The following is a 72089-nucleotide window of genomic DNA, read 5'->3' as shown; positions in this document are numbered from 1 at the left end:
AACTGATTGGACCCGAATAGACAGAACCACCCAGAATAGAGATGAAACTGTGCACTCCTATTATGAACGACTGTTACAGGTGTTCAAGACATACAGTGGTCTGGATAACATCGAGATGAAAGACATGACCCACTTCATTTACAGATTTGTGCTAGGATTAAGACCTGAAATTTCCCAGTGGATCAAAGACAATAAAATCTGCTGGCAGTCTAAACCAATTGATGAAGTCCTGAAGTATGCTAAATATTGCGAGGATGAATTGGCAGATAAACGAAAGAGTTAAAAGAAAAAGTCATGTGGGCTCAGGTAAAATTAGTAGAACACCAAGAACAGCAGCTAAATAAATTGACCAGTAATCAGAATCAAGGCCCCGGGGGTGGGGGAAAGCCCAGAGTAAAAATGAGCCGAGACAAGGCCAAAAAGAAATTCCCCTGTCACGGGTGCGGACAGATAGGTCACTGGAGAAACGAGTGTCCACATGTACAGAATGGTAATGTTCAAATAACTGATTTAAATCCACAGACGCAGAATGAAAAACCACGAAAGACCCAGCCACAGGTAAAGCAGAATCAGTTGCCCCGTGCACCTAGACAGAATTATAGGAGCAAAGCACAACAGGGTGAAGATACCGAGGTATGGGAAGGAAGGGAGAATAGAAGTGCAGCAACTTCACAATTTCTGTTGAATGACGCGTTTCTCTGTGATGACACCTACTGACGGTGCCTGAGGGGGGAGGACGAGGAGTGCGTGCTTGGCGCCTCCTTGCCGGTGGACCAGTCAGGGCCATACATTGAAGGAAAGGTTGAGGGAAATGACGTCACCTTTCTGTTGGACACTGGTGCTACCCGTTCTACTGTGAGAACAGCAGACGTTCCAAACCGGCCCCTCTCGGGAGAAGCAATCCAGGTAGTTGGCGTTTCTAATCAGCTAATTAGTACCCCAGTTACAAAACCTATGGAGATTAAAATTGGGAATTTTAAAGAAATGCATAGGTTTGTTGTCTGTGATTCCAGTCCTGTGAACTTGCTAGGACGAGATTTGTTGTGTAAAATGAACTGCACTATCTTTTGCACACCAAATGGCGTTGAAATTCAGACCCCAGACGAAGATGGAATTTACAAACTAATGTTAGCAAGACCTGACTCAGAAATTAAAAGACTGACAATACAAGACTTACCTGAAGAGCTCCAAGAAACAGTGAAACCAGAAGTATGGGATTTCTCTGGAAAAGACGTAGGATTGATGGAAAATGTTGACCCAATTAAAATAGCCATAAAGGAAAATGCAGTATACCCAAATATTAAACAGTACAAAATGAGTGCAGCAGTAAAAGCAGGAGTTGCCATTGAAATAAAAAGATTGCTAGAAGCAAATATCATAAAAGAAGTGATGAGCAGTCCTTGTAATTCGCCCATAATTGGAATCAAGAAACCTAGTGGGAAGTACAGGGTAGTTCAGGACCTGCGCATGGTTAACAAAATTGTGGTTCCTTGTTGTCCTGTCGTGCCAAACCCTGCAGTGATACTATACCAAATTCCATGGAATGCTGGATGGTTTACCGTCATTGACTTATGTCATGCATTCTTTTCCATTCCATTGCATCCAGACAGCAAATTTCTTTTCACATTTGAATTAGACAGTCACGTGTACGTCTGGAATCGCGTCCCTCAGGGGTATACAGAAAGCCCCTCAATCTTTAATCAGATTCTGAAAAAGTGCCTTGAAACCCTAATTTTGCCCGGAAAGTCAGTTTTGGTGCAATACATAGACGACCTATTGGTGGCGTCTAAAAGTCGAAGAGACTGTGTAACTGACACCATTGCCTTGCTGAACCATTTAGGTGAAGGAGGACACAAAGTATCACCAGAAAAACTGCAATTCTGTACCACATCAGTGAAATATCTGGGGCACCAGATAGAGAGAGGTATCAGGAAAGTCACCTCAGAAAGAATCAGGATAATTCGAAACATGGAATTGCCAAACACCCAGAAGGAAATCAGAATGTTCCTTGGGGTTGTAGGGTACTGCAGGCAGTGGATTGTGGGATTTGCAGTCCTAGCAAAACCATTGATAAAAATGACAAAAAAGGGAGCAAGTGACCCAGTAGAGTGGGATGATGAAACCATGACAGCTTTTACAAAATTACGAGAATGTCTATGTACTGCTCCTGCATTAGGAATGCCCGATTATTCAAAAGATTTTGCACTGTTCTGTGACACACGAGATAATTGTGCACTTTCAGTCCTGACCCAAATTCATGGTTTGACTAGACGTCCAGTGGCATACTTTTCTTCCACATTGGACCCAGTAGCAGCTCGATTACCTGGATGTTTGAAAGCTGTAGCTGCAACTTGCATGAGTCTTGAACAGAGTGAGTCCATTGTTATGGGACATCCTGTAACTGTGTATGTTCCACATTCTGTTGTGATTTTACTGACAAGAACAAAAACCCAGTATCTCACACCTAGTCGGCTGACTAAGTATGAGAGAATCCTTGTAGGTGCAGGAAACGTGACCCTTGAACGATGTAACATTTTGAATCCAGCTACCTTACTACCTAGCTCATTTGCAGAGGAGGTGAGGGAAGAGTTTGCACATGATTGCATTGATTTGACTGAGTTCAGTACCAAACCACGCCCAGACATCAGAGAGAGCCCTCTGTACTGTGAAGATTATGAGCTGTTTGTAGACGGCTCATGCATGAGACATGAGGATGGTGGCCTAAGCGCTGCCTACTCCGTGTGCACTCTAGGGCGTCCAGTGGAAGCATCCTATTTGTATGGAGTCAAGTCTGCACAAATAGCTGAATTAATTGCATTGACAAAAGCATGTACATTTGGGAGAAATTTGAGAATAACCATATATACTGATAGCCAGTTTGGTTATGGGGTTGTGCATGACTTTGGCCAATTATGGCTACAGAGGGAGTTCCTGACTTCTTCAGGCACCCCTATCCGAAACAGAAAATACGTGCAGGATTTACTGGAATCAATCCAGTTACCAAAAGAATTGGCTGTGGTCAAGTGTGCTGCTCACAAATCTGGCAATGACAATGCGACAGCAGGTAATAGATATGCTGACCAGTTAGCCCAACATTGTGCAAAATACAAAATGGCAATCAATATAAAGGTTGGGGGAAACGGAAACAGCTGCCAACTTTTGATGCTAGAGGGAGTGAATACATGGGAGGCAGAGCCACAGGAAAAACAAAGATGGAGAAGCTTCGGTTGTCGTAGGAGAGGTTCGGATGGTGTCATGGTTTACCTTGATGATATGCTTGTGTTGCCAGACTGTATGCTTGCTCCTATGGCTAGGCTGATACATGGAGACACACATGTAGGCAGGGATGCGATGATTCGCATGTTCCGCCAGACATGGTTCAATTCGAAATTCAGAAGTTTAGCAGAGGCACTCTGCCAGAGGTGTTTGACCTGTCAACAATTTAACCCTGGAAAGAAAACTATTGTTTTGCCAGGAAAAATTGGAAAGGCAGAAGGCCCCTTTATTAGACTACAACTTGACTTCATTCAGTTGCCCCCTTGTCGAGGAATGAAATACCTACTTGTCATTGTCTGCCTGTTTTCAAAATGGGTAGAAGCTTTCCCTGCACGAAGAAATGACAGTATTACAGTAGCAAAATTGTTACTTAGGGAACTTATACCTCGTTACGGTTTCCCAGTCTTAATTGAATCTGACAGAGGAAGTCATTTCCAGAATGAAGTAATAAGTCAAATCTGTGAAGCATTCAAAATCACGCAAAAACTGCACTGTGCACATCGTCCAGAGGCTTCTGGAGTGGTAGAACAGATAATGGCAAAATCAAATCAAGATTGGGAAAGATGTGTGAATACACTCAACTGGAAAGGCCAGATGCTCTGCCTCTTGTGTTGATGGGACTCAGAAGTATTCCAGATCGGAACACAGGCTTGAGTCCCCATGAAATCCTGATGGGAAGAGCAATGCGGCAAGCGTAGGTGCCAGGATACAAAATAATAAGTATATCTGATGATTTGGTACTGGAATACTGTAAAGAGCTGGCTGACCAAGTACGTTCTATCTCTCGCCAGGTTGGGGGAGAAGACGTCGCCAGGCCAACGACTCCAGCACATGCCCTGAATCCAGGTGACTGAGTCGTAATAAAGAAGAACACTCGGAAAAGTTGCTTTGAACCCAGGTGGGGAAAGCCAAGACAGGTGATCCTGGTAACTACCACAGCTGTAAAGTGTGCAGGAGTACCTCGCTGGATCCATGCCAGCCACACGAAGAAAGTGACTGAACCTGATGAAACTGAGGCTGAAGGTTGCGCAGCTGAAGGATCCCAAGACATCGGTCCTGAAGTAGCTGAAGAAGTACAACCGAGCTCCAGTCAAGAAGAGTGGATTCCATTAATCGATCTGACAATCGACCCTATACGAACTAGAAGTCAAGCTCAGTTAGATAGACATTGGGATAGTGAGGACGAGACAGGTGAAGAAGAAGCTACTCAGATCATCCAAATCCACGTTAAATCTGATTCTGAGGAGGACCAGATAGGGAGAGAGCAGGTAATTGACACTCCACCCAGAACACCTGCACCAGAAGAGGGGCAGATAGGAACTAGGGCGGAAGTTCATGCAGAAGAAAATCAAAAGTTCGAAGAGCTTGAACAGGAACAGGCAGGATTAGACAATTGTGTTCAGGAAGAAGAGATCGAAACAGATCAAAGTCAAAATCAGCATACACCTGAACAAGGCCAGTTTAGGGACCAGGCAGAAGAAACAGATGAAAGACCTGGACCTAGTCAGGTAGGGAGCAATACTGAAGACGAACTTGATCCCATTGTGCCACAACTGAATGAAAACAAAAGAGTGTTTGAAAAAGGCCAAGAGACAGTGCCAGTTAAAAGACTAAGGAAAGGTGACTCAGTACCTAGATTTGTGAAAAGGCTGAGATTGCGTCTGAAGACGATAACCGAGGAGCCTGAACAGATAAATGAGGTCTCGAGTCAAACTGACCCAGTGGTGACAAACCACAGGAGAAGAAGTGCTCGCATCAAAAAGCTGAATAACAAATATTCGAGCCCTGAATGGACTTACTATGTACTGGAAGAATTTGAGAATCTGGAAATAAGTGACGAAAGTACTGAAAGTGACAAAGAATTGATTGCTGAACAGACTGAAGAAGAAGCAGAACCACCCAGAAAAGTTACTCGAGTAAGCAAGTTGTGCAGAGTTAAAAAGAGGGGTTGAAGCTTCTTTTAAGCCAAAATGTCTGATTCTTCTGAGAATGGGAGACCGAGACGAAGTTGTTGTAAAACATGCTGCCAAGTATGTTTATGTAGTGTAGCATTAGTACTGATACTTTGGATAGGACTAACAATAACTATTCCTTCTATGATGAGCAAGAACCCGAGTTTATACCCAAACAATAACTTACCTGATGACACTGTAGAAACGCACACTAGAATTACACCACGAAGAGTAGACGCATTGGACAAACCACTTAGCCTGAAACGGAGACAATTAGATTTAGAAGCATCAGATGAGGAAGGATTACACTTTAACAAAATTAAGAACAAAACGCATTTAAATGTTTTTGCAAACCTGTTAGTACATTATGTAGAAACTATGGAAATAAACAACTGTTATGTCTGCATGAAGCTACCCACTTCCGTAGCTGAAGGTGTGACTTACCACCACTTGCCCTTAACTTATGGAATTTCCTGTAGTATACTAACCAGTTTATTTTATAAAAGAGGACCTTTACAGTATTATTACTCAAACCTTGACGTGACATTCTCTGAACTTCCTGTTCGAAGAAACCTGAACCCTGTACATACAACTAGAGACGTAGCTTAATACATGAGTGATTATTTTCTAACTGTAGGAAAAATTAATATAGATGATGCACATAAAAATAACCTAACCTGTTCTTCACATGAAAAAGAGAAAGCATTTCTAGACATGGTGGAAAAGAAAAGAGAGGGTTTCCAAAAGAAAGCCAAAGACAAGAACCGGAAGGTTCCTAAGTGGGCAGAAAGTATAGGGAGCACCCCAAATGGTGGAGCTAATGCTGCGATGCTTCTGGATTTCGAAAAGAAGGGGAAACTGTGTCTTAAAAGAGAGAAAACTAGTTATTATAACAATATTTTCATTGGTTCCAGTAAATGCGAACATAATTACAAGGTAATTGGAGCCTGTTTTTCCTGGAATTTATTTTATATGTGGGAACAAGGCTTATTTCAAATTGCTCGACCATTGGTACGGGAGTTGTTATCTTGGTATTGTCTTCCCAAAGATATACCATTTGGGGAAAATCACTGGAAGCACTGAACAGACTAACCAATTAGTACGTAATAAAAGAGAAAGTGCTGCTGAAATTGTAGCAGATATTTTTAGTGCAATGATACCTACAGTGGGAGTGGTTCTGAATACACACAGAATTTGCAAATTGTCAACAGTAGTAGATCGGTTATCTACTGACACTGCTGGCGGTTTCCTGATGGTCAATACCGAAACGGTTGAGGTCAGATCAATGGTTTTACAGAATAGACTTGCTCTTGATACCCTATTGACAAAAGAGGGCGAAGTCTGCAGAATGTTGAAAGCGCAACATTGTTGCACTTACATACCTGATAAAAGTGTAGAGATCAAAGGGTATGTAAGGAACATTACTAATTTGACGAAAGAACTCAAACCACTGGAGGTTGACAGTGCCTGGAAGAGACTTACTGATGGTCTCTCCGCTATAGGTCATTGGTTTGCTACTTTAGGTAAAAGTTTTCTGATTAAAGTACGGATGCCAATTGCAGGAATAGGTTTAGTGATATTCATCATATTCCTCTGTTGTAAATGTCGAAAGCACCAAAAAAAGTACACTGTGAACCAGAGAGGAGTGAAGAGAAATGTGGATGAACTTGAATTAGAGGAAATCAATAATCAGATTTATAAAAGGGTGAAAAATTCTCACCCCAATAAAGAGACAAAGGAAAAGCTGAATCGAATGTTTGAAGAAATTGAATTGGGCAAATTGTGAAAAGTTGGCATCTGGTTCTATTTTTGATTTGTGATGATATAAAATATCATCAAAGAGGGGATTGATGGAGCAAGAATTCGCACGTAAAGCGGCTTGCTTGTATTCAAGAACCTCGAATAACTATAATGAACTTAATCAATATGTTTGTCTTACTAATTTCCCATTTATTCTGACATTTGGGTTGTCCCAGAGAAGCTTGCATATGTGTTTACTAACCATAATATGTTTGCCACTAAAATGGCCGCTGCTTAGCGGGAATTTCTTCTGCGCATGCGTTGGTCACACTCACGTGACGTGACGTACTCGCAGTTCTGGTGGGAAATCTTTGCGCTTGCGCACTAGCTTTAAGATGGCCGCTTTGTGTTCTCACATGCCGAAGCTTGCACTGCAGCTTTTCCACTGCTGTTCGTTTTGCACTAATCTTAATGCTATAAATTAGTATAAAGTAAGGGGAGTCATATAGGGATTCCTGGTATACAGTGTATTCATTTATTACTGTGTCCTAAATTGTTTTCCTTTACTTTTCATGTATCGTAATCCTTGGGCATGAGGGATGGGAATACTCCATATTGAACAGCCTTACTGCGCATGACAGTTTTCCGCCAGAGGATGAACTCTGTGACATTGAACGTGCGCCAACCCAGAGGTCCCCGCCAAGATGTGCCTGGGAAGATGCACCTTCGCCTAGTAGAAGAAGCTGAACTGTCCTGCATTCAACACAATTGTATATAAACTTTGTATTCTCCATTGTATTTTGTAGAATATGTCATGGGAACCCCAAATTCAATGGGAGGTCCCGAAAAGATGTAAATTAGGACTTGAAAAACCTAATCCTGGTTGGTGTGTTGACCTATCCTACTTTTGGACCAATCGAAATTGGGGACTCTTACACTTACAACATTTGGGGGGTGGTACACTGACCCGAAAACAGTATAACTAGCCTAGGTTTAGCTAGAGAAATTGTCCGACTTGTCTGAATAGCTGATCTGTCACTGACCCAACGCACTCAATAGGTGACTGATACAGAGAGCTGCGGAGCACTCTGTCCATAATTTCCTGAGACTCAAGCGGGGTTTTGGAAACCTTAAGTGCTGGCGGAGCACTTTGCTGGGGAATTCGATAACCCAATCAGGGTTCTGGCTGATAGCTGCAGAGAGGGTGTAGCGCAGGCGTTGCTACCGAACTGCGGGTACTGGTCTTGCCTTGGTGATCCTGTCCTGATCCTAATCTGGTTTTCCTGTCCTGTCCTGGGGTGTCCATTCTGCATCTGGTGGCCTACTGGCGTCTATCTTCCTTGGGTTCCTACTGTCCTTAATTGACCCGTGGCCAGGGTTGGTCTTCACACCGTGCTAGGTAAATATAGAGCTGTTAGGGAAACACACTTGTTTTCTTTATTCTTATCTTTGCCTGAACTTTTGCTAAATCATTACTGCACATGTCTTTTTCCCTTACCCTACCTCTTTATAAAATACTGAAATCGTGAAAGTGCTTTCATTAGCCTGTTCCATTTTTCCCTACCTTATGGGTGAATAAATACTGTCTCTGAATAAATAGATGTTCCTTCTCTTTACCCACCCTTTACTGAAACTTGAAGTCATAACTCTGAATATTAGTATGTTCCAGTCTTACCTTCCCTATAGCTACTTTGTATCTCAAAATTATCATAGTACAGATTAAAGTTCTTTTCCATTTTCCACTTTCATGGGATCTATTCAAAACTGTGAAATTCTAGTATGTTCCTTATTTTTCCCGTCCTTTAGACATCATACTGAGTCTAAGCTCTGAAATTTCTTATTAGTATGTTCCCTGTTCTTACCTTCCCTTTAGACTCATAAATTGTTGGTCTTATTTTCTTCCTATATGGGTATGTGCTCTTTATAATCTTAGTTATTGACAGTCTACTTACTGTGAACTTTATGCTTTCTGAAGATGATGAAATTTAGATAAATATTTAAAAACTTCCCGAGTCTGTGGTTATTATCTGAGTGCAAATAGAGCAAATGGTATTTTGTATTTTTGGTGTCTGCCTTTCTTTTACAGCTAGCTCCCTGATCCATCGTGATCATAGGTACCCGTATCAGTGGATTGGTAAGTCGGGTACATTGGAAATAAATAGGAAGGAACAGGGTTACTGGTAGTAGAGTGTAAGGTTACCTGATTAATAAATATGGTGAATTGAATTTATGGGCCCAATGTGCATATGGTAAAATTATAGTCGGGTGACCTGCGCGCTCTATCAACGGTTGTCAGCACCATGAATTACTACATTTCAACTGTACAGTGGGCTTGTCTTGCCGACCGTGCAGTATTGCTAAGCCCTTCAAGGCCCATTAGTCTGACACCGGTAGCAGTGAGTATGGCTTGCCATCAGTGCAGTTGTTAGGTGAATTAAAATACCACTTACAGATGACACTGAGCTTGCCACCAGCGGGTCACTTGTGTGAGCGGGTTAACGGCTATTGAAAAAAGGCATTAAAGGAGTACGGCATAACACGTAGACTACTAGGAATTAAATCAGGGACCAGCTTCCATGCACATGGATGATTTTGGTAGAGGGCAATCAATTCCGGGTTAACCAAGTGTGCCAGGGCTAGTGCTCTAAGCATCATGGATCACAGCTGGTTAGCACGCAGTGTTTCGGGAATCGGCCAAGGAGCACTCTGCAGTGAAGAATGTGAAAGAGCTGCACATGTCACAATTCAGAGTCTGACAGAAGCAACAATTCTATCCCAGCCAAAGCATACCAAGGTACTTACTGTCAGATGCACTACATACAACCGTTCCCTCCAGCCTCACTGAAGGTGATCCTTTAACAGAAGTATAGAACGGGATGTGTTGCGCCAGGGTGCGGACATTTAACAGGCGACAGAGCAGATAGACTACTGTCAGATGAGGGTGCTTGCAGGCTAGGAGGCCATGTAATGCAGCAGAACCAAACACTAAAGACCCCTATCCCCCACCGGACTGCCCGAGAATGTGAGGGCAGGGGGATTTGCAATGTTACAGGTATTTTAGTCTCCCATACAGGGGCAGAAGGGTACATTGTAGGAATCGGCATAAATAGAGTGTGGTCAAGACCTATAGAAGATGTGCACCAGTAACCATGAGAGCATGGAGATAAGATCAAAATCTTGCAGTGGCAAGTTAGCCATGTGGGTTGCGTCAGTTGATTATTCCAAAATGGGTGCCTTGGCTCCAATAGCGTCTAGAAAGATGGGTTTGGAGCACCACTACTGATGATTCCAGAGCACACACTGCACCTCGATCTCAGTAGGTGAAAGCAATATGCTCATATGCTGCTTTGATTTTGTGGAGGGCAATCTTTCCTGGGATAACAAAGTGAACTAGGTCTTTAGCTGGATTGAGCACCAAGGATCACAGCTGGTTAGCAGGTATGTGTGTAATGGTGATCGAGCTTTAGTTAAGCAAGCCTGGTAGGTGGCGTAAGTTGTCACTCCAAACAGGGTGCTGTGACTGCAATAGTGTGCGTAATACCAACATTCCTGTTTGCCATGGTTTAGCAATCAAGAAGGTCTGTTTAAATGTCGGGTCGTCTTCAACAAAGTATGTGCACTGTGCTCCCAGGGCAGGTTACGAGTTTCTTCAGTTAAGCATAAAATTCCCCGCCCCAATAGCCATAGTAGATAGGCTGGTTGTGGAAGCGGTCATCTAAGTGTGCTGCTGTCCCACAAATTGGGGAAACAGGTGTTAGGCACATAAAGTGCTAGAAGGATTGCAACTACAGGTTGCAGGAGGTTGGAGCCTACATTAGCTTTAAGGGTAATGTAGCTGTGGTTAAGAGTAGAGCTCCCTCCTGGGAGGCCATCACATTTGACTGGTCTTGTGAGGCAGTTGTACATTCCCGGAAAAGGATAAACAGCGCCATGCGCAAGTGCACAGGCCAAAGGGGCATTGGCTTCATCAGGCACAGGCTAATCCAGGCGAACACCATAGGTGATTTTAGCAAAGATAGGGTGCACTTGTCACAGGTGGGCATGGATCTGTTCCTACTGGACAGGAAGGAGGCCCTGGAAATAGCGGGTTGCAGGTGAGAACATTCGCAGTATTGGTGGGGGGGGGCCTGTAGGCGATGGGGCCGCCTCCAGAGCTTTGGCGGAGTTACAGGGCAATCCGGAGGCAGAAGTGTACCTCTGCAGGAGCACAACACGGGTGCCAGTGCGAAATCCCAGGAGTCCTTATGGGAGGTCCCTGGAAGAAATTTGTTAGCGCCCCGCTAGTCCTTAGGGCGGTTGCAAGCCTGAACATCCGGGGGCTTGCCTTGCAACGCTCCGCCCTGAAAGGGGCGTGAGTAAGATGGTGGTGCACGTGATCCTAGGGAGGGGGATCACACGGTAATTCGTAGCACTGATTGAGTTAGCCACAGTGCGAGTTGGCTCATCAGGCGGGCAGGGCAGCGTAGGTTAGTCACCGCTTCCTGCCCTTGGATCGCCCATAAGATAACCCACCATGTAAACCTACGTTTGTATGGAATAAACCAGCAGCAATATTTTCCCAAACTAAGGGCTCGATTAGGATCGCGGTTTTCCCGCATCCTCCGGGCCGGCGGAAGCCACCGCCGGCCCGCAGGATGCGGGAAAACGGCTGTGGAGGCACAAAAGACCCACCGCCAAATTAGGATGGCGGTGGGTCTCAAAATCCGTCCGCAGCTTTTCCGCCGCGGTCGCCTTCTGACAGCTGTAACATGGCCAGCCATATTAGGATAGCGTAAATCATATGCTTTTCCACAGCTGCTTTTCCGCCGTGGAAAAGCATACGGACATTGACTTCGGGGGCCCGTTGCGAGCCCCCTTGGTGAAGGGGCGTGGGGGGTGCACATGGGGGGTACCTATGGTACCCCCCTGCATTTGCGTGGACAAAGCGGCAGGCACCGCGCGGTGCCTGCTGCTTTGTGCACGCAAATGCCGTGCATGCATTTTTAACATTGCAGCTTGAAGCTGCACCCGCCGCAATGTTAAAGATTGAGGGGGCCACCGCAGCCCCTTCGGACGGTCCCTCCTACTCTATGGTGGCGGACGGACTCAGGTCCGTCCGCCATCATAATGACCCCCTAAAATTGTTTTGTGTATTTATTTATTTTATTATACATGCTATTTGGCATAGGGTGGGGAGTGTTGCCTGCTTGTTTTCGACTGCGGCTTGTGCAGCACAAGCCGCAATGCACTTTCCGGCCACCGTGACGGCAGTCACATCCTAATTAGGGAAGCAGGACCACCGACTCCTTGTCTGGCGGTCCCAGTTCCTACACAATGCCGGTCAGACGCTCGTCTGTTTACACCCGTTCCCTTGCACCCAGACGTATTTGAGTTTCTTTGCGCCTTCATAATAATATTAATAACAATGTCAAAAAAGATATGTAGCTAAAAGTTCGAGTCTATATTTATTCTGTAAATCGAATCAAGGAGAAGATCAAAATCAGAACGATATATCTGAATGAGAGGAGGGAACAGTGACTCAAAGGGACAGGAACGTTTAGGTTTTTAAATTCTGTTCTTTGTTAATATAAAAGGGTGAGTAGTGTGCCTGTGGATCTCAGTAGCAAGCAGGTCCCCTGCGATGGTGAGTAACCGCACTTTAATATTTCAATTTCCAGCACTGGGAGGAAGAACAAGCGAGTGCACGAGAAGGCGATAAAGCAAGGCGGTGAGAGACGGGATAGCATCATGTGTGTGACATTGCTGACAGATGAATGGCACGATGCAGGTCATTCAGCCCCGACTGGCTTTTGCGCATCAGTGCCCTGCTGTAATATCTCTGGATCTGAGAGGATTCTTGATGGATGGCAATAATAACACGATTTTCCGCATGAAGATGGCTCTAGAGTCGGGAATGAACTTTAATGCTAAAAATTGCAGGCGTCAACCAGCCTCGCGCACACCATGACGCGACAACGTTCAGCTGCCTGCTGGAGACGAATCAGGCTAGCTAGGATGCCCACTCACTCTGTGGGTTTTTTAGGACACCATCTTCCAAGTCCTGGGCATTTCTGCTTCAAATCGTTGTTACCAGGTGCCTTTAATCTAAGGCGACCGCTCACTGTGTTCCATGTGTGCGCAGCTGCCCTAATGCTCCATCACGAATGTCCACAAGAGGGCACTAAAATGCCACGAATTGCCCCCAAAATGCCCCTCTTGCAAGTAAAAAAAAAGTAGCTCTGCTCTGAAACCGTCAATATCATACGGCCGAGGCTTCAAAAGTCCTTGCCCCAGGCTGGCCGCGAAATCGAGCCTTTTTGGCTTAAAATTACATCTACCGATTCTGAAACAACATTTCGCCCGCAGAAATCCCGGATCTAAAAGAGAATAAGTCGTGTGCCAGGTACATTGCAAACTCTGGAGACTTCTTGGTAAATAGGCAATGCTTTAATTGGAGAAAAAAAAACTACTCCGCGAACCCATAAATTAGGGGTCAAGATGTGGCATTGGGAAGGGGCTGGAGTCAAAAGGGGCCGAGTCATGAAAAGCGGGGCCTAGAGTGAACTTATACATGTATCCTTTAAAAACTCTGCCAAAAAGAAATTGGCAACAGCGATAAAGTGACAGTAAATCCGTTATGGCCTACTTATTTGGTCACACATGGCTGAATTATAAAATATCTTACGGGGGTAGGGCACCTGCTGCAGAGTTCTTTCCTTGTCCTGCATAACATTAATGGTAAGTTCACCCTTGTAATTAATGCATTTAATGGAGACATCAGTGTTTTGTGGAGTCACAGTATTGAGTCAAAGTAGCATAGAGGGTAATTAATGTGCCTGCTGAAAAGAGCGTTGTGCAACACGCAAATCACATAATTGTATTTTATGTACCAAGGTAAATCCTTATTGTGTAAGACAAAGACATCCTGTTGTTAATTGTAGTTCATAAAGCACATTGCTTCTAATATAGCACAGTGAGCTATCAACTGGAATCAAAGAGCTGCATACAAAACTGCATGGCATGTGTTTAGAAACGTATTATTTTTCTCAATCTGATGTTGTTCTAAGGTCCTTAAAAGGAAAGGATAAAACTTGTAGTGCTCACTAATACCTGTGGGTGTCAAGGCGCTATAGAGGAGCAAAGGGATCAACAGAAGTGATGTGGTCAAGAGGTCAGGGGTACTAAGGTGTGAAGAGCCATGTTTTCAGGTGTTTTTAAAGGCCACAAAAGAGTCTGCATCAGAGGTATAGGTAGGTAGGGCATTCCATAACATGGTGCTACCAAAAAGAGCGACCACCTCATCTGGTCTTACGAAATCTGGGGATCATAAGTTTTTTGCAAGAGGAGGATCTCAGTTGCTTCCCCGGAATGGACCATTGAAAAAGTGACTTTAAGTGGCAGGGGCCCTTAAGATGCAGGGCATTAAAACCCTTCCACAAAGCCTTAAAGACAATGTGTTTGATGGCAGGAAGCCATTGAGGGAACAAATCCCCTCCCTAGCGGAATGTTTCTTGGGAATGTTCAGAATATGGCGAGCTGCCGCATTCTGTACAGCTTAACCACATCCTCGCGGCACATTTTTTCCTTCCTGCGCTGGGATTTTCAAAAACCCATTATTCATGACGAGCTGGGCTCGTCATGAGCGTGCGAGGAGGCTACCTCATGACGAGCCCAGCTCGTCATGAGCGTCGAAGGGGTTAAAGGTTGTTCAGGCTAGGGCGCTCGACCTCGGACCTGGGGATCTGGGTTCGAGTCTCGGTAACGTCGCCAAAAAAAACCTCCTGTGATTGTGGGCAAATCACTTAATCTCCCCGTGCCTAAAATGAATGCGTGTCCTCATGTAACGTAACTGGTGCTATGTAAAGCGCTCTGATACCTGATTCAGTTCGGGTCTAGTTCGCGCTATATAAAACTCTGCAAAAGAAGAGAGGAACAATTTTTTAAAACTTTTTTTTAGAGGTGCTATATAGAGCGAACTAGACCTGAGACATCGGGAATCAGAGCGCTTTACTGAGCACCAGTTTCGTTACAGATGGACGCATTCATTTTTGTTAGGCACAGGGGGATTAAGTGATTTGCCCAAAATCACTGGATGTTAAGCGTCGTTGCCAAGAATCGAACCCGGATCCCCTGCTTCGAAGTCAACCGCTCTAGCCGTGAGGCTACATCTTCTTCCCATGATGTTTAGATACAAGGCGTTGCAGTTGTCCAATCGTGATGTAACCAGGGCAATGATAACTGACTGGTGCAGTTCCAATGGGAAGAATGGGATGACCTTTTTCAGAGTCCTCATGATGTAAAAACAAGGTCTGACAGCGCAACTGACCTGAGCATCAAAGCTCAGAGCATCGTCAAAGATGACCCCCAGGATTTTGGCTGACCTGAAAGGGAAGGGGAGGGGGTCACAGACCTCTGGCCACCACATGTTTCACCAGATGGAGTTTTGAGAACCGAACACAAGAACTTCGGTCTTGTCTGAATTGATCATCAGGGAGTTGTCCTTCATCCATCAGATGATGCTCGCCATACACTGAATAAAACTTCCCGTCACTCCTTGCAGGTCCTTAAAAATGGAGTTGATTGGCATGTCCTCAGCATATGACAGCACTTGAAAACCAATCGAACGCACCTGGTCAGCTAGAGGGGCCACATAGAGATTAAATAGAGTAGGACTCAAAGGTGAGTCATGTGGTACCCCACAGGGAAGACTGAAGGCCTTGGCCTTAAAGCCTCCATAGCTGACGGTCTGAACTCTGTTAGACATAAATGAGTGGAGGAGCTGTAAGGCTGTCCCACTGACCCCCACTTGCTGCAGCCGCTGGACCATCCGTGCCAGGGAAATGGTTTTAAATGCTGCTGTAAGGTCAAGCATTATCAAGATAGCCGCCCCACCCTGATCAAACTGGACACGTATGCGGTCAGTGGCTACGATGAGGGCAGTTGCTGTGTTGTGACCAGCTCAAAACCCGTTCTGAGAGAGATAAAGAATCCCCTGAGTATCAATAAAGTTCATCAGCTCCTGATTCATACATTTTTCCAGGATTTTAGCAGGAGCAAAGAGTAAAGAAATAGGACGGAGATTCTTCAAGTCATGGGGAATGGTGTTTGGTTTCTTAAGGAGCGGCGTAATAGTCACTTCCTTCCTGATGCCAGGATAGGTTCCAGATTGGCGCCTACAATTGAACACCTTGCATAGAAATTTGGCTATTGGGTCCGGAACAAGTTGGAGTATGGAATGCATACACGGGTCCGAGGGAGCTCCTGATCTTAGACTCAGCAGTACATCCTTGGGTTGCTGTATAGACATCTGAGGGAAGGCATCAAGGATATTTTCAGTAGGACAGTGAGCAGGATTATCAAGGGAGATTTCCTCTACCACAGGCGGTTCGAGGTCTCGAATGACGCTGAGAACCTTTTCTTGGAAATAAACTGCAACTTTGTTGCAGAACTCTTGGGAGGAGTTGAGCACCTGTTGCCTCCTCGGAGGTTCTGATAACTCCTTTATTACTCAAAACAGCATATTAGAGGAGTTATTGGCAGACTTAAGCTTCTCTGTAAAAAATCGTGCTTTGGCCTGTACTATGCCCTGTTTATAATTCAGAAGAAGTTCCTTCTGTTTCTCCCTTTCACTGGAACACAGGTTAACTCCCTTCTTCCACTCATGTCTGCGGCATTTCTGCCTAAGGAGCATGAGTTCAGTGGCATACAAAGGGGCAGAGGGTTTACTTCTTTTGACAACACTGGTTTTACAGGGAGCAGCAATGTCCAGGGCATCATAAACACACTTACGAAAGCCTTCCGCTGATGGGGAGTGCAAACTGTCCCTAGTAGCTAATGAAAATTCCAAGGCTGCTTCCCATCCTTCTGCTGTGATCTTATTGAAGTTCCTACAGGCTTAGATGTCTAGCGAGGGTCTGGCTCATCCCAGTAGTGGAATGAGGAAGAAGTAGCTTAAACAGGATCAGCCATTGATGAACTCAACTAAGGGGCTGGACTTCCTCAATGACCAAGATATTATGATTTGTAAAAATCCCATCTAGGATATGGCCCGCTGTATGTATGGGTGATCGCACCAGCTAGTTATAGCCAAAGTGGGCCATAAGGTCCAGGAGAAGGGCAGAGCCCTTGTTTAGAGGATCATCAAAATGAAAATTGAAATCCCCTAAAATAGTGCATTGGGCTGCAGTCAAGTATGTTTCTAGGGTCTCGCACCAAACCTCTGCAAAGTTGGCTTGTGAGCTTGGAGGGTCATAGATCAAGAGACCCAAAAACGTGTAGGTATCTTAAATTTGAATCCCAAAAGTAACTGCCTCCAGGAAACCACCTATGCTTTTATCTACTGGGTTAAGGGTACAGCTAAAAGACTCATGAGCAATTAAGGCTAAACCACGCACCATCACATCTAAGGATAGTGTACCCTGGAGAGACTGTGTCTAACACATTGGTGCCGGAGTCTCCATTGGCCCAGGTCTAAGTAATAAATAGGCAGTCAAGGGACAGTGTCAGGATTAAAATAGCGGTATCTGATTTGTGTTTAATAAGGGAACGTGCATTAATTAATGCCCCACAAATGTGCCTAGGATTATTCCCCTCCCTGGTCTTATCTTTAGACGTGATAGCCTCCGCAGACAGCTGGGATGGGTTATTTTTTCTTAAGTTAAAGTCGACTATGATGGTAGGATTGAACTGACAGTGTTGTCAGTTCCACACCTCACTGCTCAACAAGTTAAGCTTAGCAGAGCATGCCCCATACTGATTTCTAGGATGTAGCTCTAGATGTTAGGCGCGAGAATGTTTTCTCACCCAAGTACCCTAAGCTCCAGATTTCAAACGAGCAGCATCCCTGGCCCCTGGCGCCATCCAGGTGCGGAAGGGCATTGAAGGGCTTGCCTTTAGCGCACCAGCGGCTCAACTGCTGCGCGCGTTGGCACCAGCTTGAACTTAAATAAGGGTGTCCCTGATGTGCATCAGCTGGTCCACAGCTGTCCAAAATGGTCGATGCTATGGCAGACCGGGCAGTTAAAAAGGAGCCAACCAACCCTATACTTGCTCGAACACTAGTAAAAAGATAAAATAACAACACATGGGAAAATGAAATAAAAGACAGAACATGCATTAAAAATGCAATAGGTCTCGCCTTTAATTAAGTTAAAGTGATTTGTTTTGCTATACAATACCATTAGCAAAGCAAATTGTTTTAACTTAATCAAAGGCTAGACCTATTGCATTTTCAATGCTTGTTTTATTTTACAATCTATTGCTCACTCCCGCCCCCAAGCCCCAATCAAGACTAATAGGAAGGGACTACAAAGAATGTCGCCCAGAAATATAAAAATTTGCTGTTTGAAAGTCGCAGGTGGTAGATGGCCCCTTGTGTTAATTGGAATGTATGGAAGTGTCAGATTGTAGATGGCCTGTTGCAAAAGCTGAAATGTAAGAAGCCCTTGGTGGTAGCTGTCCCTTGTATTACCTAGAATGTTGTGCAGTATTACGAGTCGACTCCAAGTGTTAGAGGAAGTGTAGGTGAAGAGCCCAGACACCATATACGCCCATTGTGTTACCTGGAACGCAAAAGGACGCCTTTGGCTGGGAATAGGGGCTTTAGTTTCAGGGAGGTAGGGTGCCCCCTTTGAACATTGTTTCTTGTGCTACTTGTAATGCAGGGAAGCACGGGACCGTATTTAGGCCCTTTGAGTGAAACCCCATATAGTAGAGGCTCACTGGAATTTTACGGCCAGATTCATCAATGTCCCGTTTTGTGAGTCCTTAATAGCGATTATTAAGGAATCGCTATTAAAGACTCGCAAAACGGGATTCATGTAGAAATCGCAAAAAAATTGCGATTTCTACAGCTTCCTTATTTGCGATTAGCAAATTGCTAATCGCAAATAAGGAATATCTCCCCATTCATTCCTATGGGCTAAAGGCCCATAGGAATGAATGGGGAGATATTCCTTATTTGCGATTAGTAATTTGCTAATCGCAAATAAGGATGCGATTTCAAGGGTGCCCGGGGTGTCCAAAGGACACCCTGTAGCACCCCTGAAATGAAAATGTAGACTGATGTTGCGCACACACATGTCCAAAGGACATGTGTGTGTGTAACATACAACTTAGAAAAATGCACTAAAGTGCATTTTTCTAAGTTTTTGCTATTTACCACGAAGTCAGACTTCGCGGTAAATAGTAGCCAAAAGTTGCGAATTCGCAATTCTGAAATGGTTCATGAATAGCATTTAAGGAATCCCTAATTGAGATTCCTTAAATGCGATCGCAATTTGATAAATCGCAATTATTTGCGATTTTTCCAATTGCGAGTTCATGAACCATTGATAAATCTCAAATGCCATTTTTGCGGGCGCAAACGGACGAATTTTGCGATTCGCACCGTTTGCGCTCGCAAAAATGCTTGATGGATCTACCTGCTAGTGTAGTCTCGCAAAGTACGTAGGTTCCTTGTAGTAAGTACCCTTAGTGCAGGAGAAGACCCCAGACAATATATGGGGCGCCTGTATGTGTCTTCACCCGTAGGTGTGCCCCTTGTGTTACATGGTACGCACGGAATTCCCAGACAGTGGTTACTTGGAATGCATGGGAGCCATGGGTAGTAAGCAGGTACCTTGCATCAACTGGAATGTATGCATTGCCTGAGGCAGGTAGTAGGTCCCTTGTGCTACCTACAACAAAAGGAAACCGCATGCAGTTCGAAAGTCCTCTGTGCCACAAGGACTGCACTGGATGCCCCTGCCAGTAAAGAATAAGGGGGCGACTGCATTTATTTATATTAGTACCATGGAATGTAGGGTATGACATAAAGAAGTACCAGGCCTGTGTGGGGTACAGAAGCCACGGAAGTACTTGCTTTCCTTGTGTTACACAGAATGCAAGCCCCATAACACAGGCCCTTTAACCAGCATGGACTGCAGGGAAAGCCCATGTAATACAGGTAGTCCCTGAGAAGACCGGGGAGCTTAACAACACTGATGAAGATGAAATAAAAGACAGATAAAAGGGTTATTTTTTTTAAAAAAAGTGGCAGCACCTTCACTCGCCTGCCATTCAGCTGAATATTGGTGCCAGCTTGAACTTAAATAGAGGTGTCCCTGATGTGTATCAGCTGGTCCAAGTCATCCAAAATGGCCAATGCAGTAGTCCAGCAAGCAGAAAATGTGGGAGTTCTGGACCCTCTGCTCACATTAGAGCCTTAGTGGACCGGGGAGTTGAAAAGGAGCCAACCAACCCTAAGCGTATTTGAACACTAATCAAAAGATAAAATACCTACACATAGGAAGACGAAATAAACGACAGATAAAAGTTTTTTGTTTTTTTTAAGTGGCAGCACCTCCACTCGACTGCTATTCCGTTGAGCGTCAGCAGCAAAGGGTTGATTTAGATGGAAACAAAGTCTTAGTAGTAGAGACAACCCCAACACTCTTTTCTTTTAAATTGCTCTTTATTGGTTTTACATTTTGAACATCATTCCTGTTTAGGCAGGACATCTTAGGTTACTTACTTGCCATTGTTGGTTCCTGATACAAAAGTAGCCAAATAAGCAGTATCACTATTGCAAACAAATAGCCCTCCCCCACAGCAGTTACCAACTCCCTCCTTATGCTAAAGTGTACTTCTACAATGCCTAAATATGCACTTAGCATATTCAGACAGGCCCATCAGAGGTTCTACTTGCCAGCAGCAATGGTAACAGGCCTATAGCCAGAAGTATATTTTTAGGGGGCATGGCCCTCAAAAAGGAGCAGCCCTTGCTGGTAAGGGTGGTGGGGTGGGATGGGGAGGAGTCGAGAGACGATGAGGGAAAATTAAATGAAAAAACAAAAACCACTCACCTTGCGCTTGCTGAAATCGCCGTTCAAGCGCAAGGTGTTTTCTTCTTTTTAATTTAATTTTCCCACCTCCTCGTCTGTCGACTCCCTCGCACCCTACCTCTCTTACCTGCATGGGCCGCTCCTGCCCTCGACTAAATAAATTGTTTAAATCTCCACTCTATAGGTGCATTCTTTGCCAAATACTGGTTGTACTGCAAAATATCGACCTCTAGAATATCGTGGTGGAAGAATTTCAAGACCAGAATATTGGAAGATAAGTGCTTACAGGGAAGTATAGATTTACTATTCCTCACTCTACCTGTACTTACCTTGAAAGATGTGTGTGTGTGTGTATGGTCGCCAGTAGGTAGTTATAGTTAGGACCTAGTTTCCATAGGAAATCCGCAACATTCTATTTGGAATAACTTTGGCGCCAGTGGACGAATCTTCGCAAATTTCTCCAAGACAATGGCCTGCTCCGCTCCGCTCCTTCCCTGAAAGTTTGGGCGTGATTCGTGGAGCAGGGGCCGAGAAAAAAGGAGTAAATCTGTTCAGTAGTTCCTGAGAAAATCATAAGTAAAATCATAAATGAAATTAAATGAAATGAAAGGAAAATGTATAAAGCGCGATGGTTACCCTGAGGCGTCCCAGCGCTGCAGACAGATGTGAGCTGATGATGAAAATTAGTCAGGATGAGAGAACAGTAGGGTTTTTAACTGTTTGCGAAAACAGAGCAGATTGGACTCTGAACGCATTTTAAGGGGGAGCAAGTTCCAGAGTTTTGAGGCATTATAAGAGAAAGAGCGGCCTCCACTTCTGGATTTTTTAATCCTGGGGACTGTAACCAGGGAAGAAGATGCTGATCTAAGATGTCTTACAGTGTTGTGTGGGGTGATCAGAGAATGATTTATAGATGGACCAGTTTTCCAGTAGGCTTGGTGGGAAATGCAGAGAGTCTTAAACTCGATTCTACGCCTCACTGGTAGCCAGTGTAGGGTCCTCAGACCAGCCTTTATTGGAAGACGCCGGGGGATTTGGAGAAGAGTCCGAGCCACAGAATTCTGCACCACCTGAAGAATGTTAAGAGTGAATGGGAGGCACCTAGGTACAAGGCGTTTCCAAAGTCCAGTCTGGATAGGACTAGGCCTTGAACCAATATTTTCCTTGCTTCGAAGGGTAGTAAGGGGAGGATCTTCCGAGTTAGCCTGAGAAGGCCGAAGCAGGTTGCCGAGAGTTTGGTGGCTTGGGCATTAAAGCTGAGGGTGTTATCGAGCCAAATACCAAGGCTCTTAATTTTTTCCTTAGGTGGAGGGGGAGGGCCTAGTGAGGGAAGCCAGAGTGATTTTAGAGCTAGTGGGGAGGGATTGCCTAAAAACATTAGCTCGGTTTTATCACCGTTCAATTTCAGGTATGACTGGGTCATCCAGTTTGAGACATCTTCCAAGCAGGTCCTAAGGTTGTCTAAGTTTGTATTAGGTTGGTTAAGGGAGACCACCAGCTAGGTGTTGTCCGCGTATGTAATGATTTTAATACCAAATGGACGGACTACCTCAGCTAGTGGCCTCATGTAGACATTAAACAATGTAGGGCTCAAAGAAGAGCCCTGGGGGATGCCGCAAGGAAGAGGCTTACTTGGGGAGATGGAAGAACCCTCAAACACCTGAAAGGAACGGTCGGTGAGGAACGATTCAAGCCAAGAAATGGCCATGCCCGAGATCCCAATGTTAGTAAGCCGTGAGAGAAGTGTGCTATGGTTGACAGTGTCGAAAGCGGCACTGAGGTCCAGGAGGATTATGGCCGCTGATCCTCCCTGGTCCAAGATCTTTCGTGCCTCCTCCGTCACTGCCAGCAGCGCAGTTTCTGTTCCATGCCTGGGACGAAAGCCAGTTTGGGAATCATCGAGTAGATGGTTAGATTCAATTAAATCTATCAGAGTGGCATTGACAAATTTTTCCAGAATTTAGCTCATCCAAGGGAGCAAAGAAATGGGCCTGTAGTTTTTTAACTCGGACTGATCGAGATTAGTTTTTTTTAAGAGGGCCCTGACCATCGCGCGTTTCCAGGGTAGTGGAACAGCACCTGAGCCTAAGGAGGCATTCAGTCGGTTAAGTACTGTAGGGATAATGGTGTCGTTGACCATATTCAAAGAACGTGGGGGGGCTGGGTCATTAGGAGAGCCTGATTTGACCTGAGGTATTATGGAGTTTAATAGAGTTGAACTGAGTGGCGGAAAGGAATGTAGAGTGACCGTGGGGTAGGAGCCAGGGATAGGGGTGGTTGGACATTGGACGGAGTGGGGGGGGGGCGGAAAAGCAGAATAGATGATTTTGATTTTGTTAGAGAAAAATTCTGCTAAATCATTACAGCGGACTTGTGCATTGCCCGAATCTAAGGGCTGCTCCCGGCGTTTCAGGAGGGTTTTTGCGATCCTATACATTTCTTTTGGTTTGGAGGCCGCTGTGGTGATTTTTTCCGCGAAAAAAATCGACTGGGCCGTTTTCATCTCGTTTTTATATGCTCTGAGCATGAGTCTGTAATTACTTTTATTGACATGGGAAAAGTCTAGTCTCCATTTCCTTTCGAGGCGTTTGCATTTGATTTTTAGTTCCCGAAGTGCGGGGGAGTACCAGGGGGCCATCTTGGAACGCCGCCTAGGATCCATGCAACTCAGAGGGAGTACCAAGTCTAAAGAGTTGGAGATCCAGCGATTAAAGTCCTCGTTAGCTGAGGTGGGGTCTGAGTTGTCAGGGGGTCTGGTAGTCACTAGGGTCGACCGTCAGTCATCCAATGGCAATTTGGACCAATTCCTACGCATAGAGCTATGAGCTTGTGAGGATGAAGGAGGCTTGGAGACCGTCCAAGTGATGGGGATCAAATAATGATCTGACCATGGAATTGGAGAAGGAGTATGGACAACCAATTCCGGACAGTTACTAAAGATTGGATCGAGGAGATGGCCTTTTAGATGAGTTGGATTTGTTACTAACTGGGTCAACTGTAAAGCAGCTAGACTGGCCAGCAAGGGCTGAGGAGCAGGGTTGGTAGGGTCATCAAAATGGATATTAAGGTAAAATGGATATTAAATATATCTATAGGTGCGCGTACCGTACACGTACGTACGCGTACCTTTCCGAGCACGAGCTGCATGCTGATTGGCTGTCAACTGTCTGTCAACACTCCAAACCAGGAAGTGTTGGCAGCCATCTTGTGCCTCGGTAGACTGAGGCACAAGAAAGCAGAAAAACAAACGTGTAGAACGTAAAAAGGGGGCAGGGTAGAAACACCCTGACCCCCTAGGCTTGCTCAGGGGGTCCCACAAGGACCCCCAAGGCCCCCAAATGATTATTTTTTTTCTTCAAAAATCGTGGGGTACGCGTACGTATGCGTACCTTTGCGAGTATGAGCTGCATGCTGATTGGCTGTCAACACTCCAAACCAGGAAGTGTTGGCAGCCATCTTATGCCTCCATAGACTGAGGCACAAGAAAGCAGAAAAACAAACGTGTGGAACGCAAAAAGGGGGCAGGGTAAAAATACCCTGACCCCCCAGGCCTGCACATGAGGTCCCACAAGGACCCCCAAGGCCCCAATTTTTATTTTTTTTTAAAATCGCGGGGTACGCATACGTGTGCGTACGTACACATACCCTGCGAAAAAATAACCCAGTCTGCTTTTTTCAAATTAGCCCCCGGGGGGACCAAATCCCGGCGGCATAGTGAAAAAGAAGTGTGGGGGCATCCCCAATGCCCCCCACACTGCCCCAGCGTCCGCCACCCCACGGAGCTAAGTAATTATTTTACATCTCTCTGCAACGCAGCCCCCTGGCGCATACTGGAAGCTCCTGGTGGGCTAGTTGGCCCCCAGGGACCCCAAGTATGCAAGGGGAATTAGTTCCCCCTCTGAAAAAGCGCCAGGGGGCTGCATTGCAGAGAGGTGTAAAAAGGGGCGTGGCCTCATTTCACCTCACTTCAACGCAGCCCCTGGCGCATACTGGAGGTACCTGGTGGGCTAGTTGGCCCCCAGGGACCCCCAGTATGCAAGGAGAATTAGTTCCCCCTCTGCAAACGTGCCCATGGGCTGCGTTGCAGAGAGGTGTAAAAAGGGGCATGGCCTCATTACACCTCTCTGCAATGCAGCCCCCTGGCGTATACTGGAATTTCTTGGTGGGCTAGTTGGCCGCTAGGGACCCCCAGTATGCAAGGGGAATTAGTTCCCCCTCTGCAAATGCGCCAGCGAGCTGCGTTGCAGAGAGGTGTAAAAAGGGGCGTGGCTTCATTACTCCTCTCTGTAACACAGCCTCCTTGCACATACTGGAGGTTCCTGGTGGGCTAGTTGGCCCCCAGGGACCCCCAGTATGCAAGGGGACTTAATCCCCCAACTTAGAACACTCTACAGGGTGTGTTTGCACAGTGGTGAAGGTAGAGGGCGGGTCTTGAGGTGATGTGAGTGCAAACATGCCCTGAGGCGCTTTTTAAGTTGGGGAATTAATTCCTGTTCAATCCAGAGGTCCCCTAGGGGGCAACTAGTCCAACAGGTACCTCCAGTAAGCGCCACAGAGCTGTGTTGCAGAGTGTTGTAAAAAGGGTGCGTGCCCTTTGAACACCTCTCTGCAACACAGCTGCCTGGTGCATACTAGAGGTACCTGGTGGGCTAGTTGGCTCACAGGGGACCTCAGGATTGAAGAGGAATTAATTCCCCAATCTAAAACTCGCCACAGGGCGTGTTTGCACACATGTTACCTCAGGCCCCTCCCCCTTCCTTCACTATTGAGCAAAATATTCCTGTAAATTCTGCTGAACTACGAATTCCAATTTACTCACCTGTTATCACAAGAAACGGCAATGCTGCATCTTTGAGTGCACTACTGATCCTGAAAAGTAATTCTAACCATACTTACAGTAACTGGAATTTCCTTCCACAGGCTAAAATTGACTGGTTTCACTTGAAGTTTTGGAACTTAAAAAAATTCCTCTAAAATCAGCCGAACTACAAATTCCAATTTACTCACCTGTTATCAGGAGAGACCTCAGTGCTGCATCTTTCAGCTCACTACTATTCCTGAAAAGTAAATGTAACTGTACTTACCAGTAACTTGAATTTCCTTCCATAGGATATCATTGCCTGATATATAAAATATATATACATTTAAAAAAAATTAAATAAAACAATATTAAAATTTCAATATTTAAAAAAACATGTTTGTTTCAAATTATATCAAAAATATGTAATGTAATTTGAAAAATAAAATATCTAAAAATAAATAATTTAAAATAATGTAGTAAATCAGTATAACAAAAAATATAACTATTAATACATTTAAAAGTTATCATTTACAAAACCTTTGAAATTCACTGCAAAAACCATAGGTTTCAGCCATGTTATAAATAGGAGTTAGCATTTAAAAAACCTTAGAAATTCCCTGAAAAAACCATAGGTTTCACACACGTTATGGTTAGGAATTAGCATTTAAAAAACCTTAGAAATTCACTTAAAAAACCATAGGTTTCACACATGTTATAGTTAGCCGGACATTTCACTCATACAAAACCATTGAAATTCCCCTGTTATAGTTAGTTCAGCTAACTATAACTCGCGCGCCCGCAATGCACTGCTGATGACGTCACAAGAAGAGGTGTGGCGCCGCGGCCAGGGCGACTGACGCTGGAATCTGGGGACCACGGTTCGATCCCCGGCTCCGGCGCCAGGTTAGCCCAGCACCATGTGACTCTGGGCAATAGCTCGCTTAATCTTCCCGACGGCCCCCAGCGCCTAGAGACCCTTACGGGTGATTGTGCGCTTTACAAATGTGGACTTTACTTTACTTCACATATTTCATCACTCATGACATGGTCAGTGAAATCACTCATGACATCATTGATGACATCTCAAATGACATCACTGATAACATCATCCTTGAGAGTGGCAGACCTCCTCTCAGTGTAATATAACCCTTGATACACACATTGAAAAATAGAAACAAAAATTTTCAAAAAAATGGAGATACCAATACCAGTTACAACAACCTATTCAGTAATTCCAAAATCTACATACACATCCACCAACAGTTCTATATAGGCACTCATACATGTACTCACACATCATATGTACTCATACACCTATACATCTTATTACACACCGACATTCATCTATAGAGTTACTCACACACATACTCACACATGCAAATAAACTATCAAACATCTATTTACTTGCATATACAGCTATACACCCACCACTACACTTTCTTCTACAGAATCGTACACATACTTACTCTCTTAAACAATCACTTATAGAAACACATATTTATTTATACAGGAACTCTTACAATCTCTCGCTCTCACATATTCTCACTTATATACATCAATACTCACATATACTAGTTTAAAACATAAGTAGTTACTCATAAAGATACTATTAAGACAGTCATTCACTCACTAACACACCCAGACACACACTCATCCACCCAGACAGTCCTGCACACATGCTGTCTTCAAAACGCATACAAACAGTGAGTCACCCATTCATGCATCTATGCGGTAAGTAATACCCCCCACCAAACCATAAAGACACTCATACTGATACTCTAAAAACCAAAGCATAACCCATATCGACACTCATGTAGCTAGTCACCAACCCATGCAGCCACTTATAGACAAAGTGAGACACTGATACAGATATTTACATATTCAAACATTACTCGCTAATACATGTATTCACTAAGATACACTTAATAAGTCACTTATGCAATCATTTTTATAAAAAAACATCAATTTCAACACTTATTTACCCATTTATTCTACTGTCGACCTTTAGATATACATATATAAAACAAATTTATTTTTCAGAAAGACACAAATTCACTGGATGATGTCATCAGTGATGTCATTTGAGATGTCATCAGTGATGTCATCAGTGATGTCACTGACCATGTCATGAGTGATGTAATATGTGACATCATCAGCAGTGCATTGGGGGCGCGCAAGTTATAGTTAGCTGAACTAACTATAACGGGGGAATTTCAATGGTTTTGTATGAGTGAAATGTCCAGCTAACTATAACCTGTGTGAAACCTATGGTTTTTTAGTGAATTTTTAAGGTTTTTTAAATGCTAATTCCTAACTATAACGTGTGTGAAACCTATGTTTTTTTCAGTGTATATATATATATATATATATATATATATATATATATATATATATATATATATATAATTCTGCACTTTATATTTTACAAATTAAGCACTGGGGAGGAGGGAGGCAGGGGTGCTGAATCTCCACCCGGGGATCCGTCGGGTGATCAGGACCTGCCGAGCCCACTGTCTTGGCTGCGCATAGGCCTCAGCTTCAGCTGCAGTATCTTGCTGCCCCTCTCCGTCACATTCTTTGCTGTTTTAATTTCCCCCGCAGACTGACTACCTTGTAGAGGGGAGGATTCTCTGCCCTTTCCTGGGACCTTTCTGCCCTCTGTGCCACTCGTTACCCCATGTTTTTGTGACCTTTCTGCCCTGTCTTGTGACCTTTCACCCTCTGTGCCACTCGTTTCACCCCTGTTTTTTTGTGACCTTTCTGCCCTTTTTTGTGACCTCTCTGCCTTCTTTGCCACTCGTTTCCCCCCGTTTTTTGTGACCTTTCTGCCCTTTCTTGTAACCTTTCTACCCTCTGTGCCTCTTGTTTCCCCCCGTTTTCTGTGACCTTTTCTGCCCTTTCTTATGACCTTTCTGCCTCTGTGCCACTCGTTTCCCCCCGTTTTTTTGTGACCTTTCTGCCCTTTCTTGTGACTTTTGTGCCTCTGTGCCACTCGTTTCCCCATGTTTTTTGTGACCTTTCGGCCCTTTCTTGTGACCTGTCTGCCTCTGTGTGACTCGTTTCCCCCTCAATTGTGTGCCCTTTTGCCTTCTGTTTCCTTCTTTGCCCCCTGCCACTGTGTCCCGTGTGGCCTAGCCCCCTTACTGCCCATTCCCTGCCCCCACCTCCCGCCTCCCAGCTGCTCCTCCCTCCCACCTCCCCATATAGGCCGGCCGCTGTGCGGTGAGGAGAGCGACCCTTGACCCTTCCAGGTAGGTCGCTCCCCCTCCGCACAGCACCACCTGTGCACATTCTCTCCCTCGCTGCCCCCGTTTCTCTCTGCCCAGTTTCCCTTCTGCTCCCCTCGCTGCCCCCGTGTCTCTCTGCCCGGTTTTTCCTTCTGCTCCCCTCGCGGCCCGTGTCTCTCTGCCCGGTTTTGCCTTCTGTTGCTTAGCTGCCTCTGCATTTCTGTGACCTTTCTGCCTTCTGTGCCGCTCGTTTCCCCAATTTTTTGTGACCTTTCTGCCCTTTCTTGTGACCTTTTGCCCTCTGTGCCACTTGTTTCCCCCCGTTTTTTTGTGACCTTTTCTGCCCTTTCTTGTGACCTTTGTGCCTCTGTGCCACTCGTTTCCTCCCGTTTTTTTGTGACCTTTCTGCCCTTTCTTGTGACCTTTGTGCCTCTGTACCACTGGTTTCCTCCCGTTTTTTCTGTCCTTTCTTGGGACTTTCGTGCCTCTGTGCCACTCGTTTCCCCCCGTTTTTTGTGACCTTTTCTGCCTTTTCTTGGGACCTTTCAGCCTCTGTGCCACTCGTTTCCCCGTTTTCTTTTTGACCTTTTCTGCCCTTTCTTGTGACCTTTCTGCCTCTGTGCCACTCATTTCCCCACGTTTTTTGTGACCTTGTCTGCCCCTTTCCTGGGACCTTACTGTCTCTGTGCCACTCGTTTCCCCCTCAATTGCTGTGCACTTTTGCCTTCTTTTTCCTTCGTCGCCCCTCGCCGCTGCGTCCCCTGCGGCCCCGCCCCCCTGACTGCCCATTTGCTGCCCCCACCTCCCGCCTCCCAGCTGCTCCTCCCTCCCACCTCCCCATATAGGCCGGCCGCTGCGCGATGAGGAGAGCGACCCTTGACGCTTCCAGGTAGGTTGCTGCCTTGGTGTCTCTCTGCCCGGTATTTCCTTCTGCTCCCCTCGCGGCCCCCGTGTCTGTCTGCCCATTTTTCCCTTCTGTTGCTTAGCTGCCCCTGCATTTCTGTGACCTTTTTGCCTCCTGTGGTACAAAAGGGGGTGGTGATGGACAGAGCATCTGAACCAATCAAACACTCACACCCAGTCAACAGATCTGGGATTAATCCATCACCGTTCTTTAGCCCATTCTGCCACCCCAGTTCAGACATGGCCATATGCAAATCAGTCTGACCCCGTGCCTCATGGGAACAGTCCAGCCCGAACTGCCAAGCCATGCCTTCCCTGGACCGGAAACAAGCTTCCGAGGACCAGTTTCTGGCATTTCAGCCGTCTTCAGCCCGGCTTGCTTGAATCCAGTGGCAAAGTGAGCAAGGGACTCACGTCTGAGCATACCCTGCCAACTTATGGCGAACAAAGTGGTACAAAAGGGGGTGGTGATGGATGGAGCATCTGAACCAATTAAACACTCACACCCAGGCAACAGATCTGGGATTAATCCATCACCGTTCTTTAGCCCACTCTGCCACCCCAGTTCAGACATGGCCATATGCAAATCAGCCTGACCCCGTGCCTCATGGGAACAGTCCAGCCCGAACTGCCAAGCCATGCCTTCCCTGGACCGGAAACAAGCTTCCAAGGACCGGTTTCTGCCATTTCAGCCGTCTTCAGCCCGGCTTGCTTGAATCCAGTGGCAAAGTGAGCAAAGGACTCACGTCTGAGCATACCCTGCCAACTTATGGCAAACAAAGTGGTACAAAAGGGGGTGGTGATGGACGGAGCATCTGAACCAATCAAATACTCACACCGAGTCAACAGATCTGGGATTAATCCATCACCGTTCTTTAGCCCACTCTGCCACCCCAGTTCAGACATGGCCATATGCAAATCAGTCAGACCCCGTGCTTCATAGGAACAGTCCAGCCCGAACTGCCAAGCCATGCCTTCCCTGGACCGGAAACAAGCTTCCGAGGACCGGTTTCTGGCATTTCAGCCGTCTTCAGCCCAGAAATAGAGAGGCGGGCGTTTTCAATAAAAGGTGTTATTTATTGAGCAGTCTTCTTTCTCATGCAAGAGAAATTAATTGCCACAATTGCAATACTTATCATAAAGTAAAGTGCGTACAGTAAAAGGAGTATTATGAAATAATACTGTAAAAGCATGGATATGGTATCTTAGCCATATGATACTTTAAAATGGATAAAATATATACATACATATATACATTGACTAACGTACTCAACTGGTGCTTCTAAATACGCCTACCCCGATGTACCTGACCTAAGCCTAATACGTGGGAAGGAGTAAGTAAGTAGCAGTTTAAGTTAAGTTGGTTTTGCCAAGAATCTGAGTCAAGAATTCTCTTTAAGGGTTTAGTCAGCTCCGTACCTGGGTAATAGAAAGCAGGAGGTCTGGTATCTCTTTCTCAGGACTCGATATCCCAGCAACCCGCAAGGGCGGCTGGAAAACACCGGAGCTGGATTTTCTCGGCTGGAGAAAAAGACAGCGTCTTTCTCAGTGCGTCAAAAGGGAGGGGCGGAGTCCGTGGGCTCTCGTATCAGCTGGGCTCTCGGGCAAGTGGATAGCCGCTCTGCTCCAAACCACTGTGTGTTTGCTTAAGGCAACGTTGGTATATTTATACCTGAAAGGTGCTGGGTTTGACATAAGGTTGGACATAAGACGTCAATAAAGATGTCACTAAGAACTGGCCATTCTTTCAGTGCTTGCAGGAGTTCTGGGACAAATCAAAACAGAAGCATGGGGATTTCCCAGGTTGCTGGAGGTTTGCTTTGTTTAGGGAAGTAGGGTGGGGAAGTAGCCTTGCTTAATTTGGACTGCATGGGCTATGACTAAATATGGATATGATTCTTATGCCTTTATAAGGATATTATGTATTATAACCACATAAGGGCATAAATCAGGAATATCGAATTAGGGTCCTAGATAGAAATACAACAGGAGACCTGAACTTTCACCTTGAGAACAACAACGACAACAACTCCACAACCCTGATCGATAACCTCGCCAACCTCGGACTGAGACAACTTGTCACAGCGCCCACCCACTCCGCCGGCCACACGCTCGACCCCGTCTTCTCCTCAAGCCGCACGTCTCCGTCAGCCGTCACCGAACTCCTCTGGACCAACCACTGCTGCATCCACTTCACCTTCCAGAAACCCACCACACACCACCGCACCCAACAGATCCCCCGCCACCACTGGAGTAAAATCACCGAAGACCAACTGCACGCAAACCTCGCTCTCAGCCCACCCACCGAACCCTCCAACACTGACGATGCTGCCCACAGCCTCAGACGCTGGATCGAGGACTGCGCCAACACCCTCCCCCACTGAAGAAACCCCCCCACAGAGATACTGTAGTACTTACATTTCTGCTACTCAGCCAGTATGCGTGTGTGTATGTATGGAACCTTGGAATGCTTGATGACTGTGCGGAATGTTGATGACTTAGAGAATGTATTCTTTTTTCCTTTGATATGCTATATAAATGTGAAAATGTTTCAAGTTTCTTTTTAATCTATTGTACAGGATGAGATGTTTTTATTTCATATGTTTTCAGTAGAATCTAATCGACTCTATACTGAAACTTTAACAAATATGTTTTTTAATAAAAAGACTGTGAACGTTATAAACTAGTTTGTGACCAGTGATTTGAACAGTAATAGGAGTACATACTGTGAGTGAGTGAGACAGTATTCCTTTACACTAACTCTTCCAGGGATAGCCCTTTGACTTTACATTGTCTTAAGAACCCTGTTCCCTGGAACTTGTGGGGTCTTCTCTCTTTTTGTTGACTTATGTGTACAGCCTTGTGCTGGAGAGACTTTAGCTAACTTTGGGTCCCTATTCATGAAACCCATTTCCTGTTAATCCAATCAAAACAATGGATTCGCTGAAGACCTTCGGCTTTAGCGAGGATCAATTAAATAAAATTCTGGGTTCCAATAGAAATGGCAACACGATAACTGTAATCCCAAATGGGGCAGAAAAATGGAATGAATTAGTCAACTTAAAAAAGAAAATCGTTCGCACAGAATTACATGCTGAATTCATGACACAGTATGTGAGAGCTGGGACCATTCAAGTCGGGCTCCAAATACGCAATGAGCCAGGCCTCTTTATCAATAACCCCAAATTTTTAGAAACCTGGACTTTCATCTCGAACAGGTGTAGTCGGGATTGGATGCTTCTAATAATAGAAACAGCACAGAGCACCACCCTTATAGAGAAGGGGGAGATAGAAGAACTAGAAAAAGTACTAACTGACACCAATGTACTAGAAGAGGCCAGAAAAAAGATAGAAGAAATAAATCAGGACATGAATGGTTATTGCGAATACTTAATGAATAAAAAAACTCAGAAGCTTAGAAAAGATATAAATAGGTTCAGTCAGGAGGTGATTTACCCACTCCTCAAGAAGGATTACTATACAGAAAAGCCAGAACAAAATTGGGAAAGAGGACCAAGGGTGAGGTTCCAACAAAGACGACCGAGACACATGAATTTTTCAGGGTCATCAGAAAGTAGTGGGGGGGGGGGAGAAGAAACACCTTTGAGAGAAGAAGCAACTTATAATCACCAAAACAGGAATTACGAGGATTTTTTCGACCAGCGCCCCCAGAGGCCCTCAAGAGGATTCTCAAACAGGGGAAGGGGCGGATATACAAGGAAACCCCAGATACGAGACCAGGACCAGGAGTACCAAAACAACCTGGCACCTCAAGAATATAAGAGAACGAGGAACAAAGTGTATTGGAGGTAGGGACAACCCCCATCATAAATTTATCAAGTAGAGTCCTGACCGGGACTGAGGAGGAAGTTCTAAGGATGGGTTTTAGTTTTGTCCCCACGGCGGGCATAAATAAATTCCAACTAGAGAAAGATTTAAGATCATTCTTCAGAAAAATCAGGTTACGTAGATTCTTTGAAGATAGGCCACAAAGGGACCCCCCCTTGGACTCAGGCCTGAGGGCTAAATCTACTTTCACGCCGAGTCTAGGAATGGTAGACAAAAATATAGATATTTTTGAAAGTATGGTCAAAATGGAAATAGGTAAAATAGTTGAGAGAAAACATCACTTACAACATAACATCTCTAAAGACCAGAGAGAAGCATTGGACTCTTTGGCACAAGATACCCTCATAACTATAAAGCCAGCAGACAAAGGGAGGGGGGGCGGTAGTGGTCTTCAATACAATTGACTATGAACAGAAGGCCCTATCCCTCCTTTCTAATGTAGAACACTATACTAGGGTACCCCAGCATAGATTAGAGTCTCTAAGACGAGAAGTAGCATCACTTTTAGCAAATGCTAAAACTAATGGAATGATCACCTAGGAGGAATTTACATTTTTAAATAATGAGAATCCTAAAATGCCTGCTTTCTATGGACTCCCCAAAGTCCATAAGAATATGGAGGACCCACCTTTAAGACCGATAGTGGCCTCCATTGATTCACTACTGGAACCATTAAGTATATATGCTGATAAGTTTCTGAAGCCTTTAGTACAGCGACAAAAATCCTATATCAAAGACACCTCCGACATGATAACCAAAATGGAGGGTCTATACTTTAAGGAAGATATGGAGTATATGGTGACCCTGGATGTAGAGTCACTCTACACAAATATACCACAACAAGACACAATAAGTGTAATTAGAACATTACTGGAAGAGACAGAGATAGTTGGTGCAAACAAAGACTTCATAGTTCAGTGCGTATCAATGGTACTATTGAACAACATTTTTCTCTTCAAAAAAGATCTTTACATTCAACGCAAAGGGACCAGTATGGGCGCAACCTGCGCACCAAGTCTGGCCTGTATCTATGTGAGTATATTTGAGGAAAAGCATGTATATAATGAAATCAGTCCTTTTTATGAGAATATCAGAAATTGGGTTAGGTTCATAGATGATATTTTTTTCATTTGGTCAGGAACTGAAAAGGTATTAAAAGAGTTTTTTACCTGGATTAATTTAGGGGATGAAAACCTAAAATTCACAGCCTCGTATAGTAATAGAAAAGTGGATTTTTTAGATATCAGCATTAAGGAAGAAAATAATCAGCTTGCGGTGGAATTGTTCAAAAAGAAAACTGACTGCAACACGGTTCTACACTATAACAGTTACCACCCTAAAAGCCAGAAAGATAGCATTCCGTTCGGAGAGTTTCCCTGACTAAGGAGGAATTGTACCTCCCTAGATGACTTCTACAGACATGCGGAAGTCACTAAACAAAAGTTCATGGAGAGGGGGTACCCCAAAAAACTCATCAACCACTCATTAAAAAAGAGTTCGCTATTACAATAAAGAGAGCCTGCTAGACAAAAAGGAGAAAGACACAGCCATGGACAAAATTGTCATGGTAAGTCAATTCTCAGGGATTGCTAATCAGATAAAGAACATCATAAATCATAACTGGAAAATCCTAAATGAAGGAATGGAAACTAAACTCCCTAGGCCACTTTACGCATATTGAAAAAATAAAAATTTACGGTCTACTCTGGTACATACATACAGAGACGACTTAGTGGAAGGACAAAAAACCCTAACTGGAACTAAGGCGGTAGGAAATCATAAGTGCGGTTCGTGCAGTGTTTGGGATTTGTGCCTAGTGACAAAAGAAGTCTGCCTGAATGGAATCAAACATAAGATGAATACTCTCAATAACTGCAGGAGTAGAAACCTGGTATACCTGATTCTATGCCCGTGTGGCCAAGGCTACGTAGGGGAAACGGGAAGAGAACTCAGGGTTAGAATAGGAGAACACAAATCAGCAATTAGACTGAATAAGGATAATGCCCCCTTGGTGAGCCACTGGAAAGATAAGAAACACACTGAGACAGACATAAAATGGGTAATACTTGAAAAGATAAAAGAACAGACAAGAATGAGCAACAGCACAAAAAGACGTAAACAACAAGAACAGTGGTACATAATAAAATTTAATACTATCAGAAATTGGCTAAACACTAGAGAGGACTGGGATTCTTTGATCTAAAGAACTTGTATGGATCCTGAATAAATACATGTATAACTGTCCCTACAATATGAATCCCCTCTCAAATACTAATTAAAAAAACGTATATCCAGTTTGAGATACCGGGGTTCCTTGACTATATGGATATAGTGTTAACATCCATAAACTGTGTTATAACCCTAGATTATGAGGGGTAACACTAAAATATGACACAGCGAGTGAATAGGGAGTCTATAGACACTAAAAACATGTGATGAAACCAATGGGAAAATATGATTCGGTATAGTGCCCACATACACAAATATACAAATGCGGCGGGTCTACCATAATTGTAATCTAAGGTGAACTTTCTAGTGAGATTTAATGAGACCCCCCCCAGTATAACGATTTTTTGAACAGAAAATAACCTTTTTTAAAATGGCCACCGTATTTACGGGCTATAAACCTCTCTCCTGCGCATGCGTCGGCAGCAAGCGCATGCAACCGGGTAACGTCCCGAAATGAGATACAGTGCAATGTCTGCATATATAAATACATGAATGTCGAGGGTTAGAAAAAATCGTATCCCAAAATGAACCTCCCATTGATCACTCCCGAGCACTACGATCCTTGAATCGTAAAATATACCTTTTTAAAATGGCCGCGATACTCATAGGAAAGAGACTTCTCTTCTACGCGTGCGCGGTGAGTGGTCGGAAATGCTACTTCGCAGCTGTGACACATTAAGCTCTGGGTGTGTACATATAAGAAATCGGGTAACGTTCCATTTGACCAAAGAAAAAAACGAGACCGCACGTACCCGTGGCTGTTACAGTACGAAGATTTAAGAGGTAAGCAGGAGAAAATAGTGGCTCCCCTAACCCTTAGATAAACGAATACCGTATAGAAGGGAACTAATTTAAAAACAGTATTAGACTAGGTCCACGGGCGGTTTTGTGGGAAATAAAATCTAATGCCTGAATTACGAGTGTCATACGGAAGGGGCGAAGTGTTAAAACAGCAGGACTAGTTAAATGGTTACGAGCGATTTTGTTGTTTATAAGACCAAACGCCAAAGTAACAGCGATATAACACAAACGAGATGCTTTGAATTAGAGTAGAGGGGAATAGACACGAATGGTGAATATTAAATGGGCGAGAGAACGGTAAATAAAAAATCGACCCCGAAGCCAATAATAACCGAGGAAGGGAAAAAGGGTGGGTATGTCATAAAACAAAATAAAATACTCATTCGGCAAACACAAATGTTTAATAAGGCACATGGTGGAGCAGAAAACGTCAAATTTTAACTAATATAACTGAAATGAGAATTCCCCAAAATTAGGTGACTTATAAGAGTAGTATGACGGTTGTCTCATACCGATGAGGGACAAAACGATTCCTCGGAAACGGTAAACAATGTGACTGGCTTCCCCCACAGATCTATTTGAGTGCCCACAAACCGTTATCAAGAGGCGAGTGGTGGCCCAGTAACAGAAGGAAAACCACGGGGAAGGGAATACCCTAAACAACAGGAGGTATTTATAGAACTGACTAAATATCTAGGGCTCACAAAGGTTTGAAATAACGTATAACAACTAAAGATGTTCGCCCATATTGCTTTTCATCAGGGATTCCCCATATCAAACAGAGTGGGGATATAACCCAGAAGCTTCATAACCGGCTTTTAATTGATGAACCAAAGAAACAACATCTACAAACCTGCTTTAAGAAACAACGGTAATGTAAAATCCTTAAATGATGTATATATATATATAAAAATTAGGCAATATGAGGCCAGACTAATAGTTATTCATACATTCACATATTTTTTCACTAGATCATATCAGAGCTAGTATCGAATCGATTAAATCCAGTGTCTGGCTGTGTGTGGAAATTGTCCAACACTAAGACGGGAAATCCATAATCTTTAATTAAAGGTCAGTATACCTGAGGGAATGGTATTACAGATACAGTAGAACTGGTCACCGACTATATTATAACGGAGGGATCAGTAATCGAACATGTGTAATATAACATAGAATTCACAGAGAATGGGATAAATCAAGGTAAAGAAAAGAAATGTGATGAAATCATTTGAATAAGTAGGCCAAATACTGTAGAAACGTATATTCGAATGCACACATGTACTTAATAAAGTGCTATAAATCAATTTATAGATTTCCGGTAGTAAAGTTAGAAGATGATGTCAATACACAAAAGTTATAATATATTGATTGATACTTCTCTAACACACAGAAAGGATACCTGTTAAATGAATCAGATGACCCCAAACGAATTTGATTTGTCCTGATGAAGGTGTGACCATATCTACGGGCCGATACACCGAAACGCGTCGACGCTTTTGTTTCAAATAGAATTCAAGCCTAGGAGATTCCTGATATTTTGCACATTGTAATACTGGAAATCCGAATGAATTAATGTAAAGGCTATTGAATCTGACAATCTGTAACAACATTAGGTGTTCCATTTATAGTAGGGGGTTCTTTTTATTCTTTTTATAAAAAAAATCTTTTTTGTCAATGGTAGGATTATGTTGATGACTTAGAGAATGTATTCTTTTTTCCTTTGATATGCTGTATAAATGTGAAAATATTTCAAGTTTCTATTTAATCTATTGTACAGTATGAGATGTTTTTATTTCATATGCTTTCAGTAGAATCTAATCGACTCTATATTGAAATTTTAACAAATATGTTTTTAATAAAAAGACTGTGAAGGTTATAAACTAGTTTGTGACCAGTGATTTGAACAGTAATAGGAGTACATACTGTGAGTGAGTGAGACAGTATTCTTTTACACTAACTCTTCCAGGGATAGCCCTTTAACTTTACATTGTCTTAAGTACCCTGTTCCCTGGAACTTGTGGGGTATTCTCTCTTTTTGTTGACTTATGTGTACAGCCTTGTGCTGGAGAGACTTTAGCTAACTTTGGGTCCCTATTCGGGAAACCCAATTCCTGTTAATCCAATCAAAACAATGGATTCGCTGAAGACCTTTGGCTTTAGCGACGATCAATTAAATACAATTCTGGGTTCCAATAGAAATGGCAACTCGATAACTGTAATCCCAAATGGGGGAGAAAAATGGAATGAATAAGTCAACTTAAAAAAGAAAATCATTCGCACAGAATTACATGCTGAATTCATGACACAGTATGTAAGAGCTGGGACCATTCCAGTCGGGCTCCAAATACGCAATGAGCCAGGCCTCTTTATCAATAACCCCAAATTTTTAGAAACCTGGACTTTCATCTCGAACAGGTGTAGTCGGGATTGGATGCTTCTAATAATAGAAACAGCACAGAGCACCATCCTTATAGAGAAGAGGGAGATAGAAGAACTAGAAAAAGTACTAATTGACACCAATGTACTAGAAGAGGCCAGAAAAAGATAGAAGAAATAAATCAGGACATGAATGGTTATTGTGAATACTTAATGAATAAAAAAACTCAGAAGCTTAGAAAAGATATAAATAGGTTCAGTCAGGAGGTGATTTACCCATTCCTCAAGAAGGATTGCTATACAGAAAAGCCAGAACAAAATTGGGAAAGAGGACCAAGGGTGAGGTTCCAACAAAGACGACCGAGACACATGAATTTTTCAGGGTCATCAGAAAGTAGTGGGGGGGAAGAAGAAACACCTTTGAGAGAAGAAGCAACTTATAATCACCAAAACAGGAATTACGAGGATTTTTTAGACCAGCGCCCCCAGAGGCCCTCAAGGGGATTCTCAAACAGGGGAAGGGGCGGATATACGAGGAAACCCCAGATACGAGACCAGGACCAGGAGTACCAAAACAACCCGGCACCTCAAGAATACAAGAGAACGAGGAACAAAGTGTATTGGAGGTAGGGACAACCCCCATCATAAATATATCAAGTAGAATCCTGACCGGGACTGAAGAGGAAGTTCTAAGGATGGGTTTTAGTTTTGTCCCCACGGCGGCAATAAATAAATTCCAACTAGAGAAAGATTTAAGATCATTCTTCAGAAAAATCAGGTTACGTAGATTCTTTGAAGATAGGCCACAAAGGGACCCCCCCTTGGACTCAGGCCTGAGGGCTAAATCTACTTTCACGCTGAGTCTAGGAATGGTAGACAAAACTATAGATATTTTTGAAAGTATGGTCAAAATGGAAATAGGTAAAATAGTTGAGAGAAAACATCACTTACAACATAACATCTCTAAAGACCAGAGAGAAGCATTGGACTCTTTGGCCCAAGATACCCTCATAACTATAAAGCCAGCAGACAAAGGGGGGGGGGGGTAGTGGTCTTCAATACAATTGACTATGAACAGAAGGCCCTATCCCTCCTTTCTAATGTAGAACACTATACTAGGGTACCCCAGCATAGATTAGAGTCTCTAAGACAAGAAGTAGCATCACTTTTAGCAAATGCTAAAACTAATGGAATGATCACAGAGGAGGAATTTAAATATTTACATTTTTAGAAAATGAGAATCCTAAAACGCCTGCTTTCTATGGACTCCCCAAAGTCCATAAGAATATGGAGGACCCACCTTTAAACCGATAGTGGCCTCCATTGATTCACTACTGGAACCATTAGGTATATATGCTGATAAGTTTCTGAAGCCTTCAGTACAGCGACAAAAATCTTATATATCAAAGACACCTCCGACATGATAACCAAAGTGGAGGGTCTATACTTTAAGGAAGATATGGAGTATATGGTGACCCTAGATGTAGAGTCACTCTACACAAATATACCACAACAAGACACAATAAGTGTAATTAGAACATTACTGGAAGAGACAGGGATAGTTGGTGCAAACAAAGACTTCATAGTCCAGTGCGTATCAATGGTACTATTGAACAACATCTTTCTCTTCAAAAAAGATCTTTACATTCAACGCAAAGGGACCAGTATCGGCGCCACCTGCGCACCAAGTCTGACCTGTATCTATGTGAGTATATTTGAGGAAAAGCATGTATATAATGAAATTAGTCCTTTTTATGAGAATATCAGAAATTGGGTTAGGTTCATAGATGATATTTTTTTCATTTGGTCAGGAACTGAAGAGGTATTAAAAGAGTTTTTAACCTGGATTAATTTAGGTGAGGAAAACCTAAAATTCACAGCCTCGTATAGTAATAGAAAAGTGGATTTTTTAGATATCAGCATTAAGGAAGAAAATAATCAGCTTGCGGTGGAATTGTTCAAAAAGAAAACTGACCGCAACACGGTTCTACACTACAACAGTTACCACCCAAAAAAGCCAGAAAGATAGCATTCCGTTAAGGAGGAATTGTACCTCCCTAGATGACTTCTACAGACATGCGGAAGTCACTAAACAAAAGTTCATGGAGAGGGGGTACCCCAAAAAACTCATCAACCACTCATTAAAAAGAGCTCCCTATTACAATAGAGAGAGCCTGCTAGACAAAAAGGAGAAAGACACAGCCATGGACAAAATTGTCATGGTAAGTCAATTCTCAGGGATTGCTAATCAGATAAAGAATGTCATAAATCATAATTGGAAAATCCTAAATGAAGGAATGGAAACTAAACTCCCTAGGCCCCTTTACGCATATAGAAAAAATAAAAATTTACAGTCTACTCTGGTACATACATCAAAAGACGACTCAGTGGAAGGACAAAAAACCCTAACTGGAACTAAGGCGGTAGGAAATCATAAGTGCAGTTCGTGCAGTGTTTGCGATTTGTGCCTAGTGATAAAAGAAGTCTGCCTGAATGGAATCAAACATAAGATGAATACTCTCAATAACTGCAGGAGTAGGAACCTGGTATACCTGATTCTATGCCCATGTGGCCAAGGCTACGTAGGGGAAACGGGAAGAGAACTCAGGGTTAGAATAGGAGAACACAAATCAGCAATTAGACTGAATAAGGATAATGCCCCCTTGGTGAGCCACTGGAAAGATAAGAAACACAGTGAGACAGACATAAAATGGGTAATACTTGAAAAGATAAAAGAACAGACAAGAATGAGCAACAGCACAAAAAGCCGTAAACAACAAGAACAGTGGTACATAATACAATTTAATACTATCAGAAAATGGGCTAAACACTAGAGAGGACTGGGATTCTTTGATCTAAAGAACTTGTATGGATCCTGAATAAATACACGTATAACTGTCCCTACTATATGAATCCCCTCTCAAATAATAATTACAAAACCGTATATCCAGTTTGAGATACCGGGGTTCCTTGACTATATGGATATAGTGTTAACATCCATAAACTGTGTTATAACCCTAGATTATGAGGGGTAACACTAAAAGATGACACAGCGAGTGAATAGGGAGTCTATAGACACTAAAAACATGTGATGAAACCAATGGGAAAATATGATTCGGTATAGTGCCCACGTTCACAAATATACAAATGCGGCGGGTCTACCATAATTGTAATCTAAGGAGAACTTTCTAGTGAGATTTAATGAGACACCCCCCAGTTAAACGATTTTATGAACAGAAAATAACCTTTTTTAAAATGGCCGCCGTATTTACGGGCTATAAACCTCTCTCCTGCGCATGCGTCGGCAGCAAGCGCGTGCAACCGGGTAACGTCCCGAAATGAGATACAGTGCAATGTCTGCATATATAAACATATGCATGTCGAGGGTTCGAAAAAATCGTATCCCAATATGAACCTCCCATTGCTTACTCCCGAGCACTACGATCCTTGAATCGTAAAATATACCTTTTTAAAATGGCCGCGATACTCATAGGAAAGAGACTTCTCTTCTACGCGTGCGCAGTGAGTGGTCGGAAATGCTACTTCGCAGCTGTGACACATTAAGCTCTGGGTGTGTTCATATAAGAAATCGGGTAACGTTCCATTTGACCAAAGAAAAAAACGAGACCGGACGTACCCGTGGCTGTTACAGTACGAAGATTTAAGAGGTAAGCAGGAGAAAATAGTGGCTCCCCTAACCCTTAGATAAACGAATACCGTATAGAAGGGAACTAATTTAAAAACAGTATTAGACTAGGTCCACGGGCGGTTTTGTGGGAAGTAAAATCTAATGCCTGAATTACGAGTGTCATACGGAAGGGGCGAAGTGTTAAAACAACAGGACTAGTTAAATGGTTACGAGCGATTTTGTTGTTTATAAGACCAAACGCCAAAGTAACAGTGATATAACACAAACGAGATGCTTTGAATTAGAGTGGAGGGGAATAGACACGAATGGTGAATATTAAATGGGCCAGAGAACGGTAAAGAAAAAATCGACCCCGAAGCCAATAATAACCGAGGAAGGGAAAAAGGGTCGGTATGTCATAAAACAAAATAAAATACTCATTCGGCAAACTAAAATGTTTAATAAGGCACATGGTGGAGCAGAAAATGTCAAATTTTAACTAATATAACTGAAATGAGAATTCCACAAAATTAGGTGACTTATCAGAGTAGTATGACGGTTGTCTCATACCGATGAGGGACATAACGATTCCTCGGAAACGGTAAACAATGTGACTCGCTTCCCCCACAGATCTATTTGAGTGCCCACAAACCGTTATCAAGAGGCGAGTGGTGGCCCAGTAACAGAAGGAAAACCACGGGGAAGGGAATACCCTAAACAACAGGAGGTATGTATAGAACTGACTAAACATCTAGGGCTCACAAAGGTTTGAAATAACGTATAACAACTAAAGATGTTCGCCCATATTGCTTTTCATCAGGGGTTCCCCATATCAAACAGAGTGAGGATATAACCCAGAAGCTTCATAACCGGCTTTTAATTAATGAACCAAAGAAACAACATCTACAAACCTGCTTTAAGAAACAACGGTAATGTAAAATCCTTAAATGATGTATATATATATATAAAAATTAGGCAATATGAGGCCAGACTAATAGTTATTCATATATTCACATATTTTTTCACTAGATCATATCAGAGCTAGTATCGAATCGATTAAATCCAGTGTCTGGCTGTGTGTGGAAATTGTCCAACACTAAGACGGGATATCCATAATCTTTAATTAAAGGTCAGTATACCTGAGGGAATGGTATTACAGATACAGTAGAACTGGTCACCGACTATATTATAACAGAGGGATCAGCAATCGAACATGTGTAATATAACATAGAATTCACAGAGAATGGGATAAATCAAGGTAAAGAAAAGAAATGTGATGAAATCATTTGAATAAGTAGGCCAAATACTGTAAGAGAAATGTATATTCAAATGCACACATGTACTTAATAAAGTGCTATAAATCAATTTATAGATTTCCGGTAGTAAAGTTAGAAGATGATGTCAATTCACAAAAGTTATAATATATTGATTGATACTTCTCTAACACACAGAAAGGATACCTGTTAAATGAATCAGATGACCCCAAAGGAATTTGATTTGTCCTGATGAAGGTGTGACCATTTCTACGGGCCGATACACCGAAACGCGTAGACGCTTTTGTTTCAAATAGAATTCAAGACTAGGAGATTCCTGATATTTTGCACATTGTAATATTGGAAATCCGAATGAATTAATGTAAAGGCTATTGAATCTGACAATCTGTAACAACATTAGGTGTTCCATTTATAGTAGGGGGTTCTTTTTATTCTTTTTATTAAAAAAATTATTTTTTGTCAATGGTAGGATTATGTTGATGACTTAGAGAATGTATTCTTTTTTCCTTTGATATGCTGTATAAATGTGAACATGTTTCAAGTTTCTTTTTAATCTATTGTACAGTATGAGATGTTTTTATTTCATATGTTTTCAGTAGAATCTAATCGACTCTATATTGAAATTTTAACAAATATGTTTTTTAATAAAAAGACTGTGAACGTTATATACTAGTTTGTGACCAGTGATTTGAACAGTAATAGGAGTACATACTGTGAGTGAGTGAGACAGTATTCCTTTACACTAACTCTTCCAGGGATAGCCCTTTGACTTTACATTGGAATGTTGGAGGGCCTGGTGGACTGGAAGAATGACAGTTGGTGAGAGTGGGCTGAGCAGCGATGATGCAGCTCCTGGTGGGGCTCTGAATTAGCTATGAACTAGTCTTCATCTTATTATCACCATCTCATGTACTTGTAACTACCATCTTGGAACTACAAATAAACCTCTACTTTACTTATCTCGTGACCATGATTATACTTTGTAACATTGGCGACGATTTGGCGAAGAAACCCTGCTTGCTGTTTACCTGAGGTAACATTTTTTGAATCTAATGAGAGACTATATATACTGGAAACTATTTAAAGTAAAGAGATCTTAAAACAAGGAGAAGAATGCCCGCCTAGCCCCACCAGTGTCTACTATTATCGGGACAGCCTGCCCAGGCGCTTCACACTCCTCGTATTTATTTACTTAAAAGAAAAGGAAGAAGTTAACAGAATCCTGTTTTTTTTAAAAAAGGGATTACTAGAGATCGGTTATCTGCATTTTGAGCTGTGATTTTGGATTGTCTAACAGCGTGAGGATCAAGTGCCATCTAGTGGGGCTGCCTGTGTGCTCCATTGCCCGTCTTCTTACAAGCATGGGAAGATATTGTTTATGTATGTTTTGAAGGTGAATTGCGGTGTCTGACAGCGTGATTGCGACATTTAGATGACGATTTGTGCAGCATTCCAGTCCTGAGTGGAAGTCGCAGAATTCAAGTGTATGAAAAATGAACATATACTTTTTCTTGCCAGTAAATCTAAATTCATGGAAGAAAGCTGAAACCGGAATTTCAGAGGACTTTGGGAATGTGTCGTGAGTGTTTCTTTTTATTAACTTTTATTTCTATTGTTAAACCAAGTGGAAAAGTCGTTACCTTCAAAAGTGGGCTTGAGCGAACTGTTCCTTGGAGCGTTCTCGAGCTGATTGTGTGCTACGTCACTGACAGTTTGTGCTCGATCGCCTGATGAAAACAGCACTTGCATCACGTTGTTCACGTTGCTCCTGTAAGCCCAATTTTCCGTAGAAAGGACGCAAATACGACGTTGGAGGCCATCTTGGGTAACATCACCATAACAGCACCACGGCAAGTCATTGGATCGACATTTTGGATCGGAGCTACTTCTGGTATATGGTATTTGTGAAAACTGGGTTTTTAAAGTATATTGAGAAAAGGAAAAAATATATTCTGCGCAACTCAAAAGACAGACTGCCACACCAGTAAATCTCGAGTTCTCTTCACTTTACACATTGCGGGAGCTACCAGAGGTACCTGCGTAGAAGATTCCCCACAGATCTTCCAGAAACTTCCATAATCCTTGTTGATGACTTCTTCATTGGTCTGGCAATCTTGGTTGCTTTGCTCACATTATATATATATATATATATATATATATATATATATATATATATATATATATATATATATATATATATGATTTATACAACAATTTAAGTAAGACTGTAATGTGTTTTAGCAATTGCTGTGTAAGAAGAAATTAACTACAGTCCTTGTTTTATGTCATGGTTATGTACCGGGTTTTACACTATTTTCATTTGCACTTTTATTGAGTGTTTTACTTTGTGGTATGTATTTAGTGAGAGCTTCATTTGTTCCAGTTTGAACTGACCTTGAAATCGCTAGTGCATTAAATTATACCTTTCCTGTAGGGTAGTTGTGTAGGGGAGCTAGGTCCCAGTGGAACTTAGTACATTTGCTTGAATTTATTGTAGAAAAATCAAATTGGATAACAAACAATGTCAATTAATCACAATGAATGAACCAAATCACTTGGTAAATAAACGTGCCCCAAGAAAGGAAAGGGGAGTGGGATAGCGTGATGCTGTGAGGGACAGAACAGTGAGGAAATAAGGTTGGTGACAACTTAAGTATTGCGAAATTAATTCAAAATGCAATACAATTTCATGGCTTCAGATCCCTGAGCCAAGGAAACAGGGGATCGTAGCATATCCCAAAACTTTTTAAATATTTCCGTTGACACAAAAGTCTTCGAATTAATGCGGGAGTGTCAACTGAACAAGAGATGGAGGTAGCCGTCGACGTTTCGACCCCACGCTACATTTGTAGGCGTGTATATTGCCTTACATCGGGGTCTTCATCAGGACAGGGTAAACAACAAGGGAGCACTACAATATCTGAAAATGTAAAACAATATGGTATAAATTTGAATGGCCAACAATCAATGTCACGTTACCGTAGTGAGCGGTAGACACATTACTAATACTATTACCATGGTTATATAGAGGCAAAACATTGCAACTGTTATGGATAATGCATTATGAGAGAAGCGAGAAAAATCAAAACTTTAGTACATGACTGAACATTTCAAAAATTCTATACAACCCATAATTGGTATCTTGCTTTTAAGCGTATATAGGCTGACACACATAAACACAGGGTTCCTGACTCGTCCAGGGGAAAACCAAATAGTCCAAACCGAAATTTATAATTCAATAGGGTCACGGAGACTATCTTATGTGGGATACTTTGTTCCAGGTGACGTTTGGGCATCAATATGACCGGCTAGAAATGCATGGAGTGAATAAGACAATCTAATCACGGAGGACTCGAATCACTGACAGAATTAAAACAAAGTTAAAACCAAAGCGAACATACCTGCTCTGCTCGAGCAAGTGACATGGCTATGTCCACATTAATCACGTAGATTGAACACACTGGATCTGTGAACAAATGGACGAGTATTTAATAAATCGAACACAATTTCGAGAAGTGATTAGATTCCCGACATCATGTGCGGATCGGGGCTTACCTATAGGGCCCGCGATGGTTAGGAGTATCCTGTTCCACTAACTTATATCTCCACGCCGGCAGTGCGTCGCTAAGGATCGCATCAGATATGCCGCATCTGTAGATTGTAAAACAGGAGTGGGAGAGGTGGTAAATAGATACCGACTCATTAATATTGGTATGTAGGGGAACGCTTGTCGAGAAAGAGCGTCTCACCTTGTACGAAAAACACGGGGCTCTGAGTCACAGCCTTCCCGCGGTTGCTGACTGCAAATAAGTGGGCGTGGCCAGTTGGAGAGGTTTATAAAGACAAAGGGAGGACACTAGGTCGGGAGCGTTGCTAATAGCAACCTAATGCTCCGAGGGCTGTTCCGGGTCCGTCATGAAGACTAAGGAAGGACACTACGTCCGGAGCGTTGCTGATAGCAACCTGATGCTCAGAGGGCTGCGGAAAATATCGGCAACCACCAAGAAATGGGCATAAGAGTGACACCGTTGTCCGGGAAAAATGTGGGTACAGTATGGCATGGGTGAATTAACGGCCAGACTATGAGCCGGGGTCAATGTGCAATAAGCAAGCATTCGGATATCAATAGACCTAGTACACGTTATGTGTACGTAAAAAGATGCACCTCTCAAACACGAGGGTGAAGATCTCTTTCTATGCATCTGACACTGAATTACATACTGTGCAACAGTGTCTAATTGGAAAAAAAAATTTGTACATTTGTCAATGGTCACTGTGCAATATGCAAACATCAAGATATCAATAAACTCAGTACAAATTATGTATTCATGAAGAGATGCACCTCTCAGACACGAGGGTGAAGATCTCTTTCTATACCTCTAAAACTGAATTACATTCTGTACAATATTGTCTAATTTTAAAGAAGTATGTCTGTGGAGGTGGTCAACAGATGTACCTCTTGTAGATATTATGTGTTATGTTAAAGACAATTTCACAGTTTAGTTGATCCGTGCTCAGGACCTCTCGCACAGGAGGGTCAAAAGAGATCAGTTATAGCAGTCAAATGAAATACCAATATGGTGGTGACAGCGTGTATCTATGGTCCAATTCTCAGACATAAGTCAGCGACCAAAGCTGGCTAACTGGGCATGACTACTCTCTGACTCGTTTAACCCATTTCGAATGGTATCCAAAATGGTCATCCATTTAGATTCTCTCAAGGTCAGGATTCGTGCAATGTCCCCACCCCTGGGGCCCAGATTGATTTTTTCTAGTACTAGCCATTGGAGAGTCTCTGGGGTATGACCTTTCAGAGTGCAATGATCCACTAAGGGGGCACCCTGTACTCTGCATCTGATTCTACTACCGTGTTGTAAAATACGGGCTTTGACCTTTTGTTGGGTCTGGCCTACATATGCCAAATCGCAAGGACATTTGATCCAATAAATTACATTCGAGGAGTTGCAGTTAGTATGTGATTTCAATGTGTAGGTTTTGCCTCTGTACGTCAAATCTTTAGTTTGGATTGTGGTAGCACATGCCGTGCATGAACCACATCTAGAATGTCCCACAATTGGAGGAAGATGCCATAGGGATTGGATGGTAGGAATCGGAGGTTTAGGAAGGAATGATTGTACAACCTGGTCCCTGATATTCCGTGATCTTTTGAAGGAGTGTAATGGTGGTGCTTGTTGTCCAATGTCATCCGCTACCAAACACCAGTGTTTATTGATGATTTTCTTGATATCATTACTGCGGGTGGAGAATGTGGTTACACAAATGATTCGTCCACCAGCTGAGTCCTCTTTGCTTTCGCAATTCAGTAGGTGCTCTCGGGGGCTATACCAGGCTCTTTTTCGTGCACGTTTTACTAAACGCGTGGGGTAGCCCCGTGCTGTTAGTCGGTCTGTAAGGTTTTGCGATTCCAACATATAGTTCTCTTTAGAGGAGCAATTTCGTCGGATTCTCAGGAACTGTCCGACAGGGAGGTTATCTCGTAACCCCCTGGGGTGGTGGCTGTTATACTCAAGTAATGAGTTCCGCTCAATGGGTTTGCGAAACAAAGTAGTTTCCAGTAATTTAGTCTCAGGATTAACAAGGATGGTTATGTCCAGAAACGCAATCTTCTCCTGGTTGGCTTCGAGGGTGAATTGTATGTCTGTGCTCTGTGTATTAAGCCAACCGTGGAATGACACGAGATCTTCTTTGGTGCCATTCCACAGGCATAGCACATCATCTATATAACGGACCCACATATTCAGGTGGTGTCCGAATGGGTTCATGTCATTTGACTGCTATAACTGATCTCTTTTGACCCTCCTGTGCGAGAGGTCCTGAGCACGGATCAACTAAACTGTGAAATTGTCTTTAACATAACACATAATATCTACAAGAGGTACATCTGTTGACCACCTCCACAGACATACTTCTTTAAAATTAGACAATATTGTACAGAATGTAATTCAGTTTTAGAGGTATAGAAAGAGATCTTCACCCTCGTGTCTGAGAGGTGCATCTCTTCATGAATACATAATTTGTACTGAGTTTATTGATATCTTGATGTTTGCATATTGCACAGTGACCATTGACAAATGTACAAATTTTTTTTTCCAATTAGACACTGTTGCACAGTATGTAATTCAGTGTCAGATGCATAGAAAGAGATCTTCACCCTCGTGTTTGAGAGGTGCATCTTTTTACGTACACATAACGTGTACTAGGTCTATTGATATCCGAATGCTTGCTTATTGCACATTGACCCCGGCTCATAGTCTGGCCGTTAATTCACCCATGCCATACTGTACCCACATTTTTCCCGGACAACGGTGTCACTCTTATGCCCATTTCTTGGTGGTTGCCGATATTTTCCGCAGCCCTCTGAGCATCAGGTTGCTATCAGCAACGCTCCGGACGTAGTGTCCTTCCTTAGTCTTCATGACGGACCCGGAACAGCCCTCGGAGCATTAGGTTGCTATTAGCAACGCTCCCGACCTAGTGTCCTCCCTTTGTCTTTATAAACCTCTCCAACTGGCCACGCCCACTTATTTGCAGTCAGCAACCGCGGGAAGGCTGTGACTCAGAGCCCCGTGTTTTTCGTACAAGGTGAGACGCTCTTTCTCGACAAGCGTTCCCCTACATACCAATATTAATGAGTCGGTATCTATTTACCACCTCTCCCACTCCTGTTTTACAATCTACAGATGCGGCATATCTGATGCGATCCTTAGCGACGCACTGCCGGCGTGGAGATATAAGTTAGTGGAACAGGATACTCCTAACCATCGCGGGCCCTATAGGTAAGCCCCGATCCGCACATGATGTCGGGAATCTAATCACTTCTCGAAATTGTGTTCGATTTATTAAATACTCGTCCATTTGTTCACAGATCCAGTGTGTTCAATCTACGTGATTAATGTGGACATAGCCATGTCACTTGCTCGAGCAGAGCAGGTATGTTCTCTTTGGTTTTAACTTTGTTTTAATTCTGTCAGTGATTCGAGTCCTCCGTGATTAGATTGTCTTATTCACTCCATGCATTTCTAGCCGGTCATATTGATGCCCAAACGTCACCTGGAACAAAGTATCCCACATAAGATAGTCTCCGTGACCCTATTGAATTATAAATTTCGGTTTGGACTATTTGGTTTTCCCCTGGACGAGTCAGGAACCCTGTGTTTATGTGTGTCAGCCTATATACGCTTAAAAGCAAGATACCAATTATGGGTTGTATAGAATTTTTGAAATGTTCAGTCATGTACTAAAGTTTTGATTTTTCTCGCTTCTCTCATAATGCATTATCCATAACAGTTGCAATGTTTTGCCTCTATATAACCATGGTAATAGTATTAGTAATGTGTCTACCGCTCACTACGGTAACGTGACATTGATTGTTGGCCATTCAAATTTATACCATATTGTTTTACATTTTCAGATATTGTAGTGCTCCCTTGTTGTTTACCCTGTCCTGATGAAGACCCCGATGTAAGGCAATATACACGCCTACAAATGTAGCGTGGGGTCGAAACGTCGACGGCTACCTCCATCTCTTGTTCAGTTGACACTCCCGCATTAATTCGAAGACTTTTGTGTCAACGGAAATATTTAAAAAGTTTTGGGATATGCTACGATCCCCTGTTTCCTTGGCTCAGGGATCTGAAGCCATGAAATTGTATTGCATTTTGAATTAATTTCGCAATACTTAAGTTGTCACCAACCTTATTTCCTCACTGTTCTGTCCCTCACAGCATCACGCTATCCCACTCCCCTTTCCTTTCTTGGGGCACGTTTATTTACCAAGTGATTTGGTTCATTCATTGTGATTAATTGACATTGTTTGTTATCCAATTTGATTTTTCTACAATAAATTCAAGCAAATGTACTAAGTTCCACTGGGACCCTTCTTTTCTACACCATATAGCACCCAGGTCCCACGTGGATTTCTTGGGTATAACCCCCCTTTAGATCAATCAAGTGTAGGGGAGCTAGTCTCCACACATTCGGTCTAGTCTTCAGTGTGGGTGGTGCGCACACCCTTCTCACTGTTTGACCCTTCATGGTCTTTGTTTTGTGCCTAGCATCAGCATTACCATCTACTTTTACCACATTGTCATCTAGTAGTGTGAGTTGTTGTTTTCTCCATACTTTTATTGTGTTTACTCATCTATGTGTAATGTACAGTGAGTTGTGGACTCATATTTTGTTGTTATGGGCATTGGGCTCTGTACCCACTTTTTTTGGAATATGCACATGGACAGTTGTTCCATGTTTTGGCCTCTTTGTTGGGCAGTGATCCATAATTTTGGCATGTGTTTTGGGCTGTGCACCTATATTCTGTTGTTTTGTACATTGATCTCTGTACCCACTTTTACTTGGTTATGCGAGATGGGCAGTGGACCCATATTTTTGCCTTTGTTTAGTTGTGCTTTGGGCAATGTACCCATATTTTGGCCTCTGTTTAGTTGTGCTTTGGGCAATGTACCCATACTTTGGCCTCTGTTTAGTTGTGCTTTGGGTAATGTACCCCTCCTTTGGCCTCTGTTAAAGTTGTGCCTATATTTTTATCTGTGTTTGAAATACACGTTGGGCCTTGTACCCATCTTTGATTATTATTGTACAATGAGTCATGTGTCTTTCACTCTTGTACCTTTGCTCTACACTTGTTTATTATGTACGCATCATTTAATGTGTAACATGAGTTCCCTAGTGTAGGATACTTAATGGTTTGGTATTTACACTCCGCGGGTGTTCCCCATTCTATAAGTCCTGCACAGTGTTCTCTTTTGTGTGTGGTGTGTAAAAATGGGTGATCAGTTTGAATTTTACATCTTCTTTATTTCTACTTTTCTCCAAACCCCACACATTATTATTATTATTATTTTTTACTTTCAATCAATCAATCAATCAAAGCATTTGTATAGCGCGCTACTCACCCGGAGGGTCTCAAGGCGCTTGGGGAGGGGGGGTCCGCAACTGCTCGAACAGCCAGGTCTTGAGCTGCTTCCTGAAGGCGAGGTGGTCCTGGGTCAGGCGGAGGTGGGTCGGGAGGGAGTTCTGAGTATGTTACTTATTGCATTTTGTATTTTCTTCATGATGTTCTCAAGGGAAGGGGATGTGCCTCGCTATATCTTCTTGTTTGCACCCTTTTCTTGCTGGTTATCTGTAATTTTTCTTTCTTCCTCTGTTCTTCTGCAATATGTACTTACCTTATCCTGCTCCACAATTCCTTTTCACTTTCATTCTTCTCCTTGGTCACATCGATTTGTTTGCAATGTTGTATCATTTCTTTTACAGATACATGTTACTCTCTCACAGGGTTATAACTAATTTTTGTTGATTGTTTCCTTAACACCTTCAATGCTACAGCAATTCTCCCCCAGTGCTGGTGTCCCTGGTATTCCATTGTTCATGACGAGCTCAGCTCGTCATGAGCACACGAGCAGTGTACTGCATGAAGAGCTGAGCTCGTCATGAGAATGGAAGGGGTTAAGGAGAGAGGATATGTAGTACTTACATTTCTGCTACTCAGGCAGTATGCGTGTGTGTATGTATGGAACCTTGGAATGCTTGATGACTGTGTGGAATGTTGGTGTGCCTGGTGGACTGGAAGAATGACAGTTGGTGAGAGTGGGCTGAGCAGCGATGATGCAGCTCCTGGTGGGGCTCTGAATTAGCTATGAACTAGTCTTCATCTTATTATCACCATCTCATGTACTTGTAACTACCATCTTGGAACTACAAATAAACCTCTACTTTTACTTACCTCGTGACCACGATTATACTTTGTAACAGATACCAGCAAGAGGGTCAGCTTGTTCACCCCAGAACTCCTAGATTCCAAGCAAGCCTGCCGGAAACTAGAGAAGAAATGGCACAGTGAACAAACTCCGGACAGCCACGCAGCACACAAGGACACCATCCGCAACCACCACCACCTCATCAGGGCTGCCAAGAAGACCTCCTTCAAAGACCACCTCGACAACAACGCACATGACAGCAAGGAGCTCCTTAACATCATGAAGGAACTCTCCAACCCCAGGTCCAACACCAACGACATCCCGCCGTCGCAAGCCCTGTGCGACTCCCTCGCCACCTTCTTCCACTGCAAGATAGCAGACATCCACAACAGCTTCAACACCCAGACAGCCCCAACAGACAGCAACACAACAGACCCTCCGCACACCATCTACCATGTCCCCTTGCTAGCCTGGACCAGTGTGAGCGTCGATGACACCATCAAGACCATGAGCACAATCCACTCCGGCTCTCCGTCAGACCCATTCCCGCACCATGTCTTCAACAAAGCAAGCAGCTCCATCGCACCCCACCTATGCAATGTCATCAATCTCTCCCTTGAGACCACGACCTTCCCAGAGAGCTGGAAACACGCAGAGATCAACGCCCTACTCAAAAAACTCAAGGCATACCCAAGAGACCTCAAGAACTTCCGACCCATCTCTCTGCTCCCCTTCCCGGCCAAGGTCATTGAGAAAATCTTTAACAGACAGCTAACCCGATACCTCGAAGAGAACAGAATCCTGGACCCTTCCCAGTCAGGGTTCTGCAGCAACCACAGCACCGAGACCGCCATCATCGCCGCCACCAGGTCCATGCTGGACAACGGGGAGACTGCAGCACTCATCCTCCTAGACCTCTCCGCCGCCTTCGACACCATCTGCCACCGCACACTACACGCACGCCTCCATGCCACAGGGATCCGAGACAAGGCACTGGAATGGACCACCTCTTTCCTCTCCGGCAGAACCCAGAGCATCTGCCTCCCACGTTCCGTTCCGAAGCCTCAGAGATCATCTGCAGCGTACCCCAAGGATACTTCCTCAGCCCGACACTGTTCAACATTTACATGGCCCCACTCGCACACGTCGCCCAACAGCACAACCTCAACATAATCTCCTACGCTGACGACACTCAACTGATCCTCTCCCTCACAAAGGACCCCATCACCGCCAAAGCCAACCTCCATGAAGGAATGAAGGCCATCGCCGACTGGATGAAGATTAGCCGTCTGAAGCTGAACTCGGACAAGACAGAGGTCCTCATCCTCGGCTCCAACCCGTCAGCCTGGGACAACTCCTGGTGGCCAATGGCACTGGGTGCATCCCCGTCCCCCACCGACCACGCACGCAACCTGGGAATCATCCTCGACTCAACGCTCTCAATGACTAAGCAAGTCAACGACGTCTCCTCCTCCTGGTTCAACACCCTCCGCATGCTCCACAAGATCTACAGATGGATCCCGAAGATACAAGAAAGACAGTCACCCAGGCCCTCGTCAGCAGCAGACTCGACTACGGAAACGCCCTCTTTGCGGGAGCCCCAACCAAGCTCATCAATCGTCTACAACGCATCCAAAATGCCTCGGCACGACTGATCCTCGATGTACCACGATACGGCCACATCACCCCCCACCTGAGAAACCTGCACTGGCTCCCAGTCAACAAGAGGATATCAATTTCAATGGTTTTTTATATGCTAATTCCCAACTATATAAGGCCTAAAACCTATGGTTTTTTCAGTGAATTTGCAATGTTTTTTAAATGCTAATTCCTAACTATATAAGGACTGAAACCTATGGTTTTTTCAGTGAATTTCAAAGGTTTTTTAAATGTTAATTCCTAACTATATAAGGCCTGAAACCTATGGTTTTTTAGGTGAATTTGCAAGGTTTTTTAAATGCTAATACCTAACTATATAAGGCCTGAAACCTATGGTTTTTTCACTGAACTTCAAAGTTTTTTTAAATGCTAATTCCTAACTATATAAGGCCTGAAACCTATGGTTTTTTCAGTGAATTTGCAAGGTTTTTTAAATGTGAATTCCTAACTAAATAAGGCCTGAAACCTATGTTTTTTTCAGTGAATTTGCAAGGTTTTTAAAATGCTAATTCTATTAGCGGATAACGTTTAAATATGTTAATATCCTTGTGGGACCAACTGAGCAGCCCTAGGGATCCGATTTTTGGACCGGAGCAAGATGCTCTCTGATTGTGCCGTATTTCTTGCCTTCTGCCCCCCTGATTGTGCCATATTTCTTGCTTCTGTCCCCCTGATTGTGCCATTTTTCTTGGCTTCTGCCCTCCTGATTGTGCCGTATTTCTTGCCTTCTGCACCCTGATTGTGCCATATTTGTTGCCTTCTGCCCACTAATTGTGCCATTTTTTCTTGCCTTCTGCCCCCTGATTGTGCCATTTGTCGGTCCTTCTGTTTCCTGATTGTGCCATTTTTTGTGCCCCTGCCCCCCTGATTGTATTATCTTTGCCAGTGTTTGTTCGCTGCTGGTATTGCCTTTGCCTGTGTTTCTTTGCTGCCGTTATTATCTTTGCCAGTGTTTGTTTGCTGCTGTTATTGTCTTTGCCAGTGCTTGTTCGCTGCTGGTATTATCTTTGCCAGAGCTGTGTGGGCTGTGTGGGCTGTGAGAGCTGTGTGAGCTGTGAGAGCTGTGTGAGCTGTGAGAGCTATGTGGGTATGTATATATTGGTCAGTGTCTGTTTAGTTATAAATCAAGAATTCATCATGAGCAACCTTTACATCACAAACTTCTTTGAAAATTACTTTGGTGTAGTACAAGGAATTTATTCCAACTTTTTCAAAAATTAATATACATGGTAATGTATTTACCGGAATACCACAAGTTATGCCTCATGTAGCAAAACAATTTCTTCATTGAATCATGCAGAGTCAGCCGGACAAAAAGGCTCAACACAATTGTTTCAAAGTAGTCCTTGTGGATTCATACAACCATATTAGAAATTCACACGTAATAATACAATGAAAAATGCGCTCAAAGTGAAGGAGAGAGGAGACAGTTTGAGAGGGATGGGTGTGATTGGGTGGTGGTGGGGACTGGGTAAAGGATGTTGTGACCATATAACAATCACAGTGATTAATGCAACCTTTCCAGACTAATTTTGTTCATTAGTTCCGTAAAACAACTTTAACATAGGGTTTGTCTGTATCAACGGGTTACTTCCTATGTTAAGTAAATGAAAACAATGCGGTCTACGTTTCGACCCCTAAGGAGCAAGGGTTGATTGAAGCCTCTTACTGGGGTCTTCTTCAGGCGCTGGATACCTGCCGGGGACGAGCCCCCGGCAGGTATCCAGCGCCTGCACCTCGCGCTCCCTTCACTCGCGGTCAGGCTGTGTTGATGTTAACACCCGCGCAGATGCGGAGTCGAGGATACCTTTCATCTGGAGGAGCGGAAACCAAGCCATAACGGTGTGAAAGATTGGAAAGCCCCGGATGCCCTAATGAATGGCCATGCCTGAGGAACCGAAATAGGTCCACTAACAAGAGGCCACTGAACGGCCCGTTTTTAAGCGCTCCATGTACTCTCGTCCTGAAGAAGACCCCAGTATGAGGCTTCAATCAACCCTTGCTCCTTAGGGGTCGAAACGTAGACCGCATTGTTTTCATTTACTTAACATAGGAAGTAACCCGTTGATACAGACAAACCCTATGTTAAAGTTGTTTTACGGAACTAATGAACAAAATTAGTCTGGAAAGGTTGCATTAATCACTGTGATTGTTATATGGTCACAACATCCTTTACCCAGTCCCCACCACCACCCAATCACACCCATCCCTCTCAAACTGTCTCCTCTCTCCTTCACTTTGAGCGCATTTTTCATTGTATTATTACGTGTGAATTTCTAATATGGTTGTATGAATCCACAAGCACTACTTTGAAACAATTGTGTTGAGCCTTTTTGTCCGGCTGACTCTGCTTGATTCAATGAAGAAATTGTTTTGCTACATGAGGCATAACTTGTGGTATTCCGGTAAATACATTACCATGTATATTAATTTTTGAAAAAGTTGGAATAAATTCCTTGTACTACACCAAAGTAATTTTCAAAGAAGTTTGTGATGTAAAGGTTGCTCATGATGAATTCTTGATTTATAACTAAACAGACACTGACCAATATATACATACCTACCTTTACTGACCCAGGTCAGGTTGTCTTAGGGTTCACCCCGTTGTGAACGTGAGAGCTATGTGGGCTGTGAGAGCTGTGTGGGCTGTGAGAGTGTGGGCTGTGTGGGCTGTGAGAGCTGTGGGAGCTGTGTGGGCTATGAGAGCTGTGTGGGCTGTGAGAGCTGTGTGGGCTCTGTGGGCAGTGAGAGCTGTGTGGGCTGTGAGAGCTGTGTGGGCTGTGAGGGCTGTTTGGGCTATGAGGGCTGTGAGGCATGTGAGAGCTGTGTGGGCTGTGAGAGCTGTATGGGCTGTGACAGCTGTTAGAGTTGTGTGGGATGTGAGCTGTGTGGGCTGTGAGGGCTGTGTGAGCTGTGAGAGCTGTGTGGGCTGTGAGAGCTGTGTGGGCTGTGTGGGCTGTGAGAGCTGTGTGGGCTGTGAGAGCTGTGCGGGCTGTGAGAGCTGTGTGGGCTGTGTGAGTGTGGGCTGTGTGGGCTGTGAGAGCTGTGAGAGCTGTGTGGGCTGTGAGAGCTGTGTGGGCTGTGAGAGTTGTGTGGGCTGTGTGGGCTGTGAGAGCTGTGTGGGCTCTGAGAGCTGTGTGGGCTGTGAGGGCTGTGAGGGCTGTGTGGGCTGTGAGGGCTGTGAGGCCTGTGAGAGCTGTGTGGGCTGTGAGAGCTGTGTGTGCTGTGAGAGCTGTGTGGGCTGTGAGAGCTGTATGGGCTGTGAGAGCTGTGAGAGCTCTGTGGGATGTGAGCTGTGTGGGCTGTGAGGGCTGTGTGAACTGTGAGGGCTGTGAGGACTGTGTGGGCTGTGAGAGCTGTGTGGGCTGTGAGGGCTGTGTGGGCTGTGAGAGCTGTGTGGGCTGTGAGAGCTGTGTGGGCTGTGAGAGCTGTGTGGGCTGTGAGAGTGTGGGTTGTGTGGGCTGTGAGGGCTGTGAGGCCTGTGAGAGCTGTGTGGGCTGTGAGAGCTGTGTGGGCTGTGAGAGCTGTGTGGGCTGTGAGAGCTGTATGGGCTGTGAGAGCTGTGAGAGCTGTGTGGGATGTGAGCTGTGTGGGCTGTGAGGGCTGTGAGGGCTGTGTGGGCTGTGAGAGCTGTGTGGGCTGTGCGAGCTGTGTGGGCTGTGAGGGCTATGTGAGCTGTGAGGGTTGTGTGGGCTGTGTGGGCTGTGAGAGCTATGTGGGCTGTGAGAGCTTTGTGGGCTGTGAGAGTGTGGGCTGTGTGGGCTGTGAGAGCTGTGAGAGCTGTGTGGGCTGTGAGAGCTGTGTGGGCTGTGAGAGCTGTGTGAGCTGTGTGAGCTGTGAGAGCTGTGTGGGCTGTGAGAGCTGTGTGGGCTGTGAGGGCTGTGAGGGCAGTGAGGGCTGTGGGGGTTGTGAGGGTTGTGAGAGTTGTGTGGGCTGTGAGAGCTGTGTTGGCTGTGAGAGCTGTGTGGGCTGTGAGAGCTGTGTGGGCTGTGAGAGCTGTGTGGGCTGTGAGAGCTGTGTGGGCTGTGAGCTCTGCTTCTTTTGTGTCTCGGTCTACCTAGCACAAGATGAATGCCAACACTTCCTGGTTAGAAGTGTTGACAGCCAATGAGCATGCTGCTTTCCTGTGAAATGCATGCTGATTGGCTGCCACTGTCTGTCAACACTCCAAACCAGGAAGTGTTGGCAGCCATCGTGTGCCTCGGTAGAACCAAGGCACAAGAAAGCAGTGAAACAAGGGTGCAAAACACGCAAAGGGGGCAGGGCAGAAGCACCCTGAACCCCTATGCCTGTTCAGGGGGCCCCACAAAGCCCCCCCAGGCCAAAAAAATAATATTTATTTTCTGAAAAATCGCGAGGGTACGCGCACCGTAAAGAGTACAGTAAGCTTACTGTACTCTGTACGGTGCGCGTACCCTCGCGATTTTTCGGTAGGTAATATATATATATATATATATACATATATATATATATCTCTTTGCAAATTCTGTTACTTTCGACGGTTCCACACCAAACAGAAAGAAGGACCCCCAGCAGCAGGTAAGTTATCAGTGGGAAGATTTATTAGCTCGCATAAAATGGTATTCCAGGAATGACGAGTTTCGGTTATCCAGTAACCTTGATCACATATATATATATATTTCCAAACACGGTAGTCCTCTATGGAAGTAATAGCGCACTTTATCATGGTGATGGTGGTGCAATCTCCTGCAGCCGGACCACGCAGCTTCAACATTCACCAGAACTCCGTCGCTGGAAAAAGAGACGCACTCACTTTTGCAGTGCCAGTATTTTATTGTAAATTGTACAGACATCAATCAACCCTACACGTTTCGGTCCTCATTTAACCTGAATCATGAGTGCAAACAAATCGTTCTTTTCTGTCTGTGACCATTTTAATATATATCAATGTATCCATTCAGTTGTTAGTTCAAAGCAAAGCATGCTGGTCTTAGTGATACAGCGTTTTTCCTTTTCTTCCCTCCAATGGGAAATGCTGGTCAAATTCTGTTAGTTACAGCATGCGATTACAGAATGGTCACTCCTATAAATAAATTTTCAAGGCATTACATCACATATCAGTGTGCCCTCAGATGGGCTTACGCTTGTTATTGCTGAACTCCTTGCGCCAAGAAAACAATTAGCTCTGTCTGCTACAACATTCCATGCTGCAAATATATTGTTAAGAAAAATATATGTGGATTAAGGTATAGAAAAAGACACTTACCTGTCAATATTTTGGATTCAATATTCGTGGCTTGATATTTTGTGCCATCAATATTCTGGTCTTGATATTCAGGTGCACTGTGTTATTCTGTTTGAAGGAATACATGGCTTTTTATTAGGGTACACATTAAAGCACATTCAATCAACTTTTCACAGTCCAATTGTAAATCCTACCAATTACAAAGGCTTTAAAAGAGAAGTGTGTAAAGGAGGCTGACTTGCAGCATTTTATATTTTCTAAACTTTTAAAGGTGTGCGCAATGCAAAGTTTATTTAGCTCTAAAAAAAAATTAACTCGCCTCAGCTCAGAGCCATCCTTTTCACACCTCTTACATGAGGTGTTGGATGTCCGGCCTCTCACCCAAAATGTTTTTGGTGAAGGATGTCCTACCTGAGATATTCTGCATCACAAAATCAGCACACCTGAAAGATGAGAAAGGATAAGCCATACCTCACATAGGAAAAATTATCTGATCAGGGGGGCAAGATGACGACCGTGTAGAGGTCGATAGCGGCAGCAGCGCGCTATGGGCTGGTAAACTGACGAAAAGAGCCCACTAACTTCAACCATCACGAACTACCTCTGAACGGTGCAAGTTTAGATAAAGATTCTTACCCCCTCCGCCTGTCCTATGCTGTGATTACGAAGTTCTCGTAGCGCGCTGTGCCGGTGGAGTGTCGAACGACGCTGCATTGAGAGGGCGGTCCTACGCTACCTGTGGCAGCTGATTCACCCGGCTGCCGAGAGCTCACGCCTCAAGGAAAGAATGGCTCCGAAAAATGCTGTGAAATCCGCCAGTTTGAAGGGTGCTGCCGCGGCGGCGGCACAGAAAGCTCACGGGGAAGTACAGGTATCCTCGGCACTCTCTGCCTCGGAACCGCAGGAGCGGGCAATAGGTGGTTCAGACAAGACTTCTTCACCGGGTGTAGCGAGACGAGCGAAGGGCGGGACCTCGTCAAAGAGCCGAGCACCACCCGCCTCCATAGCCGAGATGCTCACACGCGGGAAAGACCCGCGAATGCAGATCCAGGCGGAGAAAGGGACGCCTAGGAGCGAGGATGTCCAGGTGAGCGTGAATAAGCCTGATGCCCCAGGGTCCCCGACCGAAACAATGCCAATATTTCTGGGGACAGATGGACGCGTAGTAGATGGGGACTGTGCTCAGACTTTAACGAATAACGCCAATGGCGGGGTTAACTCAGGGGACAAGGCTGAGGAAGCGGTTCTTCCATCGGATCCCCCATCAGCCACTCAACCCACCGCTCAGACTTTGGAGGAAAGTATGGGCAAAGAGATGCCGGGACTTAACAAAACCGCTGATAGTGAGGGAATCGGTGTAGAGTCAAAATATTGAGTTTTTTATTTTGACTAGACATAATATCGAGTAAAAAATATAGAATGGACATAATATCGACTAGACATAATGTAGACTACCAAAATATCGACTAGAAAATTTTAATATCGAATAGAATGGACATAATATCGTATCAAAAATAAATAATGGACATAATATCGACTAGACCTAATAGACAACAAAAATAACGAATTTTGGGTAAGTTAATATTAATTTTTATTTTTTGTGTAATATAATTCTGTAGCGGGTTGTGGGTTTAGAGGGGAATAGGGTGGGAAGTAATTTACTTATAATTAATTAAATAAGTTATTTTAATTATTGTTATTTATTTAGAATTAATTGTTAATTAATTATTAATTGGTAATTAATTAAAATGTAATTGGTAATTAATTTTAATTGATTAATTGTTAAATATTTTAATTTTAGTAATTTATTTTCTGTAGCGGGTTGTGGGTTTATAGGGGAATAGAGAAGGTAGTAATTTAATTATAATTAATTAAATATGTTAATTAATTGGTATTTATTTTGAATTAATTGGTAATTAATTTTTAATTGATAATTAATTAATTGTTAATTGATAATTAATTTTAATTAATTGTTTAATTCACAATTATGTGAATAATATTTTATTTTCTTTAGCGGGTTGTGGGTTTATAGGGGAATAGGGTGGGAAGTAATTTAATTATAATTAATTAAACATGATAATTAATTAATTGGTATTTATTTTAAATAAATTGTTAATTAATTTTTAATTGGTCATTAATTAATTATTAAGTGGTAATTAAAATATATTAATTGTTTAAGTTATAATTATGTGATTGATATTAATTTATTTTCACTAGACTGGGGATAATAAAATTTACCCCTATGCTATCCAACGCTTTCCCTACTGTTGCACTCTCTGGAGTGGGAATAGTAATTTTTACCCCTACGCTATCCAACGCTTTCCCTACTGTTGCACTCACTGGAGTGGGAATAATAATTTTTACACTTACGCTATCCAACACTTTCCCTACTGTTGCATTCGCTGGAGTGGGAATAGTAATTTTTACCCCTACGCTATCCAACGCTTTCCCTACTGTTGCACTCTCTGGAGTGGGAATAGTAATTTTTACCCCTACGCTATCCAACGCTTTCCCTACTGTTGCACTCTCTGGAGTGGGAATAGTAATTTTTACCCCTACGCTATCCAACGCTTTCCCTACTGTTGCACTCGCTGGAGTGGGAATAGTAATTTTTACCCCTACGCTATCCAACGCTTTTCCTACTGTTGCACTCGCTGGAGTTGGAATAGTAATTTTTACCCTTACGCTATCCAACGCTTTCCCTACTGTTGCATTCGCTGGAGTGGGAATAGTAATTTTTACCCCTACGCTATCCAACACTTTCCCTATTGTTGCACTTGCTGGAGTTGGAATAGTAATTTTTACCCCTACTGGATCCAATGCTTTCACTACTGTTGCACTCGCTGGAGTGGGAATAGTAATTTTTACCACTACGCTATCCAACGCTTTCCCTACTGTTGCACTCTTTGGAGTGGGAATAGTAATTTTTCCCCCTATGCTATGCAACGCTTTCCCTACTGTTGCACTCGCTGGAGTGGGAATAGTAATTTTTACCCCTACGCTATCCAACGCTTTCCCTACTGTTGCACTCACTGGAGTGGGAATAGTAATTTTTACCCCTAGGCTATCCAACGCTTTCCCTACTGTTGCATTCTCTGGAGTAGTAATAGTAATTTTTACCCCTGCGCTATCCAATGTTTTCCCTACTGTTGCACTCTCTGGAGTTGGAATAGTAATTTTTATCTGTACGCTATCCAACGCTTACCCTACTGTTACACTCACTGGAGTTGGAATAGTAATTTAAACCCCTACGCTATCCAACGCTTTCCCTACTGTTGCACTCGCTGGAGTTGGAATAGTCATTTTTACCCCTACGGTATCCAATGCTTTCCTTACTGTTGCACTCTTTGGAGTGGGAATAGTAATTTTTACGCATATGCTATCCAACGCTTTCCCTACTATTGCACTCGCTGGAGTGGGAATAGTAATTTTTACCCCTACGCTATCCAACGCTTTCCCTACTGTTGCACTCGCTGGAATTGGAATAGTAATTTTTGCCCCTACGCTATCCAACGCTTTCCCTACTGTTGCACTCTTTGGAGTGGGAATAGTAATTTTTACCCCTACGCTATCCAACGGTTTCCCTACTGTTGCATTCGCTGGAGTGGGAACCCGTTCGCTATCCTACGGTAAAAATATTGTATATGTTTTGTAAATAATATGTATATATATATATATATGTATTTAAAATATATATTTTTTTTAGTTACATTAATTATTTCTCAATTGTACGTTTATTTAAGTATTTTAAATATGTTTAAATTAATTTAATTTATTATTATATTACTTTTAATTTACTTTTAAGACATTTAAAAAAATCGATATTTTGACAGTCTATATTTTTTACACTTGATATTTTGGAGTCGATATTTTTGTACTTACCTGTTTCAAAATAGGAATTCGTTATTTTTGCAGTCAATATTTTTACTTCTATATTTTGTCCTCTCGATATTTTGCCTGTCGATGTTGTGTCAGTGATCCGAGGGAATCCACTTGCTGTCCACGGAAAAAAAAACTGGTGTCACGACTCGGGCTACGGATGTAATGCTTATTGACAAGGACATAGCTGAAGGAGATAAAGAGCCTAGTGATTGCTTTTTCTCACTGTCAGATGGAGGGGAATGGTCAGATCAGAGTTCTTCTCTCGGTACCAGCAACCTAGACTCTGATTTAGAAGAAGAAAATGAGAGGGATCCTCCCATGACGGCGAAAAAATGTAATTTAATCACCGGACAGGTGCGCGGAAAGAAAGATCTTAAATGGGATTATTCATCAACCACCCCTCTGTCAGGTCAAGGATCGGATAATTCCCAGCCACAAACCAGCGGCGCGACATCGACACTTGAAGTAATACATCAGGCTATCCTCTCCCACAGGGAGGAAACGCGTCAGGATAGCAGGAAAGCCCAGGCAGCGATGAGGAAGATCCAAGGGACAGTTAGGAAACTCTCCAAGGCCTATGCCAACATAGGGGAAAGAGTGACAAACTTGGAGGAGAGAATTGTTACTACGAAAGCAGAAGCCTCGAATGCGTATGCCCAGTCCGAATCACATACCGCGCAAATCAGTGACATCCAATGGAAGTTGGAAGAATCCGAGAATAGACAGTGGAGGAATAACCTCGGAGTTCTGGGTGTCCCAGAAGGGGTTGAAGGGCAAGATACAAGATAATTTATACTCAATCTCTTTAAATCTGCCTTCCCTGAGCTGAGTGAATGAAACTGGGCGACCGAGGTCCAACGGGCCCATCATATTCCGTTTAAAAGAGGGAGATAAACCCAGGACGATTCTAATATTCCTAGGCAATTTTCTCCTAAGACAAGTCATATCAGAGAAGGCCAGACCAGAAGCAAAGAGGACAGTCGAGTGGGTTTCTTTCTTTGTCCACCCCGATTTTTGCACCTCAACAGTGGGGAAACGCTGGAGATTGAGACAGCTAATAAAACCATTCCACGACAAGAATATTCAAGTCTACCTTATCAACCCGGCAAAGCTTAAGGTGGTCCATAATGGACAGACACGCTACTTCTCATCGGAGATTAAAGCGAAAGACTATTTAGAGACTGTAAATAAATAGGAAAAGTATAAGCTGAAGGCTGAAAGGGACATTTTGAAAGTATATCGAATCTTAGGGATGGTCGGCAATGTGGGTTTCTACTGATATGCTACACGATATCCCATGTTTCCATTTTTTCTTTCTTTCTCATTTCCCATTTTCCTAGGGTACCTATGGCAATGACAATAGCGATTGGAGGGGTGAGGGCCAGAGGGTGAGTAGGTGGGCACGGGTGGTGGTTGATTTGTTCACTATGAAGTAATGGTTAGATCGGGATTTAGGGGCTCGTGAATTAAAGAGAAGGAATCTATGTGCTCATAGTATGCTGCTGCTGTGCGCATCACATGCCCAGACCAAGGTCTGAGCACCTCAGTAGAGTAAGGGTTGTATGGGGTTGGGTGGGTGTCTTGGGGGGATGAGGAGGGGAGAGGGGATCTGAGGGAAAGGGAGGGAAGGGAGTACAAAAAGGGAAAAAAAAGAAAAAATCCTGGTATGTTTGTCATATAGAGATGCTTTTATCTATGTTGATGATCTAGAGGTAATTATGGTACGTTTTGGTAAAACAGAGGGAAATGAATTAGAACTGGAGGATGCTTAAAATCTGCACAAGCAATGTAGGGGGCTTGAATGACTGGAGGAAGAGGCAAAACCTAGGGTATTTTGTCAGGTCAAATCAGATGGATGTGATATGCCTGCAAGAGACCCATCTTTTCTGGTCTAAAAAACATTTACTTAGTGTTAGGGGGTATGATCTCTTAGCCTGCTCTACACAGACTTCAATGATCAAAGGCGTAGCAATATTCGCTAAATCTAATGGAGTCAAAACCAGTCGCCAATTGGCGGATAGGTTTGGGAGATGGGCTTTGGTGGAACTGGAAACAGGAGGCACAGTCTGCACAATTTATGGTTCAAACTTAGATGATCCTGATGTTCTTAATTTTATGGAGATAGAGTTAGTAAAATGGCCAAGTCCAATAATTCTATGTGGAGGTATGAATATCTCTGCTGATTTAACAAATAATACGACTTATGGTGGCCGCAAACCCAAGGTATATCGGGGCCTGAGCTCGTTGTTGAAATCACACGGGTTGGTGGATGTTTGGAGGAATAAAGAGCCTAATAAGAAGGGCTATACCTATTTTTCATGCCCACATAAAAAATACACTTAATTGGGTTATTTTTTTATAACTTCAACGGAATTGAATAGGGTATCGATTAAAAAACTACCCAAGCTCCTTTACGATCACAATCCACTTATTTTGCAGTATGACACGGGCATTTCTTCTAGGAATCACTCTAATTGGACTATCAAGAAAAATCTTTTGGCTAATCCATTATTTATAGAACATCTAAGGAAATGGACTACGGAGTATTTTGACATGAATCGGTATAGTGCTAACAGAAATAGTGTCTGGGATGCATTTACAGCCGCCCTAAGAGGGGAAACTATAAGCTACGCCGTAAGACTTAGAAAGAAAGAGCGCCAGGATAATGAGAAATTAACTACTCAATTGATGGAGACCGAAGAACGTCACATAGACGATATTATTCAGGGAAATGATGCTACTGAAAGCTGGCAGAAGATCATGGCTATAAAAGCAGAGTTATGTAGGGGGATAGCACAGAAAGCGGCAGATGATTACCAGACTTACAGGGGTAGACTTTATGAGACAGGGGAACAGACAGGGAACTTTTAGCGTTAAGAACAAGACAGGGTTTTAACAGGAATATAATAACTGACATAGAAGAGGGCGCCCGGAGTTATACAGAGCCAGAAGACATTCTGAGGGTATTTAGAAACTTTTATCAGAAGCTATACACTGAAGAGATACAATCAGACTGCTCGGTTCCTGAATTTAGGGACGAGGGTACCCAGTTGGCAGCGACAGATAGAATGCGGCTCGAGGAGGATATAGATATTAAAGAATTAGTAGAGGCACTCCAGGAGTTGGCGCCAGGGAAGGCCTCAGGACCAGATAAAACCGCGCTGGAAGTGTATAAAAGTCTGCAAAATGAAATTGCTCCCATGCTGTTGGACTTATTTAATGGTATTGTTTTTTCTGGTAAGGTACCACACTCGTGGGAAGAAACCAATATCACTGTATTCCATAAAAAGGGCAAACCTAAAGAGAAACCTGGCTCCTATCACCCAATATCCCTCATAAATGCGGACACTAAGATCTATGCAAAGGTCTTGGCCAAGAGGCTGAGGGGGGGGGGGTCATTGGTCGTCTGGTTTCTCCGTGGCAGCATGGGTTCATCCCGGGTCGTGGGACAACGGACCATATCAGACGTGCCATCTCATTGTTCGATGTCCATGCTGTCACGGGGGGACCGATGGCCATGATCCTCCTCGATGCCGAAAAGGCCTTTGATCGTGTTGCATGGAATTATTTGTGTGGGATATCCGGCTGGAGGGGCTTTGGCCCTAAAATTATGGGAGCAATTAGGGCAATGTATTCTGAGCCAAAATCAAGGATCCAATTAATGGGTGGCTCTTCGGAACCATGTAGTATTTCAAGAGGGACACCGCTGGGGTGTCCCTGCTCACCCATTCTTTTTGCACTGTATATAGATCCGTTGGTGCGATACCTATTAGATTGCGTAGAAATTAAACCAGTGGTCTGTAATGGCTATGAAACAAAGCTGCTAGCCTATGCAGATGTTCTGGCTATCATCACGCCAGAACCTGAGAAAGCCATGGTAGCGATTGCTGGTATAGCAAAGGAGTATGGACAAAGTTCAGGGTATCTTCTTAATGAAAGCAAGACGCAGATAATTTGTACAAACAACATCTTAAGGGTAGATCAAAGATACCAGGATTCTGCAGTCTATCTAGGAGTTAGGCTTAGCTCTGTGATTACGGATATCGTAAAAACTAATTATAATCCATTGCTAAAAACTAGATATGCAGAGCTTAAGAAAATAGATGTTCTTCATCTTTCCATTATAGGAAGAGTAAATGTACTCAAAATTACTATGCTCCCCAAGATACTCTATCTCTTCCGTTCAATTCCTTATTTGATTGACGATATTATGCTAAGAACAATTTAGTCCGTTTTTATAAACTTTGTTTGGCAATATGGCAAAATTAGACGATCAGGGACATTTATGTCACTTCCTCAACCAAGGGGTAGGCTGGCAATGCCAAATATCAGATTTTATCAATGGGCCTGTTTGCTGAGCCAGATGGCGATACTATTCGAACCGGCGACAGAAATATCTGACACTCGCTATGATTAACAAGATATACCATCTATATATGAGTTGTTGCTGGGTAAAGAGGCTCTAGGTCTCCTGCTACGTAAAAATAACAGGCGATATTATAAGAAGATGCGCTATAAGGTGGTGGAGAGCGTATGGGAAATTTGGTCAAGAATTCAAAAGACGTTAGGAATTCCAAAAATCAATTACTATACACCCCTTTGGAATTCTAGCATCTTTCCACAAATTAGTAATGATAGGATGGGGGCACTGTGGGAGCAACAGGGGGTTAAGAGAATAGGCGATATCTATGAAAGCGATAACCTCCTGAGCTTTTCTGAGATACAGCAGAAATTTGGAATTCCAGCAAGTCAGGCTTTTAAGTTTTTGCAAATTTCGGGTCTACTGAAGAACATCAGAGCCCGGATTATTCTAGGAGGTCAGATCAGTATAATCAAGTATTTGTTGAAGGGTGGATCTAAAATTAAAATGATTTACGGTAATCTGATTTCTAGCTTGCATGACGATTTGGAAAAAATTGAAAAGTCTTGGGCTGTCAAATTGGTTGACCCGGATGTGGATATATATAAATCTTTGCAGCTATCAAATAGAGTATTCCGGTCCTCAAATTTGAGAGCCCAACACTACAAGACACTTTTTAACCTATATTTTACTCCTGCCAAATTGTTTGGTTGGGGGAAAAGAGAGGATAATAAATGCCCAAGATGCCTGGAAGGCCCAGCTGACCTTCTACATATGTTTTACTATTGCGATAAGCTAACTGTAATTAAGGGGGAGATAGAAAAATTCTGGGAGGGGCTGCTAGGCTATAAGATCGACCTATCCCCTACCTAATGTTAATCGGAGTTGATAATAATCTGGGCCTTATCAAGGGGAATGAAGCTCTTATATTTATATCTGTAGCTGTCCTCCGGCTATTGCTCGCTGCTGTGTGGAAGGATGTATCACCTCCCTCTTATCAGATGTGGCTGGCAAGGCTCTTGGGAATTTATAACATCGAATGCGCTCTCTATCTACATAGGGGTAGAAGGATGATGGAGTGGGGGCAGAATATCTGGAGACCAATTACGGAATGGATTACCCCCGTATATAATCTGGTATATTCCTATTAATGAATTACGTGTTTTTTCTCTGCTTTGTCATCTATTCTGTGCTGCTGTTTTAATTGTTGTTACAAACTTACTTTTATCAAAGGCATGAGTGTTTTTTAAGCTAAGATATATATATGGATGAAATGTATTTAATCTTTGTTATTACCAGGTGTTTTTTCCAATAAAAAAAAAAGGAAATATCATCTGATTCATAAAGTGTGGAGTTCCTAATTCCGACCAACTTCGTAAGTGAATTTAACAAGCCACTAATTCAAAATTAAATTACAGATCTTGGAGCATTTCCATCAAGAACACTTAAGGAAACCTGCAGTGAACAGTGTGTGTCAACATTTTATGGCTGTAACAATAGTGAAAATTTAAGAGAATGTAAATGCCATTTTACAGGGGAAGTTGTGAAGGTCCCACAACGAATTTTACTTGTGACAAAAGATGGTTACTTCAATTACATTTCATCAAAAGCACCAGTCAAAATTGCATGGACTTGAAGCCGGCTCCAAAACTGGTATACTCCCCTCATAGTTACAGGCAGGTTGTGTGAAAGCTGTTGCACTAAAGGAACCTTTATTTGAATTCGATCTGAAGGTCATGTGGGTATAGTAAAGGATAGGGGATTGTGTGAGCCGGGGATTGGTCTTTTTAAGGCTTGTGACCATTTGGATGCTATAGAGTTTTCCACTTCCAGAATTATGGACATTATCTCCTCTTTCAGATGCATTTATACTTCTTGCATGGAATACGCAAGGTGGCACTCTCTATGTGGCTTATATTGCTTGGACGAGCAGCTAACATTGCTTGGAGGAGCATGCAAGTTTCTGAGTGGTGAATGTAGGAAGCATGGAAGCTTGCCATGTTTACTAGAAATGGGAAATACTTTTATTCTGCATTACTACAGGTACAGATAAAAGTCAAATGTCATGTTATAGAACAGTTAAGAAACTACCATATTAATTGTACACTAGAAAGCTAAAGCACCTCTGGGTCCTTATTAGACACTGGACTTCTCAGCAACTAAGTTGTATGTTCCAGCGAATATACCAGCAAATATAGACATGGCTGACATGCATTAAAAGGGAATGCACCAGCACTTCTCACCAAGAACACATAGGGGCATATTATCAAGACAGGTGAAATGGAATTATCGCCCTATTAGCAAGCTGTCGCTAACATCAGTTAGCGACAGCTTTTAGGTGATAGCGAGTGGATTGGGCCCCGCTTTGCATGTCAGCGATATTTATCGCTTATGACATGCAAAGTGGGCGTACCCAACCAGTTAGCGACTGAAAGCAGTTGCTAACGTCGCTATCGCCTATTAGCAAGGCAGGCATAGCGATAAAAAAATTTGCTCTAAGCGCGAATATCACTGAAAACTAACTCCTGCTCAGACCAGTTCTTAGCCTGTATATCCAATGGAAGGTTGGATATTCAGGCTAAGACCCTATTAGTGATAATGCCTGAATATTGCTGGATTTCCAGCGATATTCACGCAATTCGCTGCTATCGCCGCTATCGTCGCTATCACCGGATAGTTTATCGCTTTGGAGATAAACGTTGCTAATAGCACGTTTATCTCCTAAAATCCAGCGATGCTTGGCAATAAAAAAAATGTCGCTAAGCTTTTTTAGCGATAAATATCGCTAGTTGTTGATAATATGCCCCATAGTAACAAATAACAAGGGGGTGCCATTGTTAAGCAATTTACAAAAAGAAATCTGGATCAAGTACCAATGGTTAAACTTTATTAGGATTTTAAAAACCACTATGCAAGTGAATTTGGATCCTATACTATCCTTTTTAGAGATCACTTTTAGAAAAGAAAATGCAAAATTGTGCTTTGAAATCATATTGAGCCAGGTGTATTGGCCAAAACATTATAAGCTCTAAATTCCACTTAGAATCTCCAATCGGGTTTTCTCCATGTGTATCTAGCTCAAGTTTATTTCCTTTATGCTCTCTCATACTTTCTCTATTCTCCCTATCTCCTAATCTCTGTCCCCACGGCCTCCCTCAGCCTTTCCCCACTACCCCTTTCTATTTACTGCTGCATCTGTCTTCCCATTCCTGTTTCTCTGTATCTTTCTTATATTTACTCTCCTTTCTCTCAGTTGTTTCTCCTTTTCTAGAACCTCTTCTCTCTATCTTGTCCTCTATCTTCTTTGTACTGCTCAATATATTTTATTCTCTCTCTAGCCTTCTTCTCCGTAGACCATGTATGGCAACTGAAACTTCCTCTTTCTCTAAC

Source organism: Lissotriton helveticus, chromosome 11 (assembly GCF_964261635.1).
Source record: "Lissotriton helveticus chromosome 11, aLisHel1.1, whole genome shotgun sequence".
NCBI lineage: Eukaryota > Metazoa > Chordata > Amphibia > Caudata > Salamandridae > Lissotriton > Lissotriton helveticus.
This window is presented reverse-complemented; position numbering follows the sequence as displayed.